This window comes from Melopsittacus undulatus, chromosome 1 (genome assembly GCF_012275295.1).
Source record: "Melopsittacus undulatus isolate bMelUnd1 chromosome 1, bMelUnd1.mat.Z, whole genome shotgun sequence".
NCBI lineage: Eukaryota > Metazoa > Chordata > Aves > Psittaciformes > Psittaculidae > Melopsittacus > Melopsittacus undulatus.
The window spans coordinates 98,765,721-98,826,668 of record NC_047527.1 but is presented as its reverse complement, the minus strand read 5'-3'; the positions used below and the strand labels follow the sequence as shown (position 1 = coordinate 98,826,668).

At 41.7% G+C, this 60,948-nt stretch overlaps 1 protein-coding gene across 1 annotated transcript; it reads left to right on the top strand.

Annotated features, from left to right (window-relative positions):
• The first annotated feature begins 2,768 nt into the window (after positions 1–2,768).
• On the top strand, positions 2,769–37,120 carry TMIE (transmembrane inner ear). The gene is made up of 4 exons (XM_031044595.2): positions 2,769–2,884; positions 14,884–15,001; positions 31,640–31,789; positions 36,789–37,120. The coding sequence occupies exons 1-4, from the start codon at positions 2,786–2,788 to the stop codon at positions 37,118–37,120; spliced, it is 699 nt and encodes a 232-aa protein (XP_030900455.2). The 5' UTR covers positions 2,769–2,785.
• Positions 37,121–60,948: the final 23,828 nt, after the last annotated feature.

Below are 60,948 nucleotides of genomic sequence, written 5' to 3'. Positions count from 1 at the left end.
TTGTGCTCTTACTGCACAGCTCTTGGCATAAATGTATTCCAGCAGTGGCTTGATGCCATGGCAGGCCTGGTCATGAGCATACAGACAGGAGAGAGCTCCCCATCAGCTACAGGAAAATCATAGTCTCACTTACTCAGTGTATTAAAAAAACCTCAAAAAAATCTGCACCTCTTGAGAACACACAAATAAAAGGATGGGAGCAGTGTTGAACTCCCAGCTCGTGGGCAAGGCACTAATAATAAACTGCACTTTGGAAATAGCAACCCAGAGGCTTAGGGAGCTTAACCTGTGTTTGACCCAGGACACAGCAGGTGTATTTCCACGTTTCTCTTAAGCAGACTAGTACTGTGCTTAGACAATGTTTTCTAAGAAGCAGCAGTCCTACAAGCAGCAGGACTGGCAGCCCACTTTGCTGTGGATTTATGCCCTGTAGTTGCATTTGCTGGTGTATGGGAAGATGCAGGCAGAAACCAAAGCTCTTCATGGCTTGGTTGGTCATAGCATCTCTGCCCAGCATGGATCTTCTGGGTGTCCAGCAAGGATTGCCCACATACTATACTTATTCCTTCTATGGGGACTAAAACTGATTTAATTCTTTACTCAAAAGCATACTTTTTAATAAGCAAAACACACAAACTCAGTATCTCCCAGACATGTATCCCTTGGGCAATTTCTGATGAATTAAAACAACACAAAAGTTTTACAAATCCAGAAGAGGGAAGGTAGAACAGAGGGAGGAGACGGGCAAGCAACGTATCATTCCCCATTTCCTTAAGAAATCAAGCTGAAAAACATTAAAACCAGCTTGGTGAACCACTGCTTAGAATCTCAGAGTCACAGACTGGATGTTCATCTGGAAAAGGACGACTAAACTGCACAACTTCTGAAGCAGATGCGTAATTTCCTGACTCTATGCTGCCACCGTCTGTTGTCTCCTGGTGGGAGCTCATAACACAGCATCCCGCATTCCCTTTCCGCTGCACCTAAAGCTTATCCCGATTTTCTGAGCACAGTTTCCAGTTATCTCATGAGTGGGAACACAGCAGCTAACAGTCACACCATGTAAGTCTGTAGTGAGCACAAAAGCAGCAGATAACAGAACTGCTGCAAAAAGGAGCAATGGCCATCATTTCACCCTCCTTTAACCTTCACAACCTAATCAGTAATGTAAACCTTCAAGCTGCCCTGACCTATTTAAGCTTGTAAGATATTAACTTGCAATGGAGCTATTTTTTCTGAAATTTTGCTTAGTTTTCTAAAAGTGCTCCAACACACTAGCAAAGGATATCATTGTTTGTTTTCTTACCTAAAATCCCAGGATTCTCCAGTAAATAACACTACAAGAAATTATGAGTATAGAAGAACCATAGAATCCTAGCATACCAGTCCAGAAGGGACCTTAAGAATCACCTGGTCCAACCTTTCTAGGTAAAGCAGACCTAGACTAGATGGCCCAGCACGCTCTCCAGCCAAATCTCAAGTATCCAGCACTGGGGAATCACCATTTTCCTGAGGAGATTATTCCACTGGTTGATTGTTCTCATTGTGAAAGATTTTCCTCTTGTGTCCAGTTGTAATCTCCCCAGGAATAACTTGTACCCATCACCCCTCCCTTGTAAAAATGGAGTCTCTCTCTTCTTTGTAGCCACCCTTTAAATACTGCAACATGGTGATGAAGTCTTCCCTGAGCCTTCTTTTCTTCAGGCTGAACTCTGCCTTTCCTCACGTAGCTTCTCAGTCCTTGCATGATCTTTGTGGCGCTTCTGTAGACCCTCTCCAGCTGTCCACATCTGTTTTGTATTGAAGGGATCAAAACTGAACACAGTGTTTCACGTTAGACTAGTAGTATTCCAGAGAGAATATAGTAAATTTGTTTTACCTAATCATGCTCCTCCTGATCCACTTTTTCATTCTGTGGCCAAAAGTTTTGTTTGCTTCATGGTGGAAGGGCAGTCCAGATCAGAGTCCCACACTCCTTCAAACCCCTCAAGCTGTGCTTTCCCTACACATTTAATTCAGAAAATTTTCTTGAACCTGTTGAGCAGCACCAAGCCAGAGGTGATGGCCTTGCAGTTTTAGCTTCTACAACCTCCTATGAATATGCTCTTCCCAGTTGCCTTCAGCTTCATTCAACTATCAACTACAAGTGAAGGTGCAGATGGTAGTGACATATACACATGATCCTTCAGGGATGAAGGATGCTTCTAAGATCTCAAGATGTCAAGTACTCATCTATAGTAATGCTGGACTCTGGTAGCCTGGAGCAGCTATGATGCTGATGATGCATCAGCTTGGCTTACAGCCCTTTTTCATTAGGGAAAGAGAATTCTCTTAACAGGCCAGGGGAAAAACAAGAGCAAGAGAACTGGAATCAGTCAGGCAGCTTCAGAAAAGAAGAGAGAGAGAGAGAGAGAGAGCGAGGGAAAAAAAAAAAAAACCGGTTTAAAGTGCCAAGTCAGGTTCTTAATGAGTGGATTGCCTTCCTCTGGGGGAGTGGTGAGAGCTCTGAGCACACGACTTTGCTCCCTGCATCCCCCCCCTTCACAAAGCCCAGCTTGAGGAGCAGCAGAGTGCAGTGTAAGTGACACCAGCCTAATTAATTAATGACTCCTCTGCGCCAGCTCTGTGGCTTCTGGGTTAGAAAGGAAGGAAATAAAGAATGGCCAGGACAGCATGCGACCACTTCTGGTAAATGCTGAATGCTGCTGAGAGCCGGCTGGGTTATTCATAACCTCCCCTGCTTTGGGCTACAGCGCAGAAGTCAGAGATATACTGGGAAGAGAAGATGGCGTGGGATCCACCCTTGCAGCATCCTTTCTTCTGGTTGAGGAGTTCCTCCCTCTTCTTGTCCTGCTCGAGAGCTGCCATGGCACAGCTAATTGAGGTAAGGAGCAAGATTCTTTATAGACTAGGGGTTTGGGGTGTCCAGGAATAGTTTTTTTCTATGCATGTCCAGGGAGGGCAGGTAGGACAGACAGCAGAGAATTTAAGGTGGCTCCAAGGAGTTAGAGGCTTCTTCAGGGGATGCCTGTTGCTTTCCACAGGCCCAGCACTAGAAAGAAGGTGCTTTTAAAATCCCAATAGCTGCTTCTGAGAATAGGCAGCACTTGAGGGCAGCTTTAAGATGACTTGACACAGTGCAAAGGGTTAAAGTCAACAGCACAATATTTTCTAGCCCAGTACTGAGTGTTCAACAAGTGCCCCACATGAGAGGTTCAGTGAAAGAAGAGAAGGATCAGATGTGACCCAGGTGTTCCTGTTCCTGGATGTACCTACCCAACATTTTTTTTTCCTGTATTCTCCTTATTTCCTCTCATTCAGCAAAAAAGTTAAATTTTGAGGTGATGTTCCTCACCCACAGCACGGTTTCAGAGCTTTCCCCTGAGGATGATGATTTGCTCTCATGCCCCCAGCTTCCTCCACTGGGGCTGGTATGAACCAGTATGGAAGAGCAGCTTCACAAGCCAAATCTACATGCTGACAGCAGTTACAACTTACTGTCAGCAGTTTCAGAGGTGCAAGGACAAACCCCTAGAATGACAACTACCAAAGTCTGGCAGGCCTGCTGTTTTCAACCTCTTTATTGCTATTCCTTAGACTTGAGCCACATTAGAGGCATCTGTTGTGTTGGTCCATAGTTCAGAGCCCCAGAGCTGCAGTGACAACCAGCAGCGTGTTCTTGCAGAAAAGCTTGCTTTGCTCAGACTTCTGGGTTTAGCTAAACTGCTCAAAAATGCATCTGTGCAGACAAAGCTCTGTTAAGGGCTCTAATGGACTAGCACAAGAAAAGATTTTTTCCAGTCATCCCTGGCTGCCCTTCTTCTCACCTGACCTCACACCAGCCAGGTCTGATCTCTGCAGTCTTTGGCCCATAGATTTTAGCAGTTGATCACCAACACATCAGATGCAATAACAATCTTGCTGAGCTCACGTCACCCAGTCCAACTGTGGCCCCAGCTCTCTCCTTGTCTCATTTTAAAGTTAGTTACTTTAGATTTTCAAAAGGGTGTAGCAACCCATTCTATCTGACCACAATATAACATCCCTAAAAAAGCAGACAGGAACCTAAAACTCCTTTACAAAGTCATGCCTACTCTACTGTAGACATTCTTCATGTTTTTTTCCAGCTCTTCAGCCTACAGCAGCTCTCAAGGTGACAAGTGAGGCAGAACTTACTCTTACAGTGCACATTTCACGAAGCATGCTTCGCTTAACCCAGGGCAATGTGCAGACACAGCATCCACCCCACTGGGAAGATGTTCCCTTTCATTATGTTTCACAGACACACACTTTACAGGCCTCATGCCAAAAAAAACCCAAAGATAAATGGCAAAATTATGAAAATTGTTATAAGCCAGGTGTAATTTTATGGTCTGTTTTACTTATACCAGACTTTCTTGAAAACTTGTCTGCTTCCTCATAGCACATAAGAGGGAGCAAATCTCATCTGGAAACATAAGCTGCATGGCAGGTTAACTATCAAGTATCCAAAAATGAGATTAGATGAACAGTTTCTGTATCTCAAAAAGCAGATGAATTACAGGTTGCTCCAAAGCTCTGCAGGGCGGCTTTACTTCAAATAATTACACAATGTAGTTATCTTGAATAATTCAATTTATGCTAAGCCAGCCCATCAAAGCAAACAGAGAGAAGGTCAAAGGGGCTGGACATCAGAGCCTTTCAGTGAGCTCAAAAAAAACCCAACCAAACAAAAACAATAAACAAAAAAGCCACACAGTAAGTAAAAAAAAAAAAAAAAAACAAGGAGATGCTCTTGTTTAATGGTATTCAAGTGTTTTCAAATGTGCAGATTCATGTACATTTTCCACTTGGAAGTGAAGAGGCAATGAAAGGCTCTGAATATTGACTCTAATTGCATTGACAAAAAGCTTTTCTCTTCCATAGGCCTTTTGGAAAAATTCTTAGTCCCCCGAGTTGAAAGTTAACTGTTCAAGGATTAGCAAGCTACCCTGGTACTGGGTAAATTTGAAATAGCTCCACGAGCTGCCAGGAAGCTTTATATAAAGTGTATTGAAAAGGTACCTCCTGCACTTCATCTGGAGCTGTGGACTCTTCTCCAAGAGCCCCTGGCCCAAGTTCCATTGTAGTTTGTACAATTTTGTGAAGACACACACCCAGTATACTCTACCTAGGCACCCCTCAGTGGCTCCATATCCTGACCTTTAAAATTAATTCACATGCTCAGACATTAGCAAGTCCTAAACACCTAGAACACTGGGAAATGCTCTTTTCCAGCATCACACCAATGCTCTGGCACCAAGAGGACTGAAAAATAGAGAGCGCAGCACTCTCCTGTCCCTTTGCATAGGACTACTCAGACAATGAATTCAGCTACCATAAAATAATACCCATTACATGAAATGTATATAGCACTGGCCCATTCTCCAGCTTTCTACCTTCCTCATAATTTTTTCAAGGGCCCCAGCAGGGATAAAGTATGCATTTCAAGAAACAGGCAGCTTATGTAGGGAAGGAGGGATGAGGCAATAGTGCAGTTCATACTACTACTGCTGCTGCTTTTGCCCATCAGACCTTCAACATGCCCAAGGGGTGCTCTGGAAACAGAATTAGGACAAGTTAGGGGTGGAGGAACATTCACATATCCAGCAGTTCTAGATCAGAAATTTCCGCTTATAAAGGCCAATATAAACCTCAATTTCTTGGATTCAGCCCTCTTCTGGATCAGGGCTGAAGATTAGCACCATAATGCTTTATGACTATTCTGTAATCAGCTTAAGGAATAGGCTGCTCTGCAGTGTAATAGGAAAACAAAACTGCTTTGAGACAGCAGAGGGACATCTTTATGTTTATTTGACTAATTTTATTGATACTAAGGACTGATAAACCAGCTGGAATAGACCACACTTTTCCAGTCGTCCCCGCATGCTTCATTACTGAGTTCTACATTGGCATAATTATCTCATTCCTACCCCGAGGCTTTTCTCAGCCAATTCTGTATCTGTCAAATCTTTATTAATCTCTTAGTATCTGCATTGGAGCTTGGAGCTTCCTATTCAGGAGACCAAACTGTCCTAGGAAGTCGCATAGAAGAAAAGCTTCAGAAGCTTTATCAGACCAGAAAAAGGTGTCCTTTCTCTCTATCAAGATAGGAATTAAAGGTGCTTCTGGTTTCATGTCAGTTCTAGCTTGGACTCCTTGGAAAAGCTGCAACACAGACTTGAAAGTAGAGAAGAAAAGAAACCCCAAACCCCAATTTTTTTACTAGTTATGAATAGCTTCAGTGGAGTCAAGGCAGGTCCTGGTGGAGCAGGGTAAGAAGATCACTGCAAGAGAAACTGAAGGCCAGTTCAAGGAGGAGGGTTAATTAAAGATTTTTAGATGTTTTCCAAGACCTTCCACTTTCAAATTGTCATATAGACAAATGATATACTTGATACACACAGTGTTAAGTGAAGTTCAGTTTATACTACACTTAACTGTATATTGATGGGCTCAAGGAACAGTAACCCTCATATGTAGCCTCCAAATGAATGCAATGGATGTGATGCTGTATGCAATGGTCTAAGAATACTCATGTGTGATTATAGTTTAAATGAAGGCAGATAAAATTACTGAATGGTTATAGTGGACTCCTGAGGTTGATCTCCCATGTGGATGCATAATTTTAGCTTAATAGCTGTCAATAAAAAGAACAAGAAAATAATAGTTCAGGAGGACATAGGCAAGCAAAACACATTTGGGAGATGTTAGCTTTAAGAATAGTATTTTTGAGGAAGATAGATGTATTTTAGGTAAGATGGATTAAAAATATTATAGAAAATTATAAAAGCCATTTTCTGGAAAACATTCTTGTCATTGTCAGAACAGACAGGCTCAAAGAGAGAGGGATGGAAGCTGCATCCTATAAATGTAGCCTATAAAGGCTACAAAGTCACTGAACCATCCCCAACCCAAATCCACATAAATTTAAGGAAAAACTTAGACTTGCTCTCAGAGCATTTACATTAGTTTGCAGAGAGATTGCATGTATAACTAAATCTAATGTCTCTGCTAATAAATCACCGTAAATGCTACAGCTATGCTAAAGATGCTGCTGTGTCACTGCTGCCATTCTCAGATGAAGAGAGGCTGCAAGGTCCAATCTGAAACCATTATTCACAGGACCATGAATTAATTGGTCCAGGTATGAAGAAAATGAGGCTCCCACTGGGAATAGGGAGTCTGGAAGTCTGAGTCCACAAAAGGGGTCTGTTTGTCCAGCTCAAGAGCAGCCTTGGTACAAGCAAGCCTCACAACCAGGGCAACAGCTATATCTACATTGTAATTTAACACTAACTACTCGATTTACCAGGCATCCAACTTAAATTCAGTCATTTGATCTGTTTTCTTTATTTATTTTTTTTTCTAAATACATAATCCTATTATATATGTGCGTTAATATATAATGTATATTATGGCTCTTTCACAGACACCCCCTTGTGGTGGGGAAAGAGCTTGCGTGCCCTTGTGAGGTTAGGAACTATGCTGCTGGGGGCATATGCCTCCAGCAGGGTCACCCATGCCAGACAGGGATCAACTGAAGGGTCAGACAAAGCATGTCCATGGGCAGGATGGGCTCATTAGCTTTTGGGTACCCTCCTAGGAGAAGGATAACTCTAACTTCAAACTTGGGCAGATGGAGCTCATTTAACTCTGTAAGGCCATCCATCTAAGAGAAGGATACTCTAACCAAACCTACAACCTGAAGGCTTTGCTGTCACCTTCCAAACTCGCTAGGCCCTGGCAGATAAACCTCAGGTGTAAAGGTTGGGGCCAGTTCTGCACACGCTGTGCCTCACCTTAAACATCCGCTGCGCAGACCCAAAAGGTTTACTCGCGCTTGCAAAGCCCTGTAGCAACAGGAGAGGGAAGATACTGCAAGTGATAAGGTGCACTGGAAGTTGCAGACCCAACCCTGCATGCAGGCAGTTCAGGATATTGGTCGCTCCATAGCGCTATTATCTCCTTTGAGAAATCACGCAGAATTAGTCTCTAGGAGAAAAGACAACCTAGAAAGAATCGCACCCCGCCTATACCACCCAAGTAGACCTTTCACTGTGTTTTTGCAACTGGATTTGCCTATCCCACATTGGCCTTTTTAGTCATCAGTGCACTTGTAGTAAGCGTGGGTAAAGCCCTTCCCAAATCTTTGTTCACAAAGTCAAGCCATGATGATGATGATGATGATGATGATTATATTACATACTCCTGACCTGTAAAGCCACAGATCAGTTATCATTACTGTATTTTCAACATTGCATCTGGACTCTGCCAGGGCTTTCCCACCATTGTAGGAGATGTTGATGGCCTCATGAGATGAGTTTTGCCTGCATGGAGGTCCATTGTCAGATTGTCCAGTTCCTTATGGTTACTTGGAAGGAGCAGAATGGAATGAGCACATGTGCATTTAGTTCAAGATCAGTCCTTCCAAACCATCAGTGGCCTTTAGATATGTGTAATCAAGTGCAATTAGGAATAAATATTGTTAGTTTTCAAAGCCCAACCATGTTGCAGGCTATGAAGTCAAGCCTAATTAGAAGGGGCATTTATAAAACAGAAAAATAATAAGAAAAAAAAAAAAGGAAAAAGGAAAAAAGGCCTTTAAAAACAGCGCCTTTTACTATTTTTCTTCTCTGCTGCTTCATTAAATTAATAAAACTCTTGTCTCCAACAGTTATCTCCTTCTCCTCTGTGGATGATACCTCTGCTTTCCCACCATCGCCACTGACCATTTCTGTCTTCCTGAAATGAACCAGAAACAAAGCAACCACTGTTTTTCTTTCAGTTGAAAGAACCAGTGTCAAACTGTTCTGACCTAAAAATGCAACCTGCCTGGAAATGATTTAGTATTTTGGGTTTGGCAGGTGTTTTACAGCCCCAAGTGTCCAATGTTAGCTCAGATCTAGCTCCTTTTCCCTCCTCCCAGTCCTTGCTGGGCACTTGAGAAGCTGCAGAGGTGATACCTGCATACAACACAGAGATCCTTTCTTCAGGGCAGCTCTGAGACACACAGAGATGGGGGAGAAATGCCTGGGCTTCACTATAACTGGGAACATGCCATTCAGCTTGGGAACCAAGTCTTTGGCATAGTCCAGTCTTCACTGGAAGCTAGGGAAGCCTGCCATGGTGAGTAGAAAAAGCAGGGGAGGCCAGGATATCATAGTCTAGGCTCAGCTCCTATTTATATCCCCCACAACCAGCCCTACAGGATCTGAGGCACTGGAAACCCAAAGGAGAAGGGCAATAATAGGCCACCAGCTTCTGTTCCAGCTCCTGCCAGGGGGTCACTTGACCCCTATGATATGCAACAAATCTCCTTGTCTCTTTTCCCTTCTCTTACAACCAGAGATTAGGCAAAAAATTGGATGCCAGGGACAGGATTTACCCGCTCTAAATCGGATATCTAGAAACTAGACACCCAAATCTGAGCTAGTCACTGTAGGCTCCAGTAATAATCACTGAAGAGAAAAAATCTTTTATTTATCAGATATCCAGATAAGTTTCCTCAAAGGGATGAATAGCCATGTAAATGCCACTTTCTCTCAGACATAAATAAACTTGGAATAACAAGCTTAGGCTTAACTACTTGTGCCACACATTTTTTAGCACAATTAACAATCTGTCTTTGGTCTCAATATTCATTATTGGTATTGGCTAGGAGCTGGTTTCACTTTCCTAAACATAGCAGTCTAACCTTATTTTAGGCATTGTGCTGTACTCCACCTGTTTTCCACCTGCTGCTCCAGAGAGTGCAGGTCTTCCATAAACGTTACATAGCATATTTACCAAGACCTACATCAGTCTCCTTTACATGTAAGTTTAGGCTAGTAAACTAAGCTGTAGGTTTCTCTTTCATGTAATATGACATAGTTTAGTGTGAGGTGTCCCTGCCCATGGCAAGGGGATTGGAACTTACGGATCTTACGGTCCTTTCCAACCCTAACCTATGATTCTATTATTAGACACTCTTTCAGCCCAGGCTTCTTTGTGTTATTCCTTTCTGCTCAATTCTGGTTCTTCCTGAAGCCCCAACATTTTCATACTCCTATAAGCATTTCCCAGACAACTACGTGGTGGCAGCATCATAATGAGTGTGTTTGCATCATTTTCTTCAATATATTTTCTACTGCTTGCCTTCAAAAGTCTTTCCCTGTTGAACTGTTACCTGACTGTTGCTAATGCTGCCAATTGTCTTCATTTTTCTGTTCTCAACAACTTCTTTCATCTAAAGATGACACCTCTGAAGCCTGATATCTTCTGCAGAAGTCTTTTTCACTGCCTCCAGTTTTCCGGAGTCTTCTGTTTAGTGCGATTTTTTTGCACAGATAAAGCAATGCTGCTAGTCTTTATGCCAAAAGTAACCTCTTCATCCATCTGGCCATCTTCCACTTCTGGACCATGCTGGTGGCCAAGAGCACAAGTTCACTGTTGATGGAACTGGGTTTTGGTTTGTTTGTTTTTGTTTCTTTTTTCTACCCAGAACTGCATAAGAATCACCTTGTCCCAATTTCATCTCTTCTACATTTCGCCTCCTTACATCTTTTCCTTTTGTCCCTGATCCAATCATCTTGTTATCTTCACATTTATTGCAAAGCACAAATCAGCACTTCCAATTTCTTGAAGCTACTAAGAATTACATTCATTAAGATGTTTTCCTCCCCCCGACTATACATGTCATCTTAGAAAGCTAAGAGAACCAGCTGTGGGCCAGTGTTGCATCTTTCAACCCTCTTAAGAATTTGGATGCCTCATCTGGTCAGCACGGGTAAAAATGCAATACTTATACATCCCCTACTGAATCCCCATGGGCACACACACACACAGGTGCCACAGATGTATGTGAAAACTTGCTAAGCTGTGGTAGGCTGACCATAACACCAGAGTGATGTCACTGCATGTCAGCCCTAGCATTCTCACCCCCTACTCCGCTCGGTGAGACCCGCTCTGCAGTCTTGCGTCCAGGCCGGGGCGGTGCAGGCAGCAGGGAAGGACCGAGTGAGCGAAGGGAGTGGCGGCAGCAACGAGGCCATCCCGCCTCCGTTTGCCTCGCCGTTGGCGGCTGGTGTAGGCAGTGGAAGAGACGGCCGCGACGGTAGCAGTTGCGGTAGGGGGACCTTGCTCGGCGGATCGCACCGGAGCGGCGGAGCTGAGCGGGGAGAACAAGGCCGAAAGCCAGCAGGGCACGGCGGAGAGGTGGCTTCGCTCAACCTGCTGGAACACTTATACAGCGTGTGCAGGCAGCCCATCCAGAGCCGACGGCCCAAGCTGCTGCCCTGCCTCCACTCGATCTGCCTCAGCTTTAAGCTGACATAGAGAGGGTTTAGATGGGATCTGAGGAAGAAGTTCTTCCCTGTGAGGGTGGTGAGGCCCTGGCACAGGTTGCCCAGAAAAGCTGTGGCTGCTCCATCTCTGGTGCTGTTCAAGTCCAGGTTGGACAGGACTTTGTGCAACTTGGTTTAGTGGAAGATGTCCCTGCCCTATGGCAGGGGGTTGGAACTAGATGAGCTTTAAGGTCCCTTCCAGCCTAAACTGTTCTGTGATTCTCTGATGATTCTGTTATCCTCTGCTTCCATCTGGGATAACCCTGGCAGTATTAATGCCAACCATATCACCGTTTGTCTTTTCCCCTTCCTGATGTGCTCTCAAGACTTACCCAGATACAGAGTTTCATCAGAAGGCCCAAAATCTCTTCCCCATCCCACCCCCCATTTCCCCAGTCTTCCACTTAATATCTGGCTCCCTTTCCCAGTTGTCCATCATAGAATCATAGAATAGTTAGGGTTGGAAAGGACCTTAAGATCATCAAGTTCCAACTCCCCTGCCATGGGCAGGGACACCTCACACTAAACCATGTCACCCAAGGCTCTGTCCAACCTGGCCTTGGAACACCACCAGGGATGGAGCATTCACAACTTCTTTGGGCAACCCATTCCAGTGCCTCACCACCCTTAAAGAATTTCTCCTTATATCCAGTCTAAACTTCACCTGTTTAAGATTGAACCCATTACCTCATCCTATCACTACAGTCCCTAATGAAGAGTCCATCCCTATAGCCCCCCCTTCAGATACTGAAAGGCTGCTATGAGGTCTCCGCACAGCCTTCTCTTCTCCAGGCTGAACAGCCCCAACTTTCTCAGCCTATCTTCATACTGGAGGTTCTCTAGTCCTCTGATCATCCTCATGGCCCTCCTCTGGACTTATTCCAACAGTTCCATGTCTTTTTTATGTTGGGGACACCAGAACTGTACACAGTATTCCAAGTGAGGTCTCAGAGTAGAGCAAGGTAGAAAGTCAGCAAAAGTCTGGAAGAAAAGGTCCACTCTTTGGAGAGTTGAGTGTCACAAAATGGCAAAATCATGCCATGGACAGCTACTGCAATTAAAATGTCTCCTGTGAAGCAGATTAATGCTGCCAAAGAGGTTAAGTCTGGGATTGGTAGGAAGGCAGGAAAGCTGAATCCAAAAAAGGAACTAAGATCTCTGCACTTCTAATGAGACAAAATTTTCTGAACCTGAACCAGTACCCTGATCACTCCCCAGGACTGGTGTCTACTGCAGTTTCTCCAGTTTCTTTGTTGATGAGTAAAAAGAAGATGTGAAAAGTGAAACGTTTCAGTGTGAAGTATCACAGATTCCTGCCTCTTTGGTAGTACCAAATGCCTGTACAAACGACACCACCACTCTGGCTAGCCTTTCCTTCTTCCTTAGTTCACCTTAGCAGTTCTAGATTCCCCATGGCCATGAATGAGGTGTGGCTGGATAGCCAAGACAGCTTGGAAGAGACAGGTTCAGACTGCAGTCGTATTCGCCACAGATGGATTTTGAATAGGATGCCCCTGAGAGACAGAACACTCCAGACATGGCGGGTAGTATCATTCGTTAAGAAAAGGCCAAAATATAGTTTGTATTGCACAAATAGGCAAGTAATTGGAGAGCAGCTCCAGCTCTAATTCACTCTGTGGTATCCATTACAGCTGTGTTTTAACAGCACTTCCACGGGCTGAGAACAGAAGGGCACTGCAGGGAATCAGATGAGCCTGTTTAGGAGATTTTTCTTTGAGAAACTGAGTATTTTCAGCTTCTATCAAAAAGCAATTGCCAATTCAGATCAGGTCCTATGTTCAGATAAAAGGCAATAAAGGTGTTTTGCTAACAGAACTCCTGTAAGATCACCAGCAGGTTTTAATTCTGTGATTTTCTGTACCACAGCACATCATAATTTGAAGTTTATTGGCAGTGAGGGGTTGTTAACCTCTGATTTTCTAAGCCATAAATCAAGAGAATAAATGCTGCTTGCTGGTATGTATATTCTTACTATATCATCACTGCACTGTGACCAAAGGGGTTGGTCTAGACAACCTATTTCTCTAGTTGTGTTTAACACACTTTTGAAACATTTTCAACCCCATTTCAGATAGGGGGAACAGAGACACACAAGAACTAAGGACTGGATCAACAATAAGACTTAAATACCTTGTTTGCCCAAATTTTACCTACCATGGAGGCCATCAGATTCCTATCTGGTCACTACAGAGAAGTTTCTTCTGCCAAAGGCAGGTATCTGTAAGGCTATTTGATCTAGACTCTCCCATAGATGTTGAAGATCTACTCAATTGTTAGGAGAGCCAAGGTTGCAGTTCATAAAATCATAGAATAGTTTGGGTTGAAGGGACCTTAAAGCTCATCCAGTCCCAGCACCTTGCCACAGGCAGTGACACCTTCCACTAGACCAGGTTGCTCCAAGCCCTGTCCAACCTGGCCTTTATTGAAAATCCCACCTGCAAATACTAGCCAAACCACCACTAAACCATGTAAGGAAAGCTGATATCACTGTCTTCACAAAAATAAAGCTCTTATTATCAGTTCTTTTCACCTGTTTTCTCATTGCCCTCTTTCTCTTCGGTTCTAGAGCCTTTACAAGAGCTGGAAATCAGAATGCTTTTCTTGTATCAAAGACATTCCCATATTTAGCCAAATCCCCATTCATTTCGAATAAATGCACTAAGCAGGACAATATCACATATTTTCTGACCTTTGATACAGTACAAGACACAGAATTTAATTCAAAGACCTCCTTGTTTCTCCAAATAACTGATTAAGACACATTTTCCTGAGTGCAAACCAAGGGTGATGCAACATCTACAAGGCAACTTAAAAGCAAGATTCTTTGGTCAAATGTGTGATTTGTGATTCAAAATATAGAACCAAGATTTCTTAAAATAAAAAAGGCTCTGCTTGTAAATGAAGAAAAATACCAGAACTCTCAGTTCTTTATTTCATTTTAGTTCATTACTAATTAATTTTAAGACATACTTAATGAAGAATACCACTAAAAAAAATGTGTTTTTCAGAACAAGTATACTTTTAAAGAAAAAAAGTACATTTACATCTGAAAAAAAAATCACTTAATTGTAAAAATTGAGATATTTTTAAGGAATAGAAGTATTTGGTCCTCTACTGCTCTTTTCCAGATCATGATATACATATATACATATATATGCATGAAAGTGAAAAAGGAACCTGCAGCCTAAAAAAATAATAAAAAAAATAAAGTCTATCTTTTAAAGATGGGAATGCAAAATATAAGAAATTTCCTCCTGACCCCAGGAAAAGTCTTTAGAAAAAAGCTGGGACTTGACGAAAGAACAACAAAAATATTTGCTTTGTAATCCTGAAAATTTACAACACTTCGGATAAATTTTAAAATGGCAAACTCTTTATATACGAACTCTTTATTGAAGTCTCCAAAATGCTGTGGGGCAGCTAACTGGAGTCTACCACCTTCTGTGCTATTCACATCTTTCTGACTGTTTTAGGGACCCTTCCAAATCCTAAACCACTTTTTTTCCTCCCTCTTTCCCAGGCCACCACTCAACCCCCAAAAAAGAAACCGGACCCTGTCACTTCGGAGACGGTGGTGATCTGGGGGCTGCGGCTCTGGCAGGTGATTGGTATCTTTGCCATCTTTGTCCTGGCAGTCAGTAAGTTGTAATTCTCTGCCTTGCACCAACCACAGCACCACCCCAAGTAGGACTTGTTCCTGGAGGAATACAGGCCAGGTGACCATGGAGGTCACAGGCTGAGACTTTTTGGTCTCTGGCATCACAGGAGTACATACTGAGGGGGCTTTGGAGCAAGGAGAGGCAGGTGTGGTCTGTGAAGGAACCATAGATGGGCCGCTGTGGCTTTATCCTGTAACATACTGATCCTAGCTGGTGGAATCCCAGAGAAGAGTTACTGCAGGGCTGTGCCAGAGCTGTGGCACACTGTGGGACTATGTTCAGCTATAGTACCATATTCAAACCCAAATGCATATTGCAGCCATGGTCCTGCCCTGTTGCGCAACCATACAACCTATACATGACCTCCTCTGGTCCTGTCCCATATGCTGCAATAAGAAGTCTTGAGAGGTCTGCAGTTGCAGCCAGATCTGGGGTTAAGGTCCCTAACTAATTTTCAGGTAAGACTTTCAGCTTAATTTAGGCAGAGCTTTTAGGACTCAAAACCCTCCTTTTTTTTTTGAGCCCAAGTGCTAGGAAGCCACTGGCTCAGACCTAGTGAGTGCAGCGGGATAAGATCAGATACCTGGAGGGTCTATCTAGATATAGCCACTTCCCCTCCTGAGTGTCTCCATCCTGCTTCATCCTCGTGCAGCTCACTCTCTGGGAAGTGTGTAAGTCAGCTTCACTGTGCATTGCCAACTACTATCGTGAGCTTCCTTATGAAAACATCATTTAGGACACTATCATAACCCCATCAAAATTCAAAGGAAAGATCTTCTGCTCTTTCCTTCAGCCAACATACAAAATTAGACAGTTTGATACTAGTCAAACATGATAAATTGATCTTGTTATAACCTTTAGACTTTTATAAAGTGTAACTGATTTATTTCTCCAAGCAAACAAAGTTACACCAACTCACCAAAAATTCCCTTAAACCTCTTCTTTTTCCTGTTAGGGACAAGTAAGCAGAGGGATAGAACCTGCAACCAGTACTTGAAAGTAAATCCCATCAACTCATAGTACCTCAAATCTTTACCCATGTGTATGCATAAGTGGTAGGGAGATGTAAAGGGGGTGGTGATAGTGGTCAGCAAGTGGCTGTGTGGTGCTTAGTTACTGGCTGGATTTAAACCACACATCTAGGCATTTCTTTACTATTCTCACTTCTGCTGGTGTCCCTAATTGCTTGTTGATATTTATTTCACAAGTGAAGCAATGAAGAATTTCTAAAAAACTGAAGGAAGATCTTAAGTGCTTTCTGTACAACTTTCGCTCCCATTCATCATAAATGATGAGCACTCTTCAAAACAGCGTATCCACATGCAAACTCCTGATGGAGAACAGCCACAGGAAATGCCAGCTCTGACCTACAAGCAGCCATTGTTTAGAACACAGATTTCCTGGGCCAGCTCTAAAACATAGTATTGCAGGGAACTGATTTCCAGTGCTCCCTGTTACTTTTTAATTTGCTGCTAAACCCCATCTACATGCAGCCTTAATCTAATCAAAGAGCACAGCAGTCTGTGTATTGTTGTCTCCATTGGTACTGAGGGAATTAAGTCAGTTTTTGTTGCTACAGACATCTGTTTGACCACTGTAAGTGGCCTGTATCAGTCCTTCCCAAATAGCCTTCCTGTTATGTTTCCATGCTCTTTTTAAATCAGAAGTTCACATTTTCAAAGCAAGAACAAACATTTTCCTCTGTTTTCTTTTCTCCTCATTGCAGTTTATGGCCAAACACCACACCCTGCTCCCAAAGTCTAAGGGATAACTACTCCTACAACTCTACATTAATGAAGATAATGTTAGTTCATAAGATACCACAACACCCTTTTAAAACAATCACCAGAAACTCTGCAAGTAAAGATCACCAAGTAGTTAAATAGTGACTCCATACACCATGTGAAATAGACATAAAAATTAACATCAGGAGCTTTAGAACGCAAGTAGACTGGTGAAGGGTGTTATTTAGCTTGAGGCATCAAATTGCACATACATTTTTGCCCCTGCATATCTGTTTAGTTGTTCATTAGAAAGTGGCTCTGTTAATACCAGGTTATTTAGGGTTAGAAGCATGGAAAAGCTGCTGTGCTGGCAAACTAACACATCAGATGATGCACTGCTTGCAGAAAAAGAAATAAGGTTTTTTTGGTTACCTTAAAGCATCAGTAGCAAGAAGCAAACACCCATGAAAATTACTCAAGTGACAGCCCAGAAATGAAATGCACTGTAGAAAATAGCATAGAAGGAAAGTTGCAGCTGAAAGCAGTGAATTTTGGGAAGCTAAAATACTGTTAAGGATCTGTGTTTAGACAAACAAGCAAATAGGTTATGTGCAAATCAATAAAGTAACATCTGCTTCAAGGTTCAAGTTCCCATTAACTCAGGTAGTTCAACAAAATCAGACCATTATGTCACCTTGCTATAAATGTTATTGGAGGGGTAGGAAAGTGTTCTCTAGGTGATCACAGGGTTTTGGCTTGCTGAGTCTCGGTGTAATAAATAGATTCAGTGCACCACAGCATGTAATTGAGCCTTTTGTTTGAAGAAGCTTTCTTTCAATGAGTAGAGGGGATTTGAAAGCAACAGTACCAGCTCAGTTTGCACTATGAAAACAGTAAGCATTTGGTGAAGACAGCAACTCTTAATCGAGTCAGTGATCCAAGTCAAAACAAGGCAAGTTTAAACTTAATGAATAACTGAATCATACAGACAGTTCTCACCTGTTTCTTGCATCTTGCTCCAGAAACATCCTCCTCCTCCTCCTTTGCTTTGCGATCCCCAAAGCATTGATGGTTCCCCAGCTTTAATTCTTAGGAGCAGATGCAGGTTTTTCTGGAAATGAGCTCTTGGAGACTGCCTTGGTATCAGTCCAGAAAAGTAGGCAATGTTCTACTTTTCTAATGGACCAAGAACTGGAAAGGGCTTCAATATGGACTCTTTTTACCTGGTTCCAGAAACACCTTCTCAGTCAGGGCAAGAGGGTGGCACAACCTTCTAACAGTACTAACCCTCTGCATTAGGAGACAGAAGAACATCCTTTCCAGGGCTCCCTAGGGCCTGCACATAATCCCATTAGTTTAGCATCTCACCTTGTTATCAAGGCTTGAAGGGTGTGACTACTTTGTCATGTGAGTTCAGGTGAGGAGTAAATAAGAAGAGGAATTGAGGTGCTTTTAAAGTCAGTGCGCCTAGTTACTTCACTGTGGATGATTGTGGAGCACTTGAATGGGATTCTTTTCAATTGAAATGGAAATAAAAGCTAGTTACTCCAGAAAGGTATGGTCCCAGATACCTAAGGGAAGCCATAGAACCAAACTAGGGTATCCCACCTGAAATAAACCATGTGGATGGCAGATCCTCCGTATTCCTCCACCCTGCAAACCTGCTTCACCTGAGTTGACAGGACTTGCAAATATAGGTATAGTCTAGGTGATTTTTCCAAATTTTGCTCTTAGCAACTTCCACAAGATGGCATCATCACATAATAAATGGAAGGAAAAAAAAGCCAAATCCAAAAGTCTCTTACACTTCATTATTTAATGAAAATTAAAAATAAGTAAAAAATCCTACATAAAGTCATCTCGTGTCAACACACAACACTGAAATGGGCAAAAAGTCTCTGGGAGATCTAACTCATAAAAAGGTTTCTGGGTAGGTTACAAACCAAAGGGAGAAACTCCTAGCTCAACCCTACAGAGATCAGAAGAGATTAAATGTTTGCACATGCATTAGCTGCAGATTTTTCTCTCTCGTACATCAACTGATAGTCAACTTTCTCAGATGCTATGTGAAACCATATTTCTGCCAGACCCATCTGTCTCTTTTTCCTTTGTTTCTGCTCTGGGATAGGCCATGTCATAATAGAAATAAAACTTTTGAAGTAAACCAGCCCGCAATAGAATATATAACTTAGTAGCACACACAGAGCATTATTCAGGAGATGCTGGAGATATAAGTCTCTTAGGATGTATATATTACACTTCTTATTTATCTACTAAAATATCAGGAACATCAAGTCTTTTTGCTACAACTCATTTTTAAAGCAGACAACCTCCACAGGGAAAATCCATAAAGATGGGGGACTAGAAAAAAAAAGAATATTCTGCAAGGACCACAGGGAGCAGGTCAGCTCACTTTGGCTCCTCTGCCTCTGAGATTTTAGCTCAATCATTTTGTTCTTGGTTAAAGGAAACCTTCTCGTTTGGATAGGGGAATTAGGTAGAGCAAAGAAGACCATTGTGCTGGTGAGTGTTCCAACAGTGTGCCTTAAAATTCTTATCAGGGCTGCCTCTCAGCAGATGACATAGTTCAGCTGCTCTGAATTGCTCCTCTGAGTGCTGGTTGATAAGAAGAGAGACCCCTTGCAGGCATAAGGGAATGCCAGACAGCTAAAATAAGCTGAGCTGTCAGGAGGATTTGATTCACACAGGAGTGCTGCTCTCTGATTTCCTGGTCTTGCTTTTTCTTCCCCTTCCCTCCTGTTTTTTTTTTTGTTTTTTTTTTTTTTTTTTTTGGGGGGGGGAGGGTGGGTTTGTTTGGTTTTTTTTTTTAATATTTCTTTTTTTTTCACTACCCCTTAAAAGCTGTGAATAGGGAACTATTGTCCTGGTAGGACACATTGAGTCATGGTCTTGGGATCTTGCCTAGTCTGTTTTATCCACAAAGACTTGAAGACTTTGCACCAGAAGTATTGCCATTTGTGAACTGTTGTGGTGGGAGGGGGACATGGTCTTGATCTATCCCTGGGAAAGCCAGCAGTTGGCCTAAGGCTTGCCCAGTGTGATCTCCATTGCCTCACCCTTTCCTTTGGCATTTGAGTAATGCCTCAGTGATTTCTGCAGAAGCAATCCAACATCTGTGTCTGGATGAAGGGTAAAATGCCTAGATGTACCAGCTGGTGAAAAGCATGAATGGGGAGGAGAGGGCATAAAGAGGATGATGGGAATAGAGACAGTGTTGTGAAGAGAAAGCAATGCCTTTCAGCTCCTGCCTAGAATACTCCTCATTGTGGCAGCTTGACATAGAGCATCAACCAGGTGTTTGTCAGGCAGGAGGAGACCCTTTTCCTTATCATCCAGTTTTGAATCTGTACTTTATTGAATGGAGAAAGTGAGGGAGAAGTTAAGATGGAACTGTAACAGGAAGATCCCACATGGGGTGGGGTTGAAGCTGAGCTGTTGCTGCATCCTACTGCCATGTTCTAGGCATCAGCTCATGCCTTGTTCTCAACTCCAACTGAAAACTAAGTTGGCTTTGGATGATGCTTTAAGATGATTCAGTCTTCCAGTACCTAAAGGGGGCCTACAAGGAACCTGGAGAGGGACATTTTACAAGGACATTTAGTAGTAGGAAAATGGCTTTAAGATGAGAGAGGGCATATTAGGAGTATAAAATAGTGTGAGAGAACAAGGGAGGGAGGCTCATACTGAACAAACATGTTTCCAGGAATCAAGTATTATTTAATGAGCACCAACAAAGCTGTTAAACATCTTGAATGCAATTAGCTCAATTTAATTTGAAGTCTTAGAAGTTTCATTTACCAACTTCCTGGAGGTGTTGAAGTATAAATGCCAGGCAAAAGATTTACACTGTTAAATAACCATTACTTTTTGGATGGCAAAACTACCCAGATATTTCTATTAATGTGTAGAATTTCCAGTGAGGCACAGATAATTTAGGCTGGCTCAAGAATGCTTCACATGGTGATTTTTGATGGAGGCTTTAGCTGTCCATCTTCAAACACTGCATCACCAGCATCCTGGCTTATGGGAAACACTTGGCAGGGTGCACAGATGGATGCAAGGAGTATGTGTGGGGTCTCTATCGCAAAGAACATCACTTGGAACAAGGGATGGCTCTTACATGGGGACAAAAGGTTGATCCCCTCTTTTGCCCTCAGCCCAAGTTTACACATGATTATCTATTATCACGGGTCAGACATCTGCTTCTGGTTTAGAGCTGCTCTGCACTTGTGTGCCTACAAAATAGCCTGAGCCCCCAAAGTTATTGGCACCAGCACATGTAGTTCAAGTTGAGCACAAAATGTGGTGCTTAAGGGAAAGTTAAGTGTCTTTTACAAACAAAAGACCTTTTTTTTTTTAAGTACTCCAATTAATAACAAGTAAATATACTTTCTTCTAGATTATTTTAATAATAACATTATACTGTTCTTATTTTGTACTATAATGTTATCTTAAACTTCCATTGTTGTTTATGCTCACACACACACAAATGCACACGCCCAGGGCTACCACAAAATTAGTTATTGTGTTCCCTATCAGCTAAAAAGAATTGGAGATGCCATTGCCTGAGAATGGTGTCTCTTTAATGTGTCAGCTATCAGGTCACATAGAGGTGGCTCTGTCTGAAGTCTCCAAAGCGAAAAGCTGCTGTGTTGGACCATAGTGGGGGTCCAAAACAGCTCTTCTGTGTGGGTGTTCCCACCATCTGGAAGCCTGATCTACTTCATCCATTCATTGATTATTCATGCCCAAGGCATGGGCACAGGGGGACTCTGGCATCAGAGATGGGGACTGTGGCGAGGGGCTGCTTTGCTGTATGGCACAGTGCAAGAAGTGTACTTGAGATCTGTGTGAAACAAATATCACTCCTGTACAGCTTTATGGATCTGAAGGTGAAAGTCAGATTTGCAACTGTACTGGGCAAACCCACTGTGTTCTGATTTATTATTACTATTGTTATTTCATCAAACCATCATAATTAATTCCTGTTTTTGCCAGTTTCATGCATGATCCTGCTTCAGTGCATTTTCTCTATCCAGTGTGGAGAACAGGCACAAGCCACATGTCACACAAAATCCAACTAACAACGAACAATAAGGATTTTGCGTATTCACAAGGCAGAGTAAATATCAGCCTGCTTCTCAGCTGGTGTACATGAATGTAGGTAGCAGCCATACATTGCTTGCAGTTAATTATGAATTGAAATCTGTGTGTATCCATAGGACTACATGAGGTCTGAGCTGCACAGAGAAAATCCAAATGTGGCTTTGGTTTTCTTGAATCACAAGATTAGCTGTGGGAGCTGAGATCATGGGTTTTGTTGCAAGCTCTAATTTGCCAGAAAGGACAGGCCCAGCTTATTGTCCATTTTTTAAATAAATGCCTGACGACATATTTCTCCTTGCTATGAAGCAATCATCCTTAGGTCTTGCCTGACAGAGCTGCAGTGCTGGCTCCTCCCTGTGACAGCTTCTCTCCTTCTATTCTGGCAATGGAGAGGGTTCACTCTCAAACCTCTCACCTCCTGGGATGTTAAATCCCACTCCTGCTCCCCACCTTTAAGATGGGATGGTGGGAAAAGAAGGTTAGAGAGCTTCACCTTAGCCTTAGTGTCTATTGTGTAAGGCATAAAGACCCCAGGAAAGAGACAGAATGCATAAGCAATCAGAAGCGTTTTGAATTAGGGCTTGTGCTAGTTAACAGCTTAGATTGCCAGACAAAACAGCTAATACGGACTTTGTCACTATGATTCATCTCACCTATCTAGAGACACCTTCAGTGTAGGCATCTTGAGTGACCAGATAAGAGAGTAAGTGGGAATAATTAATCTGTTTACTTTAGATGTCTACCTAAGGATGAGATGACCTATGTCCTCAAGTGCCCTGGATAACCTGTCTAGATCTACAGGGATGTTCCAGGAGGCTACCTGTTTCTTTTTCTCCCACACATTTCCTAGCCCATAGATCTAACTTTGCTCAGAGCAAAATCTCCTAAGGAAACATTTGTTCTGATGAAAGGTTCAACTCTAACCCATTTTTTTTTGCTGGTGAGCTCAGAATAAATACCAAGTGGCTGCTGTTAAAGCGCTGTCCTCCTTGCCAATAGAAAGAAGAAGAAAAAGTAAAAACAAAATAAAAAATCATGGGGGATAGAAGGAGCCATGCAGGGAGTTGGCTGAATCTGTTCGAACAAAATACAGTGAATAACAGCAGAAGCAAGGATCTATGGCTGGGAGAAAGGAATATAGACCTCATCTGCTGAATAAACAAACATTCAGTGACTAAATTATGATTAGTAAAAAACAGTATTATCAGAGCAATCAGTTAAGCAATGCAGCTCAGGGTCATGTTGCAGTAAGGAGTTACTTGAATGTATTAGTGTGGGTTAGTGAGAGGTAGGAGAGTTTTAGGATTTCTCTATGCTGTTCTGGTCAGATGCTTGTGCCTACGGACAAAAACAAATGCTGAAAAAACAAACTTGCAGGGAAAAAAAAAAGCTGAAAGTCCTCATCTCCGTTCGATGCCTGGAGAAAGGTCTTCAAACAAGAGTCTCACTGCTCACACTGTTTAGCTTGTTGGAAAGAAGGTCAAAAGATCACATGATTGCAGCATTGAAGGACTTCAGAGAGAATATATATATATTTATATAAACAAACAAGCAAAAACCAAACCCAGTATTAAAGGTCTTTCTAATCTTCTGCATAGAAGACAGAGCAGAGTCTGCAAATTAAAACCAGTTCAATTCAAATGAGAATTTAAGAAATATACGTGGCAGGGAAGGTGATCAAACATTGCCATGCTCTTCAGCCGTTAATAGCTCTCCCCAGAGTAAAGTAGGATTTGATCCAACACAAGTTATTTCACTCAGGCAGTAATTAAACATAATGACCTGTGATGTGCAGAGAGGTCAGATGATGTGATCTAGTGGTGTGAACAGACCCTGTTCTGGTGTTTCCAGACATCAGGAAAACATCACATATAGAGGTGTAGTCAAGATTGATGGCTGAACAAATATCGGAGTGGCCCTGACCCTTTGCAGCAGTTCTTTCAGCATATTCTCAGGGCATTTTATAAAGGTGGACATATTTAAAAACATGTTTTGCTTGAAGTCCTATTGACACGGCTGTTGGGACTGGAACAGACTTAAAGTGAGAAAAAATACAGGACTGAGAAGATTCTTGAGAGAGCATCTAATTAATCTCTAACCTGAACTTTAAATTTAACATTTTTACCATCTGTGTCTCCATGTTTTCTGGAAGAAAGCATTTTCTGAGTCCCCGTTACTGCAACCTGATCCCAAGCCTGATGCCAAGCCAGGATGCAGTTTCATGCCCTGTAGATGGTTGCACAGTCCTTTAAAGGAAAACCTCCTTCTACTGCAACCCAACTCAGGGACCTCTTTCAAGGCACTGCTATCTCAGTAATAGCTCCAGTAACAGCAGTGACATCTCTAAATGAGGTGGTTCATGCACCAGCATCTTGTCAACATCTGAGCACATAGGGTGGACCAGTCCTGCAAGCACCCACCCAAGCACTAACTGTTTTTCTTAAGAGTTTAGTAGCCCTCACTGATCCTTACATTATCACAACTGTTAACACTGCTGTAAGTAGCTTGAACAGACAAAATATGCTAGCTCTTCCCTTAAAAGTGTCATTGTAGTCCAATAGTAAGCAACTCAAACCCTCTCAAAGAGCATTTAAACACTAGTGCTGCAGTTAACTTGCAGTTAACTTGCCACTGAATTCATCTGCTTGCATTATTAACAATGGAATGGCTGTCTAATTAACTCAGAGCAGCCCAGGCTACTTTGCTAAATGTTAATTAAATGCTTCATTGACAGACTTACTTTTTCAACTTTAAAGGGAACAAACCTACTGTGTATTGCAACCAATTTTCATTCAGTTTATAAAACTGTTCAGTTCTCAGTCATGGTTCTCCTGAAATATTACACCAAGCAGTCTCTGGAGAAGGTATTTCATTTACATCTTTCCCAGCTCCTAGGAGAATAAAGTTGTTTCTTTCCTTCTTTCTTTCATTTTTTGGGGGGATTTTGTGTTTGTTTGTTTGTTTTTAAATTTGTTGCCCAGCTAACCTAGAAGCAATTGTGTTAATGCCTATGAGCAAAATTCCCTTAAGTGAAAACTAAAAAGAGACCGTGAACAGGGTAACTTGGCTGCATGGATATTTCCTTTGAGCCGATACAGTTCCCTGGTCTTTTGCATATGCTCTTAGCCTGTTTCAGTTACAAAACAAAATGTTAGTTTAAGCCAGTGGGAGTAAACACATGCTCATTACTTGGTCACAAGCATCTAATTGTTTATGGTCAAAAATTCAGTGTTTAATGTTTGCTCTGTTATTGTACTTTAGACGAGAGCTTTTGGGAGCCATTTCTCAGCTCCTCCAATCTGAATAGTACCAGATATGAATATTATGAAGATATTGCCTCCCTGTAGATATAATGAAAATGTGCTAAAAATCCAGAAAGGAGCAAGCCTCAGAGTTCTTCATTATTTCCCAAGTCAGGGTTTTTTAGTATATGCTGAAGAATAAAAATATGTCACTTACAATACTTCTTTTGTCATCATAGAGAGCAAAATGTTGACTCCTTTAAAATACCCATTTCATAAGAACCACCAAGTGTTTGTTTTCTTCATAAAGAATTACATTTCACATGATCAGCCTGGCAGAAACAACGAACAATAATTTGATATGCTGTCAGCTTGAATCTTCAATGTAGAAAGAGAACAGCATGTGCAGGATCAGACTCAACTTTTTAATTTGAAACAGAAATGTTCCTTCAGAATAGGTGGCTGAATTCAATTGTGTTTGTCAGATAACAAAAAAGGGGAAAAAAAAGTGAGAAAATAATTTGTAGAAGGCCAGCAGCAAAGCAATCCACAGCATGTTACTGAAGAAGATAAAGCCTTTATTTTAATAGTGCAGCTCACAGGAGAGGCTAATTATCACAGCATCACAAGACCATATATTATTACTACAGAAAAGCTGAGAAAGCAGACAGAATTAAAAATTACTCCACTACATTTCATCACACAGAATGTTTCTTCTTCTGCTTTATGTGGTTTGATAGCAGAGAAACCATGAATGATGTTACCATTTCACACCTTGATATGTTTATGGACATTCTGTCACGTTACTAGGGCACTGATACATCTTACAGAGATTTCTTCAAGCTCACCATAGCATCAGACAGGCATTAAGGTAACAGTTTATTCAGGCTGCATTTTAGAAGCCTTCTCAACAACTAAAATGAAAGCTGAAATCCTGGAAAGGAAAAGGAAAGCCACAGCATGAAAGAATGAAGCTAAATATTGTTTGATAGCAGTGTGATTAAAGCGTTCACCTGGGGAATGAGAGAAATGGTGAAGTCAAGTCATCTGCATGCCAATCGCAATTAATATTCCTGCGCATATTCAAATCCCAAAAAAACCTTTTTGTTTAAGGTACTTTCATAGTATATATAAACCTCATCAATATTTTCAGTATTGTCTGGGGGGGTTTCTGTATGTTATAATCCTTCTACCATGAGAACATGGGTCTATCAGTTAATGTGTTCAACTGATGCCATGTCATATACTAAGCTTTTGTAAGAGTATTTCTTTGATGTTTAACTCTCATGGTACAGTCCAATTCTTGATATGTTATCTTATAGGAATGGATATTTTTAGTAGCCCAGAAAGATAAACATGTCCTGTCACCAGCCGTGTGAACAGCAGGTAAAGGGGGGGAATTCTGCCCCTCTACTCTGCCCTGACTCCAGCTCTGGAGCCCCAACACAAGAAGGACATGGAGCTGTTGGAGCGAGTCCAAAGAAGGTCACAAAGATGCTCCAAGGGCTGGAGCACCTCTGCAATGGAGACAGGCTGAGGGAGCTGGGCTTGTTCAGCCTGGAGAAGACTCCAGGGAGACCTTAGAGCAGCTTCCAGTGCCTAAAGGGGCCAACAAGAAAGCTGGAGAGGGGCTTTTGACAAGGGTAGGTAGGGACAGGACAAGGGGGAATGGATTTAAACTGACAGAGGGAAGACTGAGATGGGATCTGAGGAAGAAGTTCTTCCCTGTGTGGGTGGTGAGGCCCTGGCACAAGTTGCCCAGAGAAGCTGTGGCTGCCCCATCCCTGGCAGTGTTCAAGGCCAGGCTGGATGGGGCTTGGAGCCACCTGGTCTAGTGGAAGGTGTCCCTGCCCATGGGAGGGAGTTGGAACTGGATGGGATTTAAAGGTCCCTTCCAACCCAACCCATTCTGGGATTCTGTGATTCTATGATTAACCTTGACATCAAAAAGGCCCAGGAATCAGTACAGGTTAGATTGCTTTGTGGCTCAGTTGATGAATTATTTATTAGTGGTACAAATATAATCTCACTGATTTGAAGCAGGAGAAAACTTAATATGTCTACCAGACATAAAAGAAGTGATGCTAAGATAGCTCCAAACTTCTACTATGCAACAAATATTTCTCTCTTACCTTCCAAAGTTTGAGATTCAGCTCTTCTAACTGAAGGAACAATTCATACACCTGTGTAGATCTCTGACACCATTTGGGAAGTCCTAGGGCACATTGTCCAGCCTCTGACTCTCAGTCCAGGCATCACAGCTCTTCCATGGTCCTGTGTGAGACTGGCCATTCCCATCTCTTTTTGTAATTAATGGAAAGGCAGCTGCAGAGAATGGTTTATTTTGTTTTAAGATGAAATTATTCACCCTGTAGAGATGCTTTTCTCCTCATCAGTGATAAAGGGAGCCTGGGGTGAATAAGACTGTAATCTCTATCTTTGGACATACAGAGCAGATGAATTCCACCCACACTGTCTCCTGTGTCTGACCTGGAGGGGAAAACTAAGATATATAGCAGGCAGTAATTTCCCACAGCAATAAAATGATCCTGGCATCAGTTTCAGTCTCCTAAAGCTCCTGTACCAAATCCTGAATCTTACTAAGTGGCATGGGTTTTCTTTTTTTTAAAAGATAAAGGAAATCAGTTCAATGCTTATGCCCTTGCATGGCTTGAGCCTCACACTAAGCACAGCTTGCAAAGGAGGTGGAGATAAAAGTAGTACTGTATTATTTTCACATAAACCTCTTGCTCCAGTGGCTGGTTATGAATCATTTCACATCCCAAGACAACATAAGTCCCCAGTACCTCCGTGTAGTGCTTTATCTCCATTAGAAAGTTAAACAGAGAGCCCAGCTCATTACTATCCTGTAGCAACTACCAATTTTGTCCTTAGTAGTTGAAAGAAGAGGAACTGTGAGAGATACAACAGCCTCTATTCTTTCCCATAGCGTGAAGCCAACTACTGTGATATGGGCAGACTTTTTGTCCTTGATTTTCAAGGGCACTGACCAATCTCTTTGTGCTTTACTTGAAAGCTGGCAGTCTTATTCTTTATCAGTCTCCAGGAAATATGGTGCTAATTTGCCTGGCAAATTTTTCTCAGATGTGAATAGAGGATTTCCTGGCTTAGCTGAATTGCAGAGTGCTTTTAGGAAAACAAAAGATCTTGATTTTAAAGTGGCTAGAGAAGAAGCACATACACTGTCCTCTCCTGTAAATTGCTTCCCCATTTGTTGCCCCTGTTAAAAGTGTATTCTTATGTCTCACCTGACATTGCCTTGAGTTCTTGCTCAGCTACTGAGTACATTTTTGTCTGCCAGCCTGGAAAGGTCTGTGCCTTCTGCTGGTTGTGATGTAGCTGTAGCTCTATGGGCAGCTGCACAGTGAAATCTTGCTGCCCTGAACAAGGCAGACCCAGCTGTATGCTTTCCAGATGTGGTACACTATCCATCTGCAAGCTGACAGTGTTGTGCTGCCAGTAATGCCATATGGATACCTTGCTTTCCTTTTGTAAGACAAGTAAAAGCTCAATTACTCTCAACCTGTTGCTGACTATCATGGAAGAGCAAGGATATAAGCATTTTGACTGCTTCCCCAGTCACAGATTGTTACAATTTCATGTTGGTTTAGGCAATTCACTTCACCTGTCTTGTCATGTTGTGACATTTAGATAGCCCTGAGTGTGCTTCCACTACAACACATCTGCAGCAAGTTGTTTAAAGGAAGTGATACTTTTGGCAGCAAAATTCTGTAAAGGTATAGAGGGGCTGCTACACTGAGAAAGGTGTTTTACTACTTTCCTTTTCTCTTTTGTGGTATGGAGAGGTCATGCAGAACTTGTTCCTGGTTAAAATGATCACTCTTTCTTTAGGAGAGACTGGACAGGTACAGGACAAACTTTCAGGGAGTAAAATTTACATCAGCTGGTCTATGTGCTGGTGTAAATGCATCTGCAATTTTGTTTTACTCCTCTTGAATGATAAATGCTCACACTTGGAACCAAAAGTACAGATTGTTTCTGTTGCTTCCTTGGATTAGTCTCAAAGGTCTGATACATTGCTCATGGTATTATAAAGCCAGAGTAGATGACTTGACTTTTGAAGCATCCAGGAAGTTGGCATGGGGGAACTCAAGCTAAAATAGAAAACAGAACATGTAAAACTGCTCACACAACATATTTCCAAGCACAAGGCTCTGCTTGCCTTCAGAACCCCTTTCCACAAAGCATAAATGAGACAAAGAACTTATGTAGGTGATGTAGGCTGGAAAGTTGAGCTTTTATTTGGAAAAGAAGAATCCCTCAAACTATATCAGTGGACAAAGGAAAGGCTATGGATGCTGTCTGTCTGGACTTCTGCAAAGCCTTTGACAAGATCCTTCACAATATCCTTTTCTCAAAATTGGAGAGATGGGAGGTGAATTTGATGAGTGGGCTGATCAGTGGATGAGGAGTTGGCTGGATGGTCGCATCCAGAAGGTATTGGCCAATGTCTTCGTGTTTAGACTGACACCAGTGGTGTCCCTCAGGGGTCTGTACTGGGATCTGTACTGGACCAGTAGTGTTTAATATCAACGACATAATAGGGTTGAGTGCACCGTCAGCAAGTTTGTAGCGGACACGAAGATGAGCAGTGCTATTGACATGCTAGAGGGAAGGTATGCCATCCAGAGGGATTTGGACTACCTCGAGAAGTGGGCCCATGCAAAACTTATGAGGTTCAATGAGGCCAAGTGCAAGGTCCTGTACCTGGGTCAGGGCAACCTCTGGTATCAATACAGGCTGGGAGATGAAGGGATTGAGTACCCCAGAGGAGAAGGTCCTGGAGGTACCGGTGACATGAGCTGGCAATGTGCACTCACAGCCCAGAAGGCCAGCTGTATCTTGGTCTGCATCCAGAGCAGTGTGGCAGCAGGTCAAGGGAGGTGATTGTGCCCCTCTGCTCTGCTTTGATGAGACCCCACCTGGAGTACTGCATCCACCTCTGGAGTCCTCAGTACAGGAAAATTATGGTCCTCTTGGAGAGGGTCCAGAAGAAGGTCACAAAAAATTATCAGAGGGATGGAACACGTCTCCTATGAGGAAAAGCTAGGGTTGTTCAGCCTAGACAAGAGAAGACTCCAGAGAGAACTTATTGTGGCCTTTCAGTAGTTGAAAGGGACCTATAAGAAGGACAGGGAGATGCTTTTAAGGATGGGTAATGGTTTTATACTAAAAGAGAGGAGATTCAGGCTAGACATGAGAAAGGAAGTTTTTGTAATGAGGGTGGTAAAATACTGAAACAGGTTAATGAGAGGTGGTAGATGCACCATCCCTGGAGACATTCAAGGCCAGTCTGGATGTGGTTCTGAGCAACCTGATCTAGCTGAAGATGTCCATGATCATTGTAGGGGGGTCAGACTAGGTGAACTTGGGAGGTCCCTTCCAACCCAAACTGTTCTATGCTTTTATGGGTCTATGAATCTATGATTCTGTGATCCTATTTTAAGGATGCACACAGAAAAGTAACATAAGTGTTCACAGAAACCATGAGATCTCATGCTTCTTGACATGTTTTTAACCTGTGGGTCAACCAGTTTTATGACTGCCAGTTTCTGAGTCTGACTGACTCTTCCCTGAAGTTGTTTTGTTATTGTCAGGTTGTATGTGGATCTGATCAAGTGATCATCTGATCAATGATCTGATCAAGTCTGTGAATTTCTAGTCTAGGAAACCAATCAATAATGATGCCATTACAATGAATTGTCTGAATCATGATTAGATTTGCAGATGGAAATTCTGAAGGAACATATATGTTTAAGCATGAAGGGAAAATATGTCTTACTAGGAGTAAAAGTGTTATTTGTATCCCGAAGTCACGTAAAGAAGCCTAACTCAGGAAAATAGCATAATGGAATAGTAAGCTCATGATGAGGGGATTTAGGAGATCTGGTTCAATTGTTTGCCTGCCCTAAATGGATTTAGATGAAAGCCAGTTAATATATATTGAGCTATTGTTCTGCACCTACTTTTAAGTGTTTTCATGTCAAACTCCTCATTTTTTTTTCATCTGAAGGCCCACAATCCCCTTATCTACCTACCACAATAATGAATAGCTTAGATATATTGTCAGGAACCTCTAGCAACAATACCCTGTTGAAGGGTGACAGTGCATCTTATTTGCTGCTGTCACTTCCAAAGAGATAATGAATTTACATTGTTGTTATTCTGATGCTCAGAGACACCACTGACATATATGGCTTAAGGTAATGGTTTACATTGGTTTTGGTGGGAAAGACATGCTCAGTCCTTTACCACAGCTCAGCTGAAGAGTGACAACTTTTTATTTCCAGGTAGCTCAATTTCTTTAGACTGCGTGACCATATCCCTCAGGCAGGTACTTCCACTGATGTAAATGGTTCCTACTGGTAGAAACTCTCCTGAAAGTAATTTTAATTCCTGCTGGCTCCCCACTGTAAGTGGGCCAGCTTGTACTAGACAGAAATCTGCTGACTCAACTGAATGTTCGTGCTTCCCTTTCTCAGTTATCACGCTGTGCTGTATCTTCAAGTGCCGGATTCCACGGACAAGGAAAGAAATTGAAGCACGATATGCTCAACGGCAAGCAGCCAAGACATATGCTGACAAACTGGAGACTGTGCCACCACTTAACGAGCTGACAGAGATCCCTGGAGGTACTTCCCATACCTACACCTACATGAGACCCATGTCTTCTTTTGGGATTGCTTTCTATATGCATGAATGCAAAGGGCTAGGTCCTCCCTTAGTGTAAATCAGTGTGGCTTCTTGGATGCAGCCATTAAAATATTGTCATGGCTTAGTAAACCCCTCACAGTCCCATGCACTAACCTGCAGCATTTGTCAGCAGGCACTGTCACTTGGATGAAAGGGACAGTTTCTCCATTGGTGCAAGTCAGGGTCATGCCTTTGAAGTTTATGTTTAAAAATTCCAGAGTCTGATTCATTTTAAGGGTCAGTTCCTGGGTTGGCCGATGTCAGCAGGAAGAAAAGGTGGTTAGTGTCACACTACCAATAAATGCCTTGCCTTTCTTTGGTGGCCAATAGTATTTCTGTCACTGGTCTCTGCTGCTCTCACTCATCTTTCCTGGTTCTGTACCCTAGGCTCTACTGAAACTCTCCTAACTCTCTCTGGTCATGTCCACTCCAGACCTCTCAACTCCCTGCCTGTCGTGAAAGAAGAAGATGAAATAGCCCTGCAAGGAAATTAGGGGACTGCCTTCCTGTCTCTGTCTGTGACTTCTCTTTTCTGATGCGATCCATCATGCCTTGGACTCTCTGCTTCTCGGTTCCCTTTCTGCATTTGACTTCTATTTTCTCAGTACCTTTTCATGAACTTTTTTTCTCTTCCCTGTGTCTCTGCAAACCATGTGAACTGTAGCTTTGTAGATACTGGAAGTTTCCTTAACTCAAAATGTGATGCTCCAATCCATGAAACTGGTGAAAGAGGCAGATAGCACAATTATAGAAATTTAGTTCTATACCAGCAAAATACAGAACTAAGTGCTTAACAGTAGGATTTTGCACATAACTCAGAATTTCAGAGGTATTCAGACATCTGACTATGCCTATATTATAAACTGAGGATGGCCAGAATACCCTTTGGAGTTGAACCCAACTCACATAAATAAGTCCTTCTCCATACGGTTAAATTCTTTCAACCTTCTTTAAAGTCAAAGGTCATCCCAAGGTCTAGTTAGTTCACTCTTACATGAATGAACAATACAAAACACATGGAAGTGTTTGGTATCGTATCCTTCAATTTCCTGCCCAAAATACCAAATTCTGACCAGCTATCAATAGGTCCCAGAGAGTGTAAAATCTCATGTGTCTAGATAGCAGAAAGCCAGACCACTCATTTGCTGCTGCATCCTCATCCTGCCTGGCTGTTACACCTGGAAAAACAATAAATTAGTGATAAGAAGAATGATCTAGAAGAGATAGAAAGGGTATTTGGGCACCAAATGGCTGTTTCACCCCAGAATGCTAACAAATTTTGTTCTCCTGTAAGCAGCCAGTACATCCCATGATCACATACATGTACTACATCCAAAGGCTGGCTATTTGGTGTACATCTAATCAGACCATGGTAAATTGTTGCAGCATGAATTAATTAATAAATTACCATAAGAATGCAATTTATGGGAAGTCAGCTACACCATAAAACAACCTAAACATTTATCCAACTAAATGTATAAACTGACTAGCTAATCACCCTTTGACCTTTGAGAAACCTAGAATTCTGGTTATGGCATGGCACAGGGTAGGAGGCTGTTAGATGGCATGTTGCTGAATGGCTGCTGATGTCTGGTAATTGCTTGTGAATATATGTTCTCTGAAATGTCTAGTCCTATGGGACTAGGCAGATATAAACTTGCTCAAATTGCCCTGAAAGATGTGGTACTGGGATGGGAGTCATCTGTCCACAAGTACATTACCACATATATGGAGAAGTTTGCATCAACACTAGTTGTTTGTTCCTTTATCCACAGTAGAAAATAAGATGAATGTGATTCCTTTCATGGCAGGGGAGATGCTAAAGTGGAAGAGGTAAATTGTGCCTTAAAAATGTCTGTATGTCTCCAACCTTGGGGACCCAAAGGACTGATTCCTCTATCAGTGCCTAAAGTGTTAGAAGCAAAAGCTTTGTGTGATCAAACTCACTGGTTTGACTTCCTTCTGAGATTAGCATGTACCCTGTGCCAAGAAAAGTTTTACTACATGATTTAAGCAGTACAATGGAAAGTATGCAAATCTTTGGGCTTCATCTTTGTGCTGTTATTTTCATCTATACAGAGTGTTATGCTCTGCTGTGTTGCCCCACTGACATTTGGCAATTCACGTTGATTGATGTGGTCGTAAAATAAAATGTATGTATTTGTTGAATATTTATATCCTTATACCTTGACAATCCCTGGTAGACCCAGTCAAGACCAGAGAAACTACTTGAGTGATTTTAATTACTGAGTGGCCATTAAATGCTTTAAATATTTGTGTAAATGTCAAATTTATATATTGCAACACTTCAACACTCATTTCTTGGCGTTCTTTTATCCTACTTCACATTTACCATGGTATAAAATTCTAGCTGTCACATTGGAAAATGCTAAATGGGTCTCCATGCACATTTTGAGCAGCATATATGACAAGCCCTTTTACTGGACATAAAATGTACTTAAGGTTCCAGTGTATAAAATGTTATATACAAATTAATTCATTTGTGCTCTATCTCCCAGTCTGGGAGAAGTACAAAGTGGACTTGGCCTTAGCTCTAGGTGGAAATGTTCTGGTTGATCTTCAAGTGTTCTGGTTTGAGGCTGCTCCAGCTGACATTCTGGGGAGTTCACCTGGTTCGTACCATATTTGTTTAGGAAGCAGACAATGTAGTGGGGTTTTATAATTATTTCCTCACTCTTTTGTTTTTGTTTTTTGTTTTTTTGATTATTTCTTTTTAATATGAGACATCAGGGTTTCCTCTGTGGTTGTAAGAAATATTCTGTATTGTTCTCCAATTTTTATGTACAAATGAATTGCCAGTTCACAAGGTTAAATGATGCTATCTTTAAGTGTGCATGCTGAAGAAATAGTTTAGGTAAGCATAATAAATTCAGGTAATATATTGCTGCAATTTGAAAGTGCCACTACAGACATCCGTAGTGTTGGGAGATTTGGGGCTGCTTAATCAGGTTGGTGTCTAGTGGCTCCAGGTAGGGATTGAGAAGTCACCAAAGGTCCATACTAAATCACCTCCTAAGCCTACTCTTATCTTTCCTTAGCCTGTGACAACATGACATAATATACTTGCCTAAGTGCCAGCTGAAGAAAGCTAAATGGTGACCAATGATCCTCCATTTGCTGAGGTCATTCCTAGGTCATTGCTATATCTTGGTTGATTTTAATTATTAAGTTGTGTTAACATGTTTACCTATTTGCATATTTGAGTCATACATTGGAGATTTTCAAAGAAGGAGGTAATGGAAAACATAACACATTTTCACTTGTTTTAGCCAAACTTCATACTTTGCTGGTCTTAACCATTGAAAAAATTTCCATATGGAGTATAAGAAATATTATCTGTGTTTAAGTGTCAAGATCCTTCTTGAGATGAGAGCTCAGTTTATCAGCCTCTGATTTCAGAAATGAAACACTTCCAGTAGAAGAAAAATAAAAAAGATGAGGAAGAGTTTTCTGCTACCAAATCCTTTGTCGGAATAATTGAAGTCAGACTTACGAGTCTTCTCATCTGAAATGTGGGAGCTGAATCCAAGATCATAGAATCACAGAAGCATAGAATGGTCTGTGTTGGAAAGGACCTTAAGAACATCTAGTTCCAACCCCCCTGCCATGGTCAGGGACGCCTCACCCTAGACCATGTCACCCAAGGCTCTGTCCAACCCGGCTTTGAATATTGCCATGGATGGAGCATTTACTACTTCTCTAGGCAATGCATTCCAGTGCCTCACCACCCTCACAGTAAAGAACTTTTTCCTTATATCTAACCTGAGCTTTCCCTGTTTAAGTTTAAGCCCATTCCCCCTTGTCCTATCACTACAGTCCCTGATGAAGAGTCCCTCACCAGCATCCCTGTAGGCCCCCTTCAGATACTGGAAGGCTGCTATAAGGTCTCTGTGCAGCCTTCTCCAGGCTGAACAGCCCCAACTTTCTCAGCCTGTCTTCACATGGGAGGTGCTCCAGTCCTCTGATCATCCTCGTGGCCTCCTCTGGACTTGTTCCAACAGTTCCATGTCCTTTCTATGTTGAGGACACCAGAACTGCACACAATACTCCAAGTGAGGTCTCATGAGAGCAGAGTAGAGGGCAGGATCACCTCCTTTGAACTGCTGGTCACACTCTTCTTGATGCAGCCTAGGATATGGTTGGCTTTCTGGAGAATGAGCACATATATGCATACTTCTATATAAAAATATTTCATAACTGAAAGTATTATAAGCTTCCTATAACTAATATGGCTTGTTAAAACATGCCAAACTAGGGCTCACTAGCAGTTAATTACTGTATATCCATGGTGTGTTGCTTCAATTAATTACAGGGGGTCAGGTGGGAAGCCAGTCCCATGGTCACTGAACTTGGACATGACATAAAGTTAAGCTTACTTTGTGGTCTTCTGCTGGGCAAACCATCTTCTGCTTGTCTGTCTCTGAAAGCAAATTACCTATCAGAATCCCTGCTGGACTCTCTCACCTGCAGGAGACATATCCCATACACAAAAATTAGAAAAGCCAACCAATCAAAGAAAAACCCCAAACCCAAGACAGGTCTGTATTGAATTGCATGAGGGATGTTTCTGTTCCTTCTTGTGGAAGGAGATAGCGCCACACTAGATGGCATTATTGGGAAATTGTGCTTATAATGTTCATGAACCAGTTCCTAACAACAAAAGCCATTTCCTACAATAGATCCACATCTTGACTCTTGAAATTACTGGTTCTGCTTTGTCACATTAGTCTATGTTCTCAAAACAAAGGCATGAAAAGCTGCTAATCAGTGAGCAAAACACTGGCCACAGCCCCATTACAAATATTTTCTCTTTGTCCAAGATTGGCCAGCAGAGAGCAGGAATTTTGCCCTTATCCTGGCTACTGTCAACCCAAGTTAACTGCTTTTGTATTTTTTTTTTTCTGTCTTTTCATACAGCTCAGGCTGCAGAAGAAAAAAAAGAAGAAGTTCCCACTGTATCTGGAAAAGTGGACAAAGCTCAGGGTAAAAAAGATGGATCCAAAGGCTCCAAGAAGAAAGATGGTGAAAAGGACCAGAAAGAAGGATCCAAGAAAGAAGGAAAGGATGGAGCCAAAAAGAAAGAAGGAGAAAAGGGAGAAAAAGGAGAAAAGGGGGAAAAGGATGCTACTGACAAGAAACAAGGTGGGGGAAAGAAAGGTGAAAAAAGTGAAGCAGTAAAATCAGGAGGAGACACCAAAACTAATGGCAAGGCCGGTGGGAATGCTAAAGCCCCAGCAAAGAAGAAGTGATCCTTCTAAAAGACAGTGCTGGTAGTCTTTCAGGGAGGGTACTGTCAAATTTCTGTGGGTAGGGCCCTGGAAGCAGACAGGAACATGCTGTCTCCCTATACTCAGGATGTTGAGTGCCTCTGGATGTATCGATTTATTACCTTTCGAAGACCAAGAAACAGGTTTTTTTTTCCCACCAAAGGCAAATGTGGCCATTTGGCAACACAGTATCTTGTACATAAAATACACTGTGCAACAACTGGAAACAAAGTGCAACCTGGAGTGAGAGTTAGGACTTCAGAAAAGCATGGAAATGCACAAAGATGAAGGTCTAAACTAGTGGGAGGAGAAGACCCATTTAAAATTTGCTGCTCTTGAGGACCTTAAGGAGGTTGAGCAATATTTGTTAATACTCGCCTCCTCCTAAATAAGATTTGCATGTGAATAGGGATTAAGTAAATTCTGGATGCTAAAATCCAAAGAATGGACTTTTCTAAGTCATAGCTCATGTGGTTTCTGAGAGGTGACTTGGACACATGAGAGAAATCTTACCTTCCTTCTCACGTCCCTCTTTCTCTGGACTACAGAAGGGAATATAAAGAACTGAATATCTCCCAGAAGATTTATCCACCTTTTCTTCTGATGAAAGAAATATAAATCAAGCTGTAGGAGGATGTGCACAGAATAAAAAAAAAGCAAACAACAAACTACATCTGTGCTGCTGTAAGCAGTAGCTGTCCTCAGCTCATCATCCCTTCAGAAAACGCAGGAGATGACAAGACCCCACTGGGAAAAAGGGGATGTGAAGATGCTCAGCATACTGAAGCAGAAACTTGGGCTCTCAGGGGAGCAGGCTGAATGCATTTATGTCTTCACTCTTCCCCTGAGCAGTTTTGAAGGGTTTTGCTACGCTTTTATGTGGTTGCCATTTCTCTCACCTCCTGGAAAATTTTAAAGGGTAGTTTTATCAGGAGCAGTTTTTCTCCTAGTGTTTTTGTAAATATCTCAGCAATTTTTGCCTTAAGATTAACAGCGATGGGATATTTTGCTTAAAAGCTAATGGGGATTAGTTTGCAAGCTATTGTGATGACTAAAGCTCTATCTGTTGTCTCTACTGGATACACCGTCTCTGAGTATACAGAGAGGCATAGCTTTGTCTCCTGCATGGAGCAAAGAGGGAGTTATCTCCAGTAGTTTATCTCAGGTCTTATAAGTTAGATTTGTATTAATCCAGCTGGTTTCTATTTACCCTATATTTTTGAGACAGAGAGCTGATCTGTCACTGAAAAGGTATTTCTCTTTACTTTCCCCTCTCTCCTCTCCTGCCTGACCTATCCTGGCAGAAAATGAACCCAGTAAATGAAGACCATGTCCTGCTTTGTTAATGAGCCTCAGCAAAGTCACCAAAAGCACCATGAAGTGTGCTATATGCTACTGAAGGGTGGTATAAGACTTGAGGAACAAGGATGGGAAAGATGTTCACAAGCACAGAAATATCTACTACGAGCATGAACAGTGGCAGTTGACTGCCTCCAGGTATGATCTGCCATGCTAGAGGAGTACAGGGAGAAGCCAGGTTCAGAAATTCTGCATGCATGCAGACAAGTGGTTGGAGTCCTAAATCTCCATCTATTGCAATGATTCTGAAAGATGAGTGTGATTATGTATGTTATAGACATCCCTGTTTAAGTCTGAATCTCAGTCCTACTCCTAAGTTTTCACATCCTGAAGATGAGTAGGTATTGCTGCTTCCAGGCAGGAGCAGAGGACCTGTTTTCCTTTTCACCCTCAGTCTGAGAGGTCTCAGATGTCCAGGTTTATGGCTCTGGTCTGTGTCTAAGTCCAGGAAAGGGACTTTATCCACCTTTTCAGCTGGAACAAAAGGGAATACAAGAGGCATACAGCCAGCTGGGAAGGAGGCAACCCTGCAGAAACACAGGTCTGTAATCCAGCCTGTGTGTGCATGGGTATATGCATATGTAAATCCTGAGGAGGTATCAGTTCATATTAACACACCTTCACTCAGGGAGCTGCAGAGACTCCTAGTGCCAGTTAACAAAAACACATTTTTTTCTAACACAGATAGGGCAGGTGTCAATCATATTCCAGTTACTTGCTCTCTGCTGTTCTCTCCCTCCACTGATTTCTTTCATAAGGTGTCACAATGAAAATTAAGGAAAAAAGTTTTAAAAAATTTCATTCAGGCCATACTCCACCTGCGTGCAGAGATGTCACTCCCTGGGACATGCACAGGGTTGCATGAGCTCACTATGTACTGGGGGGCTGAGTGGATGCTTATGCCTTATAAACTCTAGTTCACAGATAAAGCAGCTGCAGGATGGGATCCATCTGTGGTTTAGGCAGGAAAGACTGCTTCCCTGCCCTGAAGCTGGAAACATGCTGCAGTGCCATTAATCCTGCTATTAATGGTCTTTGGGATGTGCAAAATGAGGATGCTGACCCAATCTGTACCTGTTTGGTGAGAAGGAAGAGGAGCAGATCTATTCTGGATCCAAAATCTTCAATGAAGAAAATCTGCCCCTTTACAACTAGTTCTTTCCTTAACCCCCTCCTCCCTAATAAAACCACTGTCTCTCTCACACTAAAAACACTCCCAAACCTGGAAAAAAGCCCAATCAAACAAAACCAAAACCAATCAACCTACCAAAAACTCCTACCAAGAAACTTGCATCAGGACTGCTGGAGCCTTTGAAATTAATCTTAATTCATTTCTGCCAAGATCAGATGGCAAATGTATTCAAAGCCTATATATATATAAGATAACATATAGAGGTTGTGTCTTTGTCTTACTGAAAAAAAAAAATGACGTGTTAAAAACCAAATGTTTCTCCTCTGAGAAGAGCCAACCCTGGGTAACCTGAGAGGTATATCAACTTGTGTATGAGAGTGTATGGGTGGAATGAAAGGAATACATTAATGAGGGTTGCAGACTCTCAAGAAAACAACCTGCCTAACAAAACTTCTCATAATGCCCAAAGTGGGCATGAAGGGCAGTAAATTTAGATATAGCCCAAAACCAGTTTACATTTTCCCCAAGATTGTATCACAGTGGTCAGCTGGAATCTGAAAGCCAGCTCATGGTGGTTGTAAAATAACACTGCTGGAGTGGAGCAAACTGATCAATAGCAGACTGGGAGCTGCTTTTTACACCACCAGATGGAGAAATTGCATTGGAGAAATTACAGCCACAGTTGCTGAAGCTTTGCAAACTGAATCATTAATGACACTGATTTCTCTGAGAAAAGTGCAAAAACAAACACCAGAAGCCAAGAGCAGGTTTTAAGACTCAAGGCCCAGACAAGTAGTAATGGCAGTAGCTCTGCTTTCATTAGATTAGCCAGGTGGTATGTGCAATGCAAAGGTGGTGAGAAAACGAATGAGATACTACAGAACCAAGACTTTCAGGATATATTCCATAGCTTTCCACTAGAGGGGACCTTGTTCTTTCTCTAATATCTGGACACAGTTTTAAAGGTAGTTTATGGTTGATACACCTTCTCTTATTTGTGATGTTAAATCAAACCTGGCTTGGGTCACATCTCTTCTTTGGTTTAAAAAATAATTTCATGGCATTGGCATATCTAGCCTGAGTCATCATATCTTCTTTCAGTATTGTTCTTCCACTGGTTAATAAGAGATAAGACCTTGTAGCTTAATAGCCCAAGGACATAATTGATGTAAGAGACGTCAAGAAAATAGTCATTGGCTTGATGGGTGAAACTCAAGTCAGCCTAGCTAGGTGTTCCAAGGAGTTATGGTGGATCACAAGTCTGGATGAGTAGGTCAATAGGAGAAGATGGCAAGCTAAAGCTTTTTAATTTAACTTAATTCTTGGTTCATTTGGGAAAGAAGCTGATGGAAAAGCTGTCTGCATTTTTTTTTGCTCCTGCTCCCTTTTCCTCATTGGTTTTGCTTTTAGTATTAATGAAAAGCAGTGAAAATCTAATCATCAGTTCTGTGCTGCTCTGCCAGCAGGTGCTACACACAAGGTGCATCTAATGCTAGGAAATGCCATGATACCTTTTCACCACAAAATTTCAGCTTTCTCCAAAAGATCAAACCATCTGGAGTAGTTACAGCTGCCCCAGATGCTCTCATGGAAAAATATGATCTTTTCTTTTCTCCTCTCTTTGCTTCATTACACAGTATGACTCTGAATAAGAATTGCTGTTTCTCATTGATTTCATAATACAGATCTAAGTATTAGAAGCATCTTAGCTTTGCTTTCTGAAAATAAACTCTCTGTGCCCAGCTCCCTTTTGAGATGCAGCAAAGAAGAAATCTGGATCACCCTTGCTGTCCCGATCACCTGATTAGATCCATGGAGAACAAACGAGGTTTTCACTGGGACTGGAAAATCTCCCCTTCCACCACTTGACGCATGGAGCCCCAAACATTAAAACCAGGTTTTTTTTCCTTCCAGTGGGCAAAAAAAGGAAAGGATCAACTCCCATATGTTTCCAGGACTGTAGGAGCTTTTCATCTGTAGGTCAGGTTTGTCTTATGTTATTGACATGGGTGGCTCTTTTTAAAGAGATAGGGTTTTGTAGGCTTAAAGGAAAGGGTCTTTTTCAGAATAAAAAGCTGCAGAAGCTCTCATTTTCCTCTTCTTTCTTTTCTTTTCCTTCTTTTTTTTTGGGGGGGGGGGGGTGGGGGGTGAGGTGGGGAGAGAAACGGGAGTTTTTTGAGCATGTTCCTGCAAATACACCAGCCAACTAAACACCCTTATGAAACAGAGCTCCAAAACCCCTAAGGTGTCTTAGAGATGCATCAGACAATAACTGTGAGATAACTCTGGCTCTCTACTGTTCTTAATTTTAGATAGCATTTTGCATGGCACTCCCCTCATTTCTACACATAGACATGAGAGACTTTTATGGTCTTAATATTTTCTGGCTAAACAAAATACATCTTCGTTTGATGAGTCCCTGATGTACTGAGTCCCTTAGTCTGGACTCCTGCAGACTGAGAAGTATCATGCAGGGTAACTGGGGAACAAAAGGCAATCTGCTTAAAGTCAGAAGTGAAATATGGGACAATAGATGGGACCTGAGCACTGATCTTGTGAAACAGGGCTTTGTGCTTGTGTCCTTCTTAAGACACTCCAGGGATTTGATTTAAAATAATAGTGGTGAAGCCTCTCTGAACTTTGTTATCTTCTCGTACCATAAAACTGCCTGTAAAAACAAAGTTATTTGCAGGAATGTCATAAGACACAATAGAAATTCTCCTATTTAAGACATAATAGAATTGCATGTTCACTTTCAAAATCTGCTGTTGAGAAACTAAAGAGGTGATGCAGTGCACTGGAGGAACTAATTTTGTTTTGAGGAGAGTGAAGGGAAAAAGGAAAACAAGACATAAAGAGTTTTGTAATTTGCCTTTTCTCAGGCTATTACATACAGTTTTCTTGAATCTGTGATTCTGGAGAATAAAAAGTCTGCTTTTATGGAGAGTCCTTCAGAAAATCATCAGTCCATACTTAACCTGTTCTTTTTGACTTTCCTTGTCATTTTTGTGCTACTATCCAGGATAAAAGCTGGGCTGCAAGGACCTTTGGCTAGTCTAATGCTGAAGGGATACTGGATTTTGATGCTCTCCAGACAGACAGCCTATTCCTGTGGTTCTCTCTAGTGTGTCTTGCTTGCTGTCTGGGGTCTACAGCCATTTGGGGCCGTCACTTCCAAGCACTTTGATGATCGGTCCTGCCTTGCTGTCTCTCAAAAACTGAGACCCATTGTGGTGTCTCTACCTGGTACTATTTCTAGCATTCAAAGATCTCTTGCTATCCCTCTGAATGTGAAAAGCTGGTCTGTTGCTGAACAAACAAGCTTTGGACTATTTGTTCCTAGGCATGAGGAGGGATGGCTTTGAAACAAAAGTCTGAAGCAGAAAGTCAGTTCCTTTGCAGTGAGGATTGTTTGTCTTGCTGTTTCTCCCTCCTATGTAATGTAGTGTTGCTCCCTCTCTACCCCAGCCCCTAACTGCTGGGCTCTGAAACTCAGTCACATCTTTTTCGTTGCTCAAGAGATAGGAAGCAGCTTATGGAGAGCTTTCTCCATAGGCAATGCATTCAGAATACCAATTTAACAAGTTTATTTTACAGGCTTTCAAACATTCCCTGGCTCCATGCTATCACATAGTGGTGTATCTTGCTGATGCCAATGCTTCCATGTGGGGATTATGATATTTTAAAATTAATTTTAAACATCCCTAGAGACTTTATTAAGACTTCCTGTAAGAAGACAGGGAGTCTAATACAGAGGGAAAGAAACAGGAACTTCAATTTTCTGTAGAACAGGGCTTGACTTTATAAATGAAATGCACTCATACTCTCCCCCACCCCGTCCCCATCCCATTTCCCCCACTCCCCAGCCCATAAAACAGACCTTAGGATCAATGCCCCATGTGTATAGAAATAAAGACTAATCATTTAATTTCTGTGGCTTTCTGTTTGGTGACTCTCAGAGCTGGGATAGCGACAGAACTGCTATGTAGGGCACAAGTCCCGTCCTGATTGGAATGTGCTGTCTGGGGCAAGTTGTTGGGAATGGCAGATACATGGAGGGGGAAAATGGGACATGTTCACTGAGGGTGACTTGTGTTGTGTATTTCTGGTTGTTAATAAAAGGGCTTAACACACATTTCCCCTTTTCATTTTCTCTTAGTCAGAGGGCAGAAAAGGTGGGCTTAGCTGACACAATGGGTGGTGGCATGTGGTTGAGAAGGAGAGATACCAGGAAGTTGCTGTCCATGGCTGCTGGGAAACCTCTCTCCTGGAGAATGCAGACTATTCAGTAACAGTGAACACAGCATGAGGAGTACCAGCCAGCCCTTCAGCTCCATGAAGCACTTTGCAAGAGGTGTGTGCTCCATGAGACCATCTTCACCCTGTGCAAGAAACAAACATGGGCTTGAGTGCCTCAGACCTCTTTTTTTGGGGTCAAAACCTACTATCTCACATGCACACTTGGATTTTTGCTATTACCCCTCTGGAGACATAAGGCTGGGAGAGAATCCAAAGAAATAATTGTTTAATGCTGTCTCTCTTGTTCTAAACACCAGAGCATTACTATCTACTGCCTGCCATTCATACCAGGACTACAAGTTCTCCCATATCTCTAGGTACTCATCCTGAGGTCCTTCTGAAATCCAGACTTCCCTGAGCAGGATCAGTTGTTTGATGGATTCAGGCTATGTAGCCTTTGAGCTCCAAGGATCAGGAAAACAATGAGTGGATGCAGGTCAGCATAGACACTGCAAAGACAGAAACAAGCTGACCTCTTTGCCAGAATGGTCCTTAGCAGCCCACTCAGGGCAGTTTTAACAGCTGACTGTGAGGAAATGAGCTGTACAGGGAGCATGTGAATGCAGATTTCCAAAGGGAGATGTGGAGCATAAGAATACAGCCTGCAAAAATCCCCCTTCCAGAGAGGGTTCTCTGAAGCAACAGGACTTGGACCAGAGCTTGTTTTAGGTACAAGCAATTGTCTGGGGCCTCATAATTTGAGGAGCCTGAAATATGTGACCCATCCAGGCCTCTGCCCTTAAAATGAAAACATCATCGTGTGTCAGCTGCGTGGATTGTGAACCTGAAAATACTGGAATGGAGATGTACACAGTGGATATGGCATAGGGAGGTGGATAGAACTTTTATTTTATGGGTCTGGATGAGGAGCACATTTTGTGGGACTGAGGAGCATGGGACTGTCTGGTTTAATGAGGGAGGTTATGAGAGGTATAGGGAGACAGAGCTCAGGGTGCTGATTTGGTCAAGTTTAGGTGGAGAGGAAATAAAGCTTTTTCATTTGGCTAAACAGTTGTGTTTGCTTTTCATAGAATCATAGAATCATTTGGCTTGGAAAATACCCTGAAGATCATCGAGTCGAACTGTTAACCCAAGTCCACTAACCCATGTCCCTAAGTGCCACATCTACATGTCTTTTAAATACCTCCAGGGACGGTGATTCCATCGCTTCCCTGGACAACCTGTTCCAGTGTTTGACAACCCTTTTGGTGAAGAAGTATTTCCTAATATCCAATCTGAAACTTCCAAGGTGCAGCTTGAGGCCATTTCCTCTAGTCCACTTGCTTGTTACTTGGGAGAAGATATCGACTCTCACCTCACTACAATCTCCTTTCAGATAATTGTATAGAACAATAAGGTCTCCCCTGAGTCACCTTTTCTCAAAGGTTCCCTCAACCATTCCTCACAGGACTTGTTTTCTAGACCTTTCACCAGCTTTGTTGCTCTTCTTTGGACACACTTCAGCACCTCAATGTTTGTCTTGTAGTGAAGGGACCAAAACTGAACACAATTGAGAGCATCCACTTCTAAATCTTGCTTGGGATCCTGGCTTCCTTAACCTGGCTCCTTCCTGAGCTGTGCATAGTGACCAAGGCTCACCAGATGAGACAGAGCTGAGCAGGAGCAGGATAAAAAGAACCTGCCACACACCTGGACAGCAGCATGAAAAAAGCTAGAAATTCAGAGCTAGAGAGGGCAGAGCTGCAGCTTTGTCTTCAAAACCAACAGTATGCACTAGTTCAGGCAGCTGGGAAAGGGTGAAGAAGTCAACTGATCCAAGGAAGGAGATATTAAGCAGCCTGACATATATGTGGAAAAAAAATCCAGGAAAAAAATATAGTACAAGAAAGACCCAGACATATGGTAATAGCAGAAGCATGGATGTACACATCCAACAGCTTGACTCTCACAGTCCAGCTATTATGGCCATAACATAATGAAGTGCAGTCCAACTTAGGACAGCCACTTGTCAACTCTGGGCACAAATCCTATTTTGATTGCATGCAGAAGATACACCTATACTGGTAAAGAAATGAGCCAGCACCCATTCCCTGGCCCAGAAACCATCAGCCCCACCAGGGTGCATATCCACACAGTTGAAATTGAAACAGTCTGATTGCATCCAAATTGCGCAGTTAGAAGGATTCCTGGCTTGTGATAATGCCTGAACAATACCCAGGAATTGTTTTGGAAAATATTAGTTAACCTTGGCCAAAACCATGCCAGGGCTAAAATCTTCACTGATTAGGTGGTATTAGAACAGTGCTTAGCCCTTTTGCTGAGTTAATGTTATAAAAACAGTAAATGCTAACAGCTCCAGTGACTGCTAAAGGAAGTTGCAGGTGATGGGGATGTCCCTTCTTTTGTGGGTTCATTAGCTATGTTTTTTCCTGGATTTTTTGGGACAAAAGCTTCGCTTTTTGCATAGTGCTTTGCAAATCCATACCGTTTCCTACAGAGCAATGTAATATCAGTACTCTCTTACTTCTGTTAAGGTTCCCTGCCACCTATCAGAGATTACCATGGTACAAATGTCTGCCTGCCAAACATAAATCAATGGCCATGCTTTCTTTTTCCTCCTTTTCCTCCCTTCAAAGAAGTATTATGGGTTTAATTCCAAATTTTCACTCATTTGTGTGTAGAAGAGCTGGCCTGTGGGTGATTTCTGATGTCCACAAGATCAACCTTCCCAGGCTAGTGATGACGCCCTGAGACAAGCAACTGTAAAACAGAACCTTAAGATAAGGAAGGGGATTAAATTTAATTCAAAATTTCCATCCAGAAAATTTTCCAAACAGTTGGAACAACATTTTTAAACAGTTCTTAAACAGTTATAAACAATTGAGAGCAGCTGGAGGAGAAGGACTTGTGGGTGTTGGTTGATAGGAAGCTCCACATGATCCATGAATGTGTGCTCCTCAGCCCAGAAACCAACCACACCCTTCACTGCATCACCAGCAGTGTGACCAGCAGGTCGAGGAAGGAGATTCTCCCTCTTTACTCTGCCCTGGTGAGAGCCCTCACTTTGCAGTACCCCATCCAGCTCTGGGGACTCAACATGAGAAGAGCGTGGAGCTGTAGGAGCAAGTCCAGAGGAGGACATGAAGATACTGCAAGGTCTGGATCACCTCTGCTATGGAAACAGGCTGAGAGAGCTGAGCTTGTTCGGCCTGGAGAAGAGAAGGCTCCAGGGAGACCTTAGGGTAACTTCCAGTGCCTAAAGGGGCCAACAAGAAAGCTGGAGAGGGGCTTTAGACAAGGACAGTTAGAGACAGGACAAGGGGGAATGGATTTAAACTGACAGAGGGGAGACTGAGATGGGATCTGAGGAAGAAGTTCTTCCCTGTGAGGGTGGTGAGGCCCTGGCACAGGTTGCCCAGAGAAGCTGTGGCTGCCCCATCCCTGGCAGTGTTCAAGGCCAGGCTGGATGGGGCTTGGAGCCACCTGGTCTAGTGGAAGGTGTCCCTGTCCATGTCTGGGAGTTGGTCCCTTCCAACCCAAACCATTCAACGATTAAAAATGTAATCTTCTTAACAGGAATACATTTTGGGGTTTTTGAGGGTTTTGGGAAAAAAGGTGTCCTTTCCTCTCCTTGGGAAATTCATGCCTGACTTAAAGGAAGAGCAATAATCTCTGAGACAACTAACCTGAACATTTTAGCTGGTGCATGAGAGCTCCTGTATTTAGCAAAGACAAGAGTTCAATCCCATGTTATTAGGCATATTACTTTCAGAAAGTGAACTTCAGATTTTCTTTAAGAAGCCAGTGCCCCCTGCTCCCTGTAAAATTCCCAGTGTGACTTTGTTGTCCAGTATAAGCTAATGCCCTACATTTTCCAAACAGCAATCTTTTCAGTTAGGACCCTTGCAAGCATCAGTGATTTGAGGGACATATTCCTCATGGAAAATCCTAAAGGACAAGTTTCCTGTCCACAGAAAGGGGGTAAGTAAAAATATCTGATCTGAGCTTTCCAGACAGCAATCATTTTTTTCTGCATACTTGAAAAACTCAACCAAGCACAAGAGTTGGCAAGAATAAAGGATATGAGACTTATGTAAGCATTGACCGGCTGTCTGCTGGGATTTTACCCATAAAACAAACTGTAAATTTACAATAGGATTTAGGTCTAATGACTTAAACATCAAATGTGAACTTCTGAGAAAAAAATAAAATGCTTAAAAATTATTTTATTTTCATTTCAGATTAACTTGTTCATTGTGTGAGAGACCTGACGACCTTTTTAACTGCACACATGTAAGAAAGCCACCTAGCCTGTATAACTTGAAAAACACCCACCAGTGGAAATGAGACCTCTAAAACACAGTTCTGGCAAAACAGCCATATCACATCAGATCCAATAATACGGTTTAATTCTTTCAACAACTTCTTAGCTGGTTTGCCAAATCAGATTGTCCCACTGGCCAAAAACATCTCAGAAGGCTGCAAAACCTTTTCAGACAAATTCCCCAAATTGAATATTTTATCCTGTTATGTACTGGCAAGAGACAAACAGAGAGAAGAGTCCATTTTATTCTACTTACTTGGCATAAACATAACAGTTCAGTTTGAGGACTTTTGGAGAAGCATTTCAATGGAGCTGGAAGATGATGCTAAGAGGGACTAAAAAAGATTTGGAGAAAATCAACCCCCTGTTTTATTTGGTTCTTTTCCTTTGGTTCAACTTAAACACACTTTTCCAAACACTGTTTCAACATTAACACGTTTGTGAATAGGAAAGGAGTGGCTAAATGCAAGTCCTTTGTTGTAAAGGAATGGAAAAAATGGAAAATTAATGAATTCTGAAACACAGAAAAAATACTGTGAATATCTGAGAAGGTTGGTATGTCCTGTAGTCCATTTGGAGACAGTGGTGAAGGTCAAAGTGCTCCAGACAGAGCAGAGGAGCATCAAAGAAGTGAAAATAATGGCCTGCAAAGAGAAATGAAATGAAGTTTTACTGTAGAGAATACCAAGGAAAAGCCTGGAAATACTTTTTAGAAACCTCAAAGATCACTGATGAGATCAGAGAAATACTGTGTTTTCCTGGTCCACTGCAAACAGAACAGGCAAAAATGAACAGAATTATAGAAAGAGACACTTAAGGAAGGTAGTAGAACAGACTCCAAATGATGACAGTGTCCTTCAGTTTAGGATTTTAAGAACAGGTTGGGTGCAAATAATGGTTGGTATAGGTGGATTTGATTCGGTACTGGGGCTGTGACATGGACTTAAACAATGTCTTGAGTAGAAAGGTGGTGGGTTTGTATACACAAGATGTATCAGGTTTCCAGCTCAGACTTCATGAGACTCTTTGAAATAATAAAAATAATAATTAAAAAAAAAAAAAGTTGTGGGGATTCCTTTTTTCCTTGAAGCACAGTTAGAACAAGGTAGTGTGATGGCAGTGCAGTGTTAGCTGAAATCTTGGGATCAAGACTCTGTTCTGTCACATCCTTCATGTTTGGATTTAAATAATTGATTTCTCCTCTCTGTGTTGTGACCACCAGCTCTGCAGGGGAGAAAGAATGAGCTCTGCCCTGTTTCATGAGGCTGTTTGTAAGGAACAACACATTAGAAACCAAGGATGCAGTCCTGCTGGCAAACAGAGCAGATAACCCTTTGAGATCCGGTTAAAACTGAAGGGGTAGTAACATTGATTCTAGCAGATTTGTTTATACAGTGATTTCAGACAGCTTCTAAACCAGCTTGGGAGCCAGGGAAAACTCAGAGTAGACAAGACTTCATTGTCCTTTCTTTTCTAAAAATAACTCAAATTCTTCTGCTTCCCTGAAGACACTTTGCCTTTACAGCCATAAATACTGTGTTCTTGCTGAATCATTTCCCAGCCTTCTTCATTGCCACCTTTTAGTCTTAGGATTTTTAATTTGGTTTAGGATGCCCCAAGTTGCCAAAGCTAAGAGCTCAAAAACATGAGTCAGAACTCAACACCCCACCAGTCTGGCGTACAACCAAGTATATATATCCTCTGTACCCATTTTTTTTTACATCTGTGTTTTAGACTCCCCCTAGCAAGGGTAAGAGTCCTGCTTCCTGTTTCAGTTTTTCCCAGGGTGTCTCCTAGGGAGGCTAAAGGAGTCCTTGATTCTTTGAAAGTTCCCACACAGGTTTCTTCAGAATTGCTGTTCCCTCCATGCTCATCCTTCACCCAGCCCAGCTGCTCCATCACTCTACTCCTTCAACTGTGGTTACCACTCAAGCATCCTTGTGGTAGGTGTAGAATATATGAGGATGTAAGGAGGCTCTTTACATAGTTGTATTGGCAGCTAGTGAGCTCTAGAAGTTGTAGAGTCCTGAAGATCTGTATTTGTTTAGAGGGACATTGGCAAATAACTAAAAACAAACCTAATGAGCAAGCCAAGAAACTCACCCTGACTGTACAGAAACACTTGGAACTCCTAAAAGAATAAACCAAAAACATCTCCCTTCTTCCAAACTGATAATACCAAGGTATTGTTTATGACTATACTAATAAGTTTTAGAATATTAAGGAACTTTCCTCAGCGCAAGAATTTTGTCATCCATATAGTTAAGTTATTTTGTCCCTGGCCAATGCCAGTTAGCATCCTTACAGCAAATGCCTGGGTCTTTTTTGAGGTTTACACAGCAATGACTGTTCCAGGTATGCAGTGCTTACAGACACTCTGTTTCAGGTCGTCATGACCTAAAAGCAGTAGAAGTCAGCTGCAGGGTTGTAGGCTGTGCTGTGCCAGTTGGCCCCAAGACCACCAGAAAGACTTTGACCCATTTTACTTATGAATTCAGACATATCTATATTGACAGTCAGGTTCATATCAAAGCATATGAATGGAGAACATGGAAGTCTTCTGTCTTGGCTCAGTCTCCAACTTCTCATTTGTTTTACAAACATAGATATGACCCATGAAACCACTGGAGGGCTTCCAACAGTGAAACTAGATCCAGTATTCATAGGCTCAGCATAGTTTAGAGGTTCCAATTCTCTTAGTATATGTAGAAGATTTTAATTTATTGCTGTCAGAGTTTTGTTCTTTCCAATTAATCATTGATATTAGGCAACATGGTGATAAAAGTTTTACAAACATCAGAGACATTACATATGTCAGACACTAAATTCTGTACCTTGGAAATAGATATTCTGAAGTCTATTACACAATAGAGATGAAAGAAAGAGGGTTTGTTGTTTAGGGTTTGTTTTTTTTTTGCATAACCTTGAAATTCGAAGGGAAATGTAAAGTGACAATACTCTAACAGAGTTAAATAGGCTCTTAATAAATCCCTTCAGACCATTTAGGGGGTCACTGCTTGTTAAAGCAGCATTAAAGGAAGTTGCCAACTGAATCAGGAAATCTTAGAAATTACCCTTTGCATGTATGCTTTGTGAAACAGTCTGACTCAAGGATAAAATGCTAACAAAATAAAAATTATGAAATAGAGTGTCACTTGTCAGAAAATTAAGCCTCAAGTGGAGATTGGCACCAAGGTGATTTAAAGCTGTTATAAATTCCAGTCTATCTGCAGTGGTGTCTGTTTACCTCTCCTGTCTGCTCTTCATTCTTTTTAATTTGCATTTTCAGAGCTGGAGGGGGGTTTGATGTAATTTTTTTTAGGGTGTTTTAGGGTCCATTTGCTCTTTCAGTAAGATTTTGTAAAAGCATTTGACATTTCTTATCTCAGAAAACATATATAGGTTCCTCATATGTGGGATTCCATACCAAGCACACTCTGGAGAGTTGCTAATGGGAAAAAAGGCAAGTAGGAGAGATCAGAGAAAAGGACCAGGAAAGAACATTTGTATCATAAAGTACTTTTGAGTCTCCCATGTAATCTGCCAGCATCATGGGAATGTCTTGAACACCTGTCAAATGGCACTACATGCTCAAGTGCAGTGAAACGAAGAGTCCTTTGTGATGATCCCTGTTGTCACCCCAGTCCATACTGAAGTACCCACCTAGCATATACTGAAGCTGCTCAAGCTTTCTTAGACCCTTCTCAGTTGTTTCCTTGTCAGAATGATCATTTGGGTAGTGTGAGTTTACATCTGCAGGCTTTGTGGTGTGTTGGATGTCAACTCATCTACCACCTTGCACTCCTGTCTGAATTAAGAACAATATGACTATGAGTTCATGCATGGTCTAGATAAGATGGAAACTTCTAAGTGATCAGGCAGCACACAGACATGTTTTTAATGACTGTAAATCATGGCTTGGGTTAACTTGGTTGCTTTTGTCCCACACAGACTGAGAAGACTTCACTGGCAGACTGCAAAGGTTGTCATGATTGCCAGCAGGTGAAATGATGAGCAATTATAAACAGTACATACACACAGCCCCAGACATGGTTAACTCTCCAAAGCCATGTTAAAACTAATGTGGAGCTAGAAGGATTACTATTCTCCAGCTGACTACAGAGAACCTATAGGATTTAGAATGAATGTTGAAGATTAATGGACTGAACTGGTTAACTCAGCTGAACTATAATGAAGGTGCTTCTGGAGAAGCACGCCTGTCTTCTGTTGCTGCTTCAACAACTGATTGCTATAGCTGTTTCTTTACCCACCAGGGCACTACCTATTCATAATGCTTAACAATTCACATCCTAGAGATTTCACCAGTCATTGAGGACAGTAGTCTTTGTCAACAGAACAATGTAATGTTCTGTGGGTAGGGTAATAATTGTTGGCTCCCTGCTGTGATGTAAAGAATGTTTTGAGGGCTGGGCTATCCATTTACTAAAATGAAGGAACTGCATCAGGATGGTTAAAAATGAATTTCACTCAGGGAACTTGACATAAGTAATGTGAAGCCTGTGAGGAAGAGACAGAGAGCAAATCAAATACTCTAACTAGATAAGGAGAAAGGTGTTCTGCAGAGTATGAGGTAAGGTCTCTGTAAGATATAAGTCAAGTCATGCATTTCTAAGGAGAATTTCAGGTGTTAAGCTTTTTTAAAACAACAACAACAAAAACCCCAAAACAAACAAACAAAACCCCAAAAACCAACCAAACAAAAAAAACCCATCAAAACAAGACCAACCTATCCCCTCCAAACCCACCCCCTCCTCCAAAAAACAAACAAACAAACAAAACCACATTAAATCTTGCCTGGATTTAAATCAAATGTGATGGACATATCTGGAAAACTGTTGGTAAGGGTGAGGTTATAGAAAGTAGTGGTCAAATATCCCAGACATTTCAGATAAGTCAACCAGCATGACACTATTAACCTAGTTCTACTCTCAGCCTCCTTAGCTCTTTGCACCAGGACTTCCACCTATGCAAATGTTTTGTTCTGAGTGAAGCTAGCTTTTGTAATCAATTCAGTTTTAAGAGAGAAAGAGAACCACTGATTGAGTCACCAATGTCTTCCAGGGTCTCTGGATTCCTGGTGCTGGGTATACTCTCACACCACAAGAGGAGGAGTTCTGTAACTAAGTGCAGACATATGAGTTGCCAATTTTCATAGCTGCTGAAGGCAGCCCAGGTTTCTTTTGCAGCTTGCTAAAAGAAATAAATATTCCTAAGGTACTGATCTTCTCATTCTAAGGTAGACACTATATCAAATTAATTACTCCCTAAAAGACTTTCTACTGAGTACGAAAGGAGTTCATGGTACTAGACCAAATGTATGTGGCGGCACTGTAGACATCTAAATTCATCTGAAGTTTCTCTCTCCCTGTGATTTCCTCCTGCAGAGCAGAGAAGGGTGGCAAGCTCTGGCACTCACAGCTGCACCTGATGATGAGTAAAGCTGCAGACCCTGAAGTAATGTAATCTTGGCATTACAGACTTTGATATCAACAGTACAGAGAATCCTGAAACTGTGGTCCCTGAGATAACCTGGAAAGATGTGAGAAAGAGCTAGGAACCATAAAATGGTTTCTTAAACTTGAGGGGTTGATGATAAAATTCCCATTGATGAAAGGTGGTGATGTGAAAAGAGAAGGTAAACAGAAGAAAAACTCTACCATCAAGTTGCCAGATTTTCAGTTCCTACTTACTGATAGCATGGTGGTTCAAAGAAGCTTGCTGTTGAGAACTTGCCTGCCTCTAGAACCCCGACCACCTGTTTGGAGAACATCAACCTTCCCTGGCCTAGAAAGGATACAACAAGGAAATCTGTGGACTTCTTGTGCTCTTCTCTGGCTCTGATTGCACTGAGAAGAAAGCAAAATCAAAGAACCTAGAATCTGTGAGTACTTTATAAACTTTAACACCACAAAAGCAATGACAATATTTGCTGTGGGGGAGGACTTTCAACTCAGGTCTTCGAAGGATGGTATAGATTGGATGGTATAGCTTTTGTAAAAAAAGAAAAACAGGCATTGCCTTTTAATTTGAATGAATTATCAGGCTTTTATATCCAAACTTTAAATATTAATTGGCTCAACTGTTATTTAATGTCACCATTCTGCAACCTTAACAAAATGAAAACAGCCATGAATATGATCAATCTCTGGGCACAGATGCGTTTCCACATCCTTCATTCCACACTGAGAATCCCTTCACAGGCCAGAACAAAAAAAAACTTTCACATAAAAGTCTAGCCATTCATCAGAAAATCAGCTCGATAAAAATGGTGAAGTTCAAAATTCTGTCCCCCTCTCTGGTTTCGCTCAATGGTTTCCAGATTGCATCTATTTGATTTGCAAAATGAAAGACGTGCTCCCCCCACCCCTAATTACCAGGGACACAAATTCAGTTTTAGATGAAAACCTTTTGTATGTGCCTCTTAAGTCCTCCCCAGAAGTTCTGCCACTGGAATTTGGCCAACCATTTTGTTGATGATGCATGAGCTGGAACCAAAGGGAGATGATTTTTCCATTAAAGGCTTTGGCTCTGCAGAACCAACAGGAGTAAAATATTAGTTTTGCTTGCTAAAGAATCCACTATGACTCAAAGACACAATGAAGCAAATCTTTGGGGAAAGGGGCTTATGTTCCTAGAGAATCACTTTCCTAACTATAACCATACCAGTTCTCAAAGCTGTATACAAAAATCTTATGTATCTTATTACTGTCAGTCAAGAGTCCAAAGGTTCAGACCTTCAAAAGACCTTGAAAGGCTTCTAGCAGGCAACTGAGTACTCTGTCAATAAGATCAGTTTGGTCATTTTTCTCTACAAAAAATATTGATCTTGACTAATATAAAGATTTTTAAAAAAAATAAAACCACTCAGGGTTGGGGCATTGTTTGAATTTTTGCAAGTCCTTGACTCCGTTAAGAGAGTGAAAGGACAGAAGGCTTAATCATTGGAAGACTAAATATATTCTTAGTGCATGTTGGCCAATGTAGTTAAAGCTATGGACTAATGAAGACTTTGGTGAGGCTGCACGTTTAGGGAACTGAAGGCCACCCATAGAGGAGGAATACTATAGTTACTGTCTATGACCTTATGTAAAAAAGCTGCTGGATTAGTTGGTGCTTAAAAGGGAGACTATCACCACCTTCCTATTCTTCCTTTGCTGTATTTCTGCCAGGGATAAGGAATTAAAACACTAAGTTTCTGTTTGAAGTTACACACTAAGCAGGACTTTTATATTGCGTGGACATGGACATCTCGTCCCTGGAGTGTTCAAGACCAGGCTGGATGAGGCTTTGAGTAACCTGGTGTAGTGGAAGGTATCCCACCCTGTGGCAGGGGTTGGAACTAGATGATCTTTTAAGGTCCCTTCCAACCAAAACCATTCTATGATTCTATGAATCTTTGACCAGGAGCGGAGAAGGTGATACGAGAGGTCCTTTCCTGACCTGGAGAAAGCAGCTTGCCCCCTACTCTTCCTCCAGTGCTCATAAAAACTCAGTCCCATCACAGATCCATTGGGTAATTAGGAAAAGATTAAAAAGATGTCTCTACATGATAATCTTTCAAGGACCTTTTTGGCAAGCTTGGCTTTCCTTTCCCAATGGAGTCATGGATAATGGTCTCACACAAAGCCTGTACTCAAAACCTGTTTTGTTGATCACTGCATCTCTGGTTGTGTCTGTTCACTGTCAAGGCATGCTGTTCCAGGAAGATCAGAGTGTGGCAGTGCACAGACCGGTGTTTAGCTACTTAGTATTTCTAAGCGCAATTATGGGGTATGTTATTGTTAGAGACACATTCTGATAATGAGAATTGCAGTGTTCAAATGTATGACAAGAAATTATCTGAGACATCACTTCTTTCAAACTACAATGACTACAGTGAGAAACGGGCCCCCCATTCTGACACCAACTCCTTATTTTTCATTTTAAAAAGGCAAATTAAAACTGGTAAGATTATGTTTTGAAACCATTTTAAAAAGTTTAATCATCTAGCAATGTTTTGCTGATAAGCAGCAATGACACTTACTTATTCAGTAAGTTTTACAGAGCAAACAAAAGTTTTGCAGACAATTTGCTTTCATCCCTGTGAGTGTGTGTGTGCATGTTTGGCATTTGGGTCTACTCCGGACTCATTCATCATGCAGTAACTTCATATAGCAAAAATGTGTCCCACAGCAACATCTAGTGACCTCCTATAGGATCTGGGCCCCACGATGCTGTGTTGCATAAACATTTACTAACAACGGGTTACTGCCCTGAACAGCTACAAATCCAAATAGGATGGCAAAAATAACAAATAAATAGACAGATAGGAAATATCATCCCTTTCAGGTGCCAATCTGTAGGGATTGGGTCTGTGTTCAGAGATTAGTACTGGACAGGAGAGAGAAATCCCAGCCCTGCTCTCCACCCTGATGGCCACACTGTGGGCTAGGTTGAAAGTGCTCCAAAGTTTTTGAAAAAGCTGAATTTAAGATGTGTGTTTGGCTGTATTAATATGTCACATGTTCAACCCCAGCAGAATTCAGACTTTTCCAACAAGTGGAGGTTCTCCTCTTTAAAAGCTGTGAGTCTGGACCTGAAGCAGTCTTGAAGGTTTACAAAGTGGATGTGTGACAAGGCTGGTGTTAAGAGTAGATGTTCCTTTGGGTTTCACTGTCAGTATAAACATGAAACATTTTGGGACTAACATCTGGGTAATCAGTGTAAAGTGTGTGTTTATTTTCAGTAGAGATGGTGACCCAGAGGCAGGTGTACAACTTTGGAACTAGTCTCTTCATTCAATGCCTCTTGGGCTTGAAGTCTCTTTTCAGAGCCCCAGCTGAACTGGAAAGTTGTTAATTATTCCACTTTCTTTCATGCAGGCTTGTCACCATCATCATCATCATTCTCAGACGTTAGCTTTGCTATTCATATAGTGCATTTTAGTAAATTCTATAGTCTTTAATGCATCTGCTTCAGTGCCAGCTAACCCCATGGCCACCTACTCCCAGCAGCTTCAGTCAAGAAGTAGGAAGTTCACTGCACTTACACTAATGACTGTTTTTCTAAACTAATTCATCTTTCAGATGTATGAACCCCAACAGCACTGTTAATACAAGAGTGTGAACTGAATTATGCTCTGTGAAATGCTAGTTACTTCATTTACATTGCTCATGAGGATTTTTTTACTTCTGTTATTAAATCAGAAAACTTTAGAGAGAAAAGAATTTTAAAATGTTTTTATTTTTAAATAGAATGGGGCACAGTGGTTAAGTGACTTGGAATTTGTATCAAGTGCTCTGAAAATCAGCTCAGTGTTGAAGGAATTAGTAAATATTAGTAAAAACTATAAAAACATTCAGCTTTAGAGAAGACTACAGAAATATCTTTATGTTAGAAGAAAACAAAACCATCACATAGCTGTATAGCGCACCCACATCTTGGATTTTTCTGGCAATTTTGGTTCTCCTCCTCTCCATCCAGGAAAGAACACACTGGGATCAGAAAAAGTTCAGAGAATGGTGACAGAGACAATCAAATGGCCACATCAGAAAAGAGGGCCCCTGCTCTTCGGCTTGTTAAGTAGTGAAATACGTCTGTAAATTCCTGAAGGGTGATGAGGTGGAAGAAAATGAACAGGAACCTCTACAAATTAAATGGAGCACCCAATGAATTTTTGGAGCAATCCAGTTCAAAAACAAATGATTGGAAGCCTTTTTCTGCCAAGCTCGTATCCTGTAACTCATTGTTGTCACAGAAGGCTGTGAGTCCAAATATATAGATAGGCTTGTAAAATAAAGACAAAACTGGAGAGGATCCATCTCGTGGGATTATTAAATTCAAGGGTCTGGATTCAGCTTTCCACTCAGGAAGTTTCTGAGCTGTGTAGTTTCAGATCCTGGGAGATTATTCCAGATGCAGGATCACTCTTTACATTCCATGTTGACTCCACTCTTTCCCTATATATTGTCTTTTAGAACAGGCTAAGATTTTTGGCTTGGCTGAGTGTAACCACCAATAGGAAATATAGAAACAGACTTGTTCTCATAACCTACAGTTCTATTTTTACTGTCTGCAGGGCACCAACAATAAAGTACCTGTTCATCTGCCAGCCAAGAGATGATAGACCACACTGTTTTGGTCTGAACCTGTGATGTTCACATCTTCCTACTTAAGTTCCTCTTATTCCTCTCCAGCTGCCACTATGAGAAGTATTTTCCTCCTAGTATGATTTCAGTTCCTTTTCCGTTTTCCATTGTAATGAATATCCAATGCAAAAAAAAGAGAACTCTTTCAACGCACAGACATCAGCACACAAGGCTGATGAGGTTTCTTTGGGGTCTAAACTCACAATGGCAATGAACTAATCTGGATACTAAGCACCAAGTATTGTTATATATCTTTTCTGTGAGATAAATTAAGGTTGAAAAGATAAATCCCTGAAAAAGCCCATATGAAGTTTCTTAAATTTATTCAATTTTGACTATAAATTTGAAAAAACGTGAAAAATGCTTATTACATCATTTAGCATGATTTAGATTGTATGCAACATATGTATGTGTATTCCAGTGTTTTGCACAACCTTTTCCAAAGTACTTGAATGGTAGCTCTCCAATCATGTCAAAGTCCCGTGAAAAGATTGTTCATTGTTCAGGAATTTGTGCTGCTAGTCCAACTGCAAGGGGTATAATGAAAGATTCATTGGGTCATTCTCTTTAGAGATCTGTCCATCGTATGCTGTAGCCCAGGAGGTACAGAATGCTCCATGAGGAAGCATAACCTTCTTTTTTGTTGGAATAGAGCTCCTTGAATCTTCTTAAACTGCTGCACTTACAGAACTTCTCCATGGACAATACCCATTGAGAGGCTGACCTAGCATACTACTAGTCCAACTCATTCCCCTGAAGCTGCATGTTCAGTTTTGGGAAATGGAAAATAAGCACTGAGAGGTGTCATAGAAAAAATCATGTTGTAAGCAGACCTTTTCTTTTTTTCATTGTCTTTTTATTTGCTGTGAGACCTTCCTCTGTATCTTACCATGTGTTGTTTAAATCCAGGCATAGCAATTAGAGCTTCCCTGCAGCTATCGGATTTTCCTGGGGATAGCTGCAGTAGACTCTTCAGAATTTGAAAGCCTGGAGGTCAGGCTTAAAAAATGAGGAATTATCTTGGAAAAGAAAAAAAAAAGGAAGAAAATATATCCATATATCCCATTACCAATCCACTGAGAACTGGAAATCTCTCTTGCTTGCCTCTCAGCTGCTTCAACTGTTCAAACGTCTTTATTAGCTGTGATGGTTTAAACCCAAATCACACAGCTCGTTGACTCACTCTCCCCCCTTTGCTCCCCCAACTCCCAGAGAGTTAGGAAGGAGAATCCAAAGAATGTAGCTCCCATGGGTTGAGATAAGAACAGTTTAATAGCTAAGGTATAACACAAATCACTACTGCTACTACCAATAGTAATAATAATGCTAAAGGAAATAACAAGTTAAGAGAATACAACACCTCACCAGCCACCGACCCATAACTCACCCCACCCTGCCCAACCAAGCACCGACCGAAATACCTCCTCCATCCCCCCGGAGCTCCAGCCCTTCCGGGTAACTCTCGGTTACACCTTGGGCATGACGTGCTATGGTATGGAATACCTCTTTGGCTAGCCTGGGTCAGGTGTCCTGTCTCTCCTTCCTCCCAGCCTCCCCTCCTCCCTGGCAGAGCATGAGGCTAAGAAAGTCCTTGGACAAACCAAACATTTGAGCAGTAACTCAAAACATATTTGCTATCAGCAACCATTCTCAGCCCGAAAGTCAAAACACAGTGCTGCACCAGCTACCAAGAAGGAGAAAAAATGATTGCTACTGCTAAACCCAGGACATTAGCCAAGACAATGTTTGGCAAGCCCACTTTAAAAAAATCATCTTTTATTTTGCCTGTTCATTCCTTTTCATCCTTAAATCCTCAGTGAAATGAGTGTGCTAACACTTTGTGATGCCCTTTTGAACTGAATTCTGCCATGGTTTGACAAGACTCATGTCTGACACTACATAGGAGGTTCATCTTGGCTAATAGTGATCTAAGTGCCAGAAATCTAACTCTGGGCAAGTCATTTGAGGCTTTCTCCAGAATCACATGAAGGAAGCTGATTCTTCCTGTGATCAGGTGCATGTCTAAAAAAAGTAAGATAAATCACTCATTTCCAAACAGAGAAATGCTAATTTAATGTTTGTGGAATGTTGAGCTTATACATACTCTTACAACCCAGTGATGGAGGGGATTTGGGTTTTTATCAAACCTTTGCTCTTCACACTGAAGAGTTGTTTTTAATGTACATAGTTTACTCAGGAAGATTTGTAGCATAGTCCTTCAAGCAGATCTGGACTGTTAACTGGAATTATGTCTGAGGCTGTGTGTGTGAATGACAGAGATGTCTCAGGCTGATTCTTCCACACAGGAAAGACATTGTGTAAATGGCTTGTCTGGATATATCTAGATGGAGCTGACAAAGGTGACAGACACTGCAAAGCCTACTACATGCAGTTGTCTAACCAGCACTGATAGTAAAAAGTGAGCCAAACCACTGGACATTGCTCCAGGTCTGCTCCTGAGTGCAAGTTTAAACTCTTCAGGAAGTCTGAATCCTGGAGACTGGGAACCTTTCTGACCACTTGCTGCTATCTTGCTCTCATTCCTTTTGTTCTCTGCATTGCACCAAAGCTTCTGTCTCAATGCCTA

Bases quoted from the DNA above. Each gene is read 5' to 3' on its own strand.
- TMIE (XM_031044595.2), top strand. From the start codon at position 2,786: ATGGCGTGGGATCCACCCTTGCAGCATCCTTTCTTCTGGTTGAGGAGT. The intron at 15,002-31,639 runs GTAAGTTGTAAT...TCCCTTTCTCAG, and splicing joins CATCTTTGTCCTGGCAGTCA to TTATCACGCTGTGCTGTATC. The intron at 31,790-36,788 runs GTACTTCCCATA...CTTTTCATACAG, and splicing joins GCTGACAGAGATCCCTGGAG to CTCAGGCTGCAGAAGAAAAA.